The sequence below is a fragment of the Schistocerca nitens genome, chromosome 2, assembly GCF_023898315.1.
Source record: "Schistocerca nitens isolate TAMUIC-IGC-003100 chromosome 2, iqSchNite1.1, whole genome shotgun sequence".
Lineage (NCBI taxonomy): Eukaryota > Metazoa > Arthropoda > Insecta > Orthoptera > Acrididae > Schistocerca > Schistocerca nitens.
The window spans coordinates 218,099,322-218,171,410 of record NC_064615.1 but is presented as its reverse complement, the minus strand read 5'-3'; positions in this window follow the sequence as shown (position 1 = coordinate 218,171,410).

The following is a 72,089-nucleotide window of genomic DNA, read 5'->3' as shown; positions in this document are numbered from 1 at the left end:
TTTAAATTGCGTTTCCTGAAATGTTTATTTTTTTAAAGTTTATGTACCTTTCCCTCAGATTCTATGAATGCTAGAATTATGAAATTTTGTACACATATTTCTGTAAACCTAATAAACGTTGTCTCAAGAGCAAATTTTGAAATTCTGATTGCAAGCTGAGATATGTGGTAAAGTTCTTGGAATTTTGCATGAATTTAAAATTGTACTTGTGGAATTATATTAAAAAATTATGAAAATTCTCCAATTTGACCTAATCCAAAAATCTCATGAGAGAAGATTACAACTTATAGAGATAAAACAGAGAAATGTTTTTAGAAATCTCTTGTATACTTTCTGAGAAAAAGGGACATACATTATTTTTGAAAATAAAACTTCAAATTTCATTCAGAAATAGTTAAATACATATAATGAAAATATTTTATATGTAAATGTGTTACTTTCATATAAAGCGTGGTACAAAATTTCATTGTCACATCTCCAAAACTGGATTTGGTGCATTTTTGAAATAGTATGTGTTTTTCATCAACGTCCCACATTAAACAGATCTTCGTGCCACTTACATATCTGGGAACCTATTCCGCACTGTTGTATCTTCGTTAACAGCCTGCAGAGCGGCACCGTGCCAAATCCATTACGGAAATCTAGGAATACGGAAACCGACTGTTGCCTTTCATCTGTGGTTCGCACGGTATCATGCGAGAAAAGGGCAAGCTGAGTTTCGCGCGAGCGATGCTTTCTGAAACGGTGCTGACTGGTGGACAGATGCTTTTCCCTCTCATGGAAATTTATTATTTTCGAACTGAGAACGTGTTCAAGGATTCTCCAGCAAACCGATATTACGAATATTGTCCTGTAATTTTGCGGGTTCTTTCTTTCATCCTTCTCGTATACGGGAGTCACCTGCACTTTATTTTACAGTCGCTTGGGACCCTTCGCTGGGCGAAATATTCGCGATAAATGCAAGCCAAAAGACCAGCGTTGTAGAGTACTCATTCTAAAACTGAATTTGGATACCATCAGGACCTGTCGACTTATCTTCTTGCAACTCTTTTAGTTGTTTCCGTACGCCAGAGATGCTTATTGCTGTGAAATTAGAATTATATTAATACCTTCAGCTGCTGACGGGCGTTGATGTATATCAACGGGGCAGGTGATAATGTGTGCCGCGACCGGGACTCGAACCCGGGTCATTAATAGCTGTCCGAAAGAACAGGCAACATATTCATGTAAGTATATACTTCTGGCGTATTGGGGTGGGACACTTCGAATGTAGTGTGTGGACATACAAGGTGAGAACGTGGGTCTCGCGGGAGGCGTGCGCGAGATAGTCCCTGCAGTCGCACTATCCTCTGTGCCTTCGGTGGCTCAGATGGATAGAGCGTCTGCCATGGAAGCAGGAGATCCCGGCTTCGAGTCCTGGTCGGAGCACACATTTTCACCCGTCCCCGTTGTATATTAATGGCCGTCAGCAGCTGAAGGTATTAATAAAATTCGAATTTCTTTCTTGATGACTGCAGATCGTCCATATAAGCTTATTACTATGTCCTCCATACAGAACTCTGTGCGATGGTAAAACGACTGTATGTTTGCATAATTCTCCTGCGCGAACGATTTCTTAAATGCGACGTATAAAACTTCGGCTTTACTTTTGCTATCTTACTGGATAGAGAAGCCTTAGCCCCACTTAGCGATATCACGTAGGCCCTGAATTTTCTCGGTTTCTCCCCAAGATCTATTGCAAAGATATGACGGTAGCAGTTGTTCTATGCTTCGCGCATAGATCTTTGCACAGATGCACAAATTTCCATTAACTTCTCCCTGTCGTCAACTGCATGTTCTCTTTTGAACCGAGAGCGCAACAGCCTTTGCATCCTTAGCATTTTTAGAATTCTGTAATTAAACAATGGTAGGTGTTTTCCTTCCATAATCCTCTTAGTAGGCACGTAATTCTCCATATTACGATTTACAATCCGTTTACACTTCGCCTATAATTCGACTACGTCCACAGTCTTGGAACTAAATGATGTCAGTTCTTTGTCTAAACGGGATGCTATCAACAGTCTATCTCTACTTTCTAGCAGAAATACTCTCCTACTCAGTAGGACGTCTCCGTTCTCAAATACACATACTATTAAAATTTCAGGTCTGTAGATTTTGTATTTTGAAGGAGTCCAAAATTATGATAACTCGTTTCTGTCGTAATCCATTCATTTCACTTTCTTCAAACTTAGGATATTTTCCTTTGGTACACAAGTAAACATCTCACACAACGTTTTTAGGTAGGTTGGTAATAACTGTAATTACGTAGTATTGTGCAGTATGTAACCTCCAAGCCTGTCCTGTATTGACACGGAGGTCCCTGCAAGAAGGAAAGACTGCTCTCTCGGCCCAAAAGGTGAATCAGCACATGGCTATTGACCTAAAAACCTGCTTGTTTCCTAACACCGAGTCGAATGTATAGAACTAACAGTACAGCCATCTCTTGTTACTGAGTAGGAGCAACAGTAGTGTCTGCAGCAGTACGTTTTTCTGTCCTGTATAGGAACGTGTCATTCTCACAATTAAAGTGGGTGTACTTTTCTTGAAAAGAATCGACGCAGCTGAGACTAAAAGGACTTTTTTTTAATTTTTCAATTTTTTAAATTAGTCGCTGTAAGCAAATAATATTCTTATGTGAATATCATGAAACTGCAATGTATAGTGTGTTCCGAGGTTCTAAAATGTCTAAATTTGTGTGTAATTGACTGGGTGTTGTGTGATGTCCTTCGCTTAGTTAGGTTTCAGTAGTTCTAAGTTCTAGGGGACTGATGACCATGGATGTTAAGTCCCATAGTGCTCAGAGCCAAATTTGTGTGTAAACATGACATATAGTGGTAAGGAATATTACTCTTAGGCGTTCTTCCACCAATTTGTTATTGTAGTCTTCAATCCGAACTCTGGTTTAATGCTTACAAATGTAACCCGTTCAATCTGCCCTGAGGAAGGCTGCAGAAAGATGGCCGAAAAGTCTGTTATTTTAGTGTTGCAGAACTTTTCATATTTTTTAAGAGAACGCAGTAGTACGTTTGGAAGATTGTTAATGAGACATAATAATTAAAATAGCATTTTTGAAACTAGTGGCGGAAATTATTTCAAACATCGAAGCAGCCGCTAATTACTGTAAGTAAATATGTTCGAAAACAAATTGATCCTTTCCATATACGATTTTTAGTGATGGTAAGGAACTGATTGTAACTTCACGATAGCGAGAAGTAATAAACAGTTTAATGGCTCAGTCGTCACTGATATCATGCAAGGGGACGAATCTTTCGCAGAAGGAAACATGAAATCCATCCAAAAGCTATAATTATCTGGTCCAACATCTCGTGATGTGGAAAACTGGGAAAAGGCAGGAATTAGTCAATTATAAGAGCTGAAGCGAGGCTTAGAGTGGGACATCGATATGAGATAGGACGACTCAATTGGAATAGCAACTGTCCCCGAAAGCAGAGCATAAAGCATTATACAGTTTTATTTCGTCATGAACGGAAGTGCACCTATACTGTTGTTTTTGGAGGCTTATTTATTTTCGCTGTAATACCTACAGGGCGATTGCGGGTGGTTTATCTGCTCCAGTGTCCGTGTAAATACTGCCCTTGTTTCCAGACCTTTCCACATGGAGTCCGCTGGTCCGCGGTTCCCAAGTAAACAGCAGCTGAACGCTATATTTGCAAATGCGGGGGAGCGGGCGCCCCTGCAGTAACACTCCGATTTACATTTAGAAACGGCGTCGCTGCTTTGTATGCAACTGTCCTCAGTGGAGGCGGCTGCGTTTTGCCTGTAAATCAGGCGTAAACTTCGAGACCAGGTCTAGATAGCAAGATACGCTGCGCCCTGTTAATTTATCTTTCTTAAGCGAAGCAAAGCAAATGGTTCTGTTACACTCGAACGGGTTGTATTTAAATCTAGTTTTTGCCTCCAGTTGAAGGCGTCAGCGCACATAAATGCACGCGCCCTTGAGAAATGTATTCTATGACTTACAGCAACACGCAAGGACCGTATAAGACAGTTAATGTCTGCGACACATCAAAATAACAGAGTTAATGAGAAATGAGAGTCCGGAATTAGTGCAAATGATTGTAAAACTGTAATTCAGACACAATCACTGATTTTTAAGTCAGCGAAAGAAGTTAATTCAAATCTATAAGTATCCTAATGTAAGAAATAGGAAGGAAAGCATTAATCATTAATCACGGAGTAAATTATTTTCTTAGGGATCTGACTGCATCACTAACGTAGTTCTCGTACGTGTCTGGAATCGATTCTACTTACTGTTGATTTCTTCGGTAGTTTATATGTATACCTTCTTGTTCTTCTTTCAAGGATTAGGTGTTTTCCTGTTAAGACCTCGTGTTCACTTCCTCTCCTATCTGTGGTTAGTCATTATCTGATATCTCCATCTTTTTCTGCATCTACCAATTGATATTTTTCAATTAAAAATAATTCACTATTATTTTACGAATTCTGTATTCGTTCACCTTTGTGACGTTATCTTTCGATTTATTTCTGTACTCATTTATCGGTTCATTTATGCTTTAAAGTCTTAGACCATGTCTGCTTGTTGTACTGCTTTATTAGATAGTCTATACCGAGGCGCTCTTATTATAAACGCCCGCATCTCGTGGTCGTGCGGTAGCGTTCTCGCTTCCCACGCCCGGGTTCCCGGGTTCGATTCCCGGCGGGGTCAGGGATTTTCTCTGCCTCGTGATGGCTGTGTGTTGTGTGCTGTCCTTAGGTTAGTTAGGTTTAAGTAGTTCTAAGTTCTAGGGGACTTATGACCACAGCAGTTGAGTCCCATAGTGCTCAGAGCCATTATTATAAACTTAATTTCCACAGTTTGTATTCTTTGTTCAATTCCAGATGTTGCTGTCCAGAGCTGACTTTTAACGTAAGGGCATACCATGGGTTTGCAGAACTTTACTAGGGGTTTTTTCCTCATCTTTTTATTCAGTTTCCTGCACATGGTCCCATTAGCATTATTAAATCCTTCAATATATACCATATATTAAACTCGTAGTGGCACAGGAGTGAAAATGTATTTTTGTGCATCAAATGTTTCATTTGTTGTCATTTGTCTATGAAAATGATGAGTCTATAACTTTGTGGAAGGGGGGGGGGGATCGAATCTTTATGTATCAGCAGCTATGTATGTAAATTGTCAAATTCTGTCAAGAGCGTGACAGGGGATAATTTGTATTAAATGTGTTGTGGTTTCTTCCCGTAACATTCGTGTTTGGAGCCTGAGAAGCAAGGAAGGAAGGAAGGTACGAAGATTAGGATTTTACGTCCCGTCAACAACGAGGTCATTAGAAACTGCTGAGAAGAATGACGCCGCGTATGTCTCTGTGTGTATTGTCATTAGTCCTAATTGCATTAACATACTCCCTGTGAGAGTTATATCTAAACGAATGAGAATGTTCGTGAAATTCCACCCAAAAACCACGTCATGGAATTTTACTACAGTTTTGCCCAGTTCATGGAATTTATACGATGATTTTTGCGAGTTTTTAGGTGTAGACGTAGATTTGAAATGTCTGTCTTTTATTAGGAGGGGCGTTCACTAAGTAATGCAGACGTTTTGCTTAGGCTAATTTCGGTTGAAAAACGCTGTATTTGTTTTGGGACATCGTGGAATATTCACGCTTCAGCCCTCATAGTTTCATGAAGTTCCGATGGGTGGCATCGCTATACGTAACTTTCAAAATGGCGTCTGTAACGGAGGTTACCGCGTGACTGATGATGTGCCAGTTCGACAACCACCGCCACCGCACAGACCGTCACCGCCGAAGATGGAGGCGTTGCGCCAGATGGTTGATAAGATGTTGGAGGAAGGAGTGATCAGGAAGTCGATCTCTTCTTATGCTTTTCCGATGTTTTTCATGCCTAAATCAGAGGCTGGATATCGCTCGGTAGTGGACTGTAGACGATTAAACAAGAAGGTTGTTTTGGAGTCGGTGCTGTAGCCCGACTTGCACCATCGTTTTACCTGTCTGCAGGGGCAAAGGTTTTTACCATCCTGGACCTCAACCAGGCTTACTACCAGATTCCGTTATCCGAAGAGACTAAACCAGTAACTGCGTTTAGCACGGAATGGAACGTTTATGAGTTTAATCGGGTGCCGTTCGAGTTGTCCTAGGGCGCGGCAGTCCTGCCTCGGCTGCTACATAACATCCTGGGGGATGTCAAATACAAGTTTGTTTATAATTCCCTCGACGATGTGGTAGTATATAGTCCTACGTTTGAGGAGCACCATCAGCATTTGGAACAAGTCTTACTGCGCTTGCGGGAAGCTGGGCTCACGGTCAAGCCGTCTAAGATAAGTTTGGGCCGGCCGGTGTGGCCAAGCAGTTCTAGGCGCGTCAGTCTGGAACCGCGCGACCGCTACTGCCGCAGGTTCGAATCCTGCCTCGGGCATGGATGTGTGTGATGTCCTTAGGTTAGTAAGGTTTAAGTAGTTCTAAGTTCTAGGGAACTGATGACCTCTGATGTTAAGTCCCATAGTGCTCAGAGCCATTTGAACCATTTTTGATAAGTTTGGCACGCATGGAGATTTCGTTATTGAGTCATTTGGTCTCGGCATTGCCCAGGGGAGAATGAGGGATCTACATAAGTTTCCGCCTCCTAAGATGGGAGTTGCCCGATTTATAGCGATGGCTAATCTCTTCCGCAAATTTGTGCCCCATTTTGTGCAACTACCTGCTCCACTAAACCAACTTCGGAAGAAGAACGTGGATTTTCAGTGGGGCGAATCCCAGCAGTCTGCATTTGTTGTTATTAAGGAAGCCTTAGCCAATCCACCCGCGTTGGCTGTACCAGATTTTGGTAAGCGTTTTATTGTTCAGACGGACGCGTCTAATTCTGGGGCGGCAGCAGTGCTGCTCCAGGAAGATTAAGGTGAACGTCGTCCGATAGCATACACATCCAGGACACTCTCGCCTGCCGAGTTAAAATATTCCGTGTACGAATGGGAAGCGTTGGCAGTGCTCTTCGCTTTAGAAAGGTTTCGTTTCTACGTAGAACACAGACATTTCCGCTTGGAGACCGACAACCAGGCGTTAAGCTGGGCACTGGCCCGCCCCAAGAAAACTGGACGTATCGCCCGGTGGGCAGTCCGCATATCTACCTTCGGATTCAGCGTTAAGCATATAAAGGGAACAGAAAACTCTACAGCGGACGCGCTGAGTGGGATGTTTGAGGAGGGACAGGAAGAAGATCAGGATACTAATGGCGTAGGGACTGTAAGTTTGGTTATGGTTGTTCTAACTGAAGTTTGAGAGAAAAGCAAGGCATCCTACCTTGAGTCTCATAAAACGGCAGCTCCTAGAAGGGAAGCAGATGCTGGGCTATAGCATAGAAAAAGGCATCGCATGCTGCAAGATGCCACGTGCGGGAGGGAGAAAGAGGTGTGAATTTTATTTAGATTCTATAAATGAAATGCAAGTAGTGCTGTTCAACAAATAAGTGGTTTACTCAGTGAAACTGCATTAAACGGCACATGCAATAATTACTGAAATTTTATCAAATTCATTTAACAATCACTCACAAATTATTCAAATAATGATAAACAAAAATAAAAAATTTGGGTAGCCAGATACTGTAGAAAGTATCAAATAAAAAAACAAGAAATAGAATTAATTGGCACCAAGAGCTCACAAGTGAATTATATAAGGTGCCTACCCTGGAATTTGCCTTTTAACATGAGCATTGTATGACTTCATCATTCTAATTTAACATATAAATAAATTAGGCGAGACGGGTTGACCTGGTGTATCAAATGAGGAACAGCTGAGCATATGATTCTCTTAACGGGCAAATGGTGAATACCGTGCCTTGCGTCTGTATGAGCATCTAACACATTGCAAAGAAATTGAAGAAAGCGAAAGAAGAATGCGCAGCTAGGAAGGCGGGCGTTTTCTGTGTTACCATGTTCATAGCGAGGTCGGCGTGGCGGTGGAGTCGGCTGATTGCGTGCGGCTGCATCAAGACTCTGCCGGCGTCGTAGTTGATACCGTCTAACATGCCCTACGCTGAATATAGTGACCGAAACCTGCTACTGGAAGTTATCATTACTGGACGACGGTATGCGTCCATCTGCAAGTGCAAACCTACGTGAAACTGCATTACACTAAGTTCAAAACTGTTCTAACAGTACTACGGTCATCGGACATGTAGTCAATCAAAATGATCCTGAGTTAAGCTCTTGATAACGCGCACAGTGAGTGAAGCTCGCCTACTTGTATCTAACTCTATATGCTGTTTGCGATGAATGCAAAGTGCATTGTCTCATGACAAGCGATAAGAGAATCGTAGCGACTTACCGGAAGCAGTCAAGAGTGAACTCCTGCCTCCTCAGCAGCAAAATTCGGAATCCCCTACTAGTGCGCTCCTCGCACATGGAGAGCGAGAGCCGCTCCCCTCCATCGTATTGTCTCCGCCCTTGCGCAAATTACGTTGCTCGTACTATTTTTCAAAGCGAACATTAGATTCTTGCCAATGAAGATGTCCCTTTCAAAATTTCCTCCTTCCTTGCTGTCGCATTCCGCGAGGAAAAGAGAGCCATGTGAGATAGAGTATACAATTAAAGCAAGACTTCTCCCTTTGAGTATTGCCGCTTCGTTCCCAGGTGTTCTGCTCGCGGAAAACGGCCAAAATTCCCCGGGCCACTTGAGATTCTTGGATACCCAAGTCGTGCTCTTGCTATTCAACTCGCCGCTCTGTCCGCGTTACCTAGAATCGTGACAAAACTGTTTTTCGCTCTTAGTTTGTAGTTTCCGCTGCCTCGGGCACACGTGCGAATGTCCACGGCTTCCCTTGGCAGCGTGTTGTATGCAGCGTCTTCGCCTGTCGCTAATCCTCTGGGGGCCTGCCCCGTGTGAAGCATGTCGCATAGGCGCGCGACTGCCCTCGCCCGTGGGCGCACTACCAATGGTTCCAATGGCTCTGAGCACTATGGGACTTAACATCTGAGGTAATCAGTCCCCTAGAACTTAGAACTACGTAAACCTAACTAACCTAAGGACATCACACACATCCATGCCCGTGGCAGGATTCGAACCTGCGACCGTAGCAGTCGCGCGGTTCCGGACTGAAGCGCCTAGAACCGCTTGGACACCGCTGCCGGCGGCGCACTACCTGTGTCCACCTGGCCGCCGGGCTTCCCAGCTAGGAACGCATCAGAAGAATTCCTTTCATGCAGAGAGTGTACCAAGTTTGCAAAGAGAAGAATCATAGCCCTTTACCGATGCTTAATGACACAATAATTCACCCCCATCACACTTCATATATTGCAATAAACTAATGACTGATTTTAAAAGCAATTATCTCCTTTAATTATAAACATGAAAAGCTTTGACGCTTTTCAATGCTACCAAACTAAGGGCGACGGAAAGGTTAAGATTTGTCTGTCAAGTGAACTAGTCCCGGCGATTTTCCATTATTTCCATAATTCTGTGGTGGGAGGCCACTTGGAAGTCGCCAAGGCCATTGCTAAGATTCGGGAGCATCTAATCTGGGCGACATTGTATGAGGACATTCGTAGATTAGTAGAGCATTGCCGCTTTTGTAAGGAGTCCAAACCCAACTCTAATGCGAGGAGAGGGTTGCTGCAATCTACTAGGGGAAATGCACCAATGGACAAAGTATTCATTGATTATATCGGACCATTACCGAGAACGCGGAATGGCAATAGATATATATATTGGTAGAGGGCGTTCACAAGCTTTGTATGGGTCCTTCCTAGTAGTGGAATAACAGCGGGTTTAACCATTCGCCATCTGAGTAACAGTTTTTCTACCTTGATCCACCAAGGTCGCTTGTTAGTGACAACGCCCCTGTTTCTGTGTCACGGCAGTTTAGGAGATTTTGCTTCGAAAGTGCCATACGTCATGTCACTACTATTCCCTACTACCCGAAACCTTCATTTGTGGAGAGAGTGCATCGCAATCTTAAGGCCGCTCTCATAGCCTTACACCGGAAGTCGCAGCGAAGATGGGACGAGATGATCCCTCGGTTGAACTTAGCCGTCAACTCCGCCTGCCACGAAGCGAGTAAGGCTGCCCTTCTCTCTCTGGTGCTTAGTCATCCTGTGAACTCCCCACTCACCAATTTGTGGTCCGCCAATGACCTATTGCCCGAGGAGGTGACCAGCGAGCTCATTCAGCAGAACTGGAAACGTTCCAGGAAAAATATCGAGCCGCACACCGGAAACTAACGCAGCGCTACAATGACGCGTGCCGTCCATTTAATGTCAAGCCAGGGGCGACAGTTTTCATCCGTAATTTTGCGGCAGGAGGCAAGGGAAAGACAAAATCTCGAGCAATTTATCACCACGTTTCGTGGGACCCTGCCAGGTGTTACGGTTCTTGAACCCAGTCAGTTTGCTGGTTCGGAATGGTCGGACGGGGAAAACCTCACGGGTCCACATCTCTCAAGTTAAGGGAGGGAGTTAGCTCTCGTCTATCGTCTTGGACGAATGGGGGATGGTTTCCGACTTTCTGAGGGGGAGGATGAGCCATGTGGCTCGATCAGCGATACTCCCGCTGTCGGTATGGGTCATCTTTCCGGTGGTGTGCGCAGAGCGCGCGGTGAGGCCACCTACCAGACTGATCGGGCGGCGAGAGATAAGCTCTAGGAAGTAGCGAGGATTTTGCTTTGGGACGCCTAGCAGTAACGTCGTTTGGGAAGTCTGGCGGACAGTACAGGCGCCGTGCGAGGCAGCAGGAACAGCACATCTACAGGGTGTTTCAAAAATGACCGGTATATTTGAAACGGCAATAAAAACTAAACGAGCAGCGATAGAAATACACCGTTTGTTGCAATATGCTTGGGACAACAGTACATTTTCAGGCACACAAACTTACGAAATTACAGTAGTTACAGTTTTCAACAACAGATGGCGCTGCGGTCTGGGAAACTCTATAGTACGATATTTTCCACATATCCACCATGCGTAGCAATAATATGGCGTAGTCTCTGAATGAAATTATCCGAAACCTTTGACAACGTGTCTGGCGGAATGGCTTCACATGCAGATGAGATGTACTGCTTCAGCTGTTCAATTGTTTCTGGATTCTGGCGGTACACCTGGTCTTTCAAGTGTCCCCACAGAAAGAAGTCACAGGGGTTCATGTCTGGCGAATAGGGAGGCCAATCCACGCCGCCTCCTGTATGTTTCGGATAGGCCAAAGCAATCACACGATCATCGAAATATTCATTCAGGAAATTAAAGACGTCGGCCGTGCGATGTGGCCGGGCACCATCTTGCATAAACCATGAGGTGTTCGCAGTGTCGTCTAAGGCAGTTTGTACCGCCACAAATTCACGAAGAATGTCCAGATAGCGTGATGTAGTAATCGTTTCGGATCTGAACAATGGGCCAATGATTCCTTTGGAAGACATGGCGGCCAAGACCAGTACTTTTTGAGGATGCAGGGACGATGGGACTGCAACATGGGGCTTTTCGGTTCCCCATATGCGCCAGTTCTGTTTATTGACGAAGCCGTCCAGGTAAAAATAAGCTTCGTCAGTAACCAAATGCTGCCCACATGCATATCGCCGTCATCAATCCTGTGCACTATATCGTTAGTGAATGTCTCTCATGCAGCAATGGTAGCGGCGCTGAGGGGTTGCCACGTTTGAATTTTGTATGGATAGAGGTGTAAACTCTGGCGCATGAGACGATACGTGGACGTTGGCGTCATTTGGACCGCAGCTGCAACACGGCGAACGGAAACCCGAGGCCGCTGTTGGATCACCTGCTGCACTAGCTGCGCGTTGCCCTCTGTGGTTGCCGTACGCGGTCGCCTTACCTTTCCAGCACGTTCATCCGTCACGTTCCCAGTCCGTTGAAATTTTTCAAACAGATCCTTTATTGTATCGCTTTTCGGTCCTTTGGTTACATTAAACCTCCGTTGAAAACTTCGTCTTGTTGCAACAACACTGTGTTCTAGGCGGTGGAATTCCAACACCAGAAAAATCCTCTGTTCTAAGGAATAAACCATGTTGTCTACAGCACACTTGCACGTTGTGAACAGCACACGCTTACAGCAGAAAGACGACGTACAGAATGGCGCACCCACAGACTGCGTTGTCTTCTATGTCTTTCACATCACTTGCAGCGCCATCTGTTGTTGAAAATTGTAACTACTGTAATTTCGAAAGTTTGTCCGCCTGAAAATGTACTGTTGTCCCAAGCATATTGCAACAAACGGTGTATTTCTATCGCTGCTCGTTTAGTTTTTATTGCCGTTTCAAATATACCGGTCATTTTTGAAACACCCTGTAAAAGGGGCTGTTTACCCGGGTGACGGCGGCGTAGAAGCAGTCAAGTTACTGGGAAGCTGTTGGTGTATTTCGCTTCCTGCATGTCTTCTGGCACCGGGATCTGCGGCGGCTGTTTTCGTCGAACAAGCAAGAGGGTAAGGGCGTTGCTTGTGCTGTAAATTGTGGCCTGAATCGACTACTGGGTTCTGTGCTGTTGACTTCATTTTCTTGGCCGGCCGTTGCTACTCCTACTGAGTCTGTCGTCGAATGTGTTAATTTCAACTTGCTTAGTACGCAAGCTTCTAGTGAGAGCTGTATGTGATGTGATGATTAACATTTACTGGGGCCTGGAGTGCCGATACATTCTGTTTGTAGGTTGCTACTGTCAGTGCTAACAGCCACTGAAAACAGTTTGGTTGGTCCTTGTCTAAGTGCCGCCGGGTTATTGTATTTATATCACACGACGGAGTTAAGCTGGCCAATTGCTATAAATATATACCAATCACTGCAGTAACAAAAGACTACATTTCCTTGTTAAATTTAAGTAACTTGTTCTTCAGGTTGATCATAGTTTTTGAGTAAATAATTTTTAACTCATTTCACTAAATGTGTAATAGGCCATAAGTGCGGTGGTTTATGAACGATTAAATTTTTAAGTAACTTGCTGTCACATAAATGGTAATTTAAAAAAATGTTTTGACGGTTTTGTTTGTTATTTGTCTTGTTTAAATGTGCCAAATAAATTTTCAGTGCAACTGTCGATGGTGATTGCCTGATGTGTCACTTGGTGCAGTCCTACTACCCCACAGCCTACTGTGCTGAGCTTGTGTCGTCGTGTAAAAGTTGAATTCCATGCTGTGCTGACACATCAACTTGTATGGCTTCAGACGGGGAAGAATCGTGGGGAAAACAGAAGAAGGACGATGTGTTACGAGTGCATCCCAGGAGTATGGTAGTCCTCACAGCTCTGTTTCACGTTCAGGGCGAGCATTTCGAACCAGAGGCACTGCTGCCACAAGCACAGGAGGTGGTCGACCACGTTGAACTACAGCAGCGGATGACAGCTACATTGTACAAGTGGCAGGAGAGAAACCACGTCAAACAGCGATTGCATTCGCAAACCCATTTAACAATCACGAAATCTTACGCACCATAGTGGCAGGGTGGCTTCATGGAGATGGTCTCTCTGCCCGACGACCGCTACGTTGTGTTCTGTTGACATCCTCACATCGCTGTCACTGTTTGCGACGATGCCAGGGGCACAGTGACAGATCCAAGGAGGAGTGGGGTCGAGTGCTCTTATCGGATGAGATTAGATTCAGATTGAATAATGAATTTTGTCGTACTCTTTTATGACGAAAGGTACTAACACGTAATGCACTCAGGAATATTGTCGAATTTAGTGGTTTCGGTGGTTCGGATGTTATGGTATGGGGAGTTATAACGTTGCATGGGTGTTATGACCTCCAAATCCTTGAAAACGGCACACTCACTGATGAACATTATTTTGACACTGTTCTCCTTCCTCACATGGGTCTTTTAGGGGTGCATCCGACGCTGACTTCATTTTAAAGGATGAAATTGAGCGATCGCATTGAGCAGCACAGGTGGGGCAGAGCTTGGAACGAGAAGGTGTTTGGCGCATGGACCGGCTTGCCCGTTTCACCGAGCAAGTGTGGGATGCGTTGGGGAGACATGTTGTAGCATCTCCGTATGCACCAACAACCATGCAGCACTTGTCAACCGCGCTGGTGGAGGAAAGGAAACTCCTAACACAAGAGCTCCTTACCAGATTTAGCAGCCAGCATACGAGCATTGTAGACCTTACATTAGTACTCGCCGGCCGCGGTGGTCTCGCGGTTCTAGGCGCGCAGTCCGGATCCGTGCGACTGCTACGGTCGCAGGTTCGAATCCTGCCTCGGTCATGGATGTCTGTGATGTCCTTAGGTTAGTTAGGTTTAAGTAGTTCTAAGTTCTAGAGGACTAATGACCACAGCAGTTGAGTCCCATAGTGCTCAAAACCATTTGAACCATTAGTACTCGCGGTAAACACACACTCTATTAAGAACTGTGTCCTACCTTCTGTAATATCCAGGGGACCATCATAAATCACGGTGACTCCAAAGTAATTACTGTCTTTGAATGAAAGTTTCATTTCTGTTCTTTACCTTCCGTAAAATACTGTAGTAGTTCTTTTTACGTATTGTCCAAGTTTTATCGAGCTATGTTAATGCGTCATGGAGTTTTCTTAATTTGCAATAATTATCATGTGAAAGTTTCTGTCGTCGTTAAGTCTTGCACGCCAGTGTAGCTCAGTCCCTTCGTATGGACGAAAACAACTCTAAGGAATCTACTTATGGTATTTACAATACGACTGAGAAGAATCGTAATATCAAGTAAGATTACTAAGTATTTCACGGACAGAAGATGATGAATGATAAAGTCTTTAGCAACATAGCGGAAGAAATAACCTTCTGAATGGATATTAAAAAAGCGGGAAATATTGTACTTAAATGTATGTATTCGTGTTGAATGTGTTTCACTACATTCCTGCGTGTTTGCAGAAAGTAATGGCCCGACTAAGTCAAGTAAATAACTTGTTTTTTTCTGATTGTTGGGTTGTAGTTCTTCTGGATACAAACAGCATTGGCCATCGTGAAATAATGATTTGATAACGGCTCAAATGGCTCTGAGCACTATGGGACTTAACATCTGTGGTCATCAGTCCCCTAGAACTTAGAACTACTTAAACCTAACTAACCTAAGGACACCACACACATCCATGCCCGAGGCAGGATTCGAACCTGCGACCGTAGCGGTCACGCGGTTCCAAACTGAAGCGCCTAGACCCGCGCGGCCACACCGGCCGGCATTTGATAACGTTGGCAACAATTAATACTCCTAAACTCGACCAAACTATATCACTCTAAGTCAATGGTATATCTAGTTCATTTGTATTCGTTCGTTTTGTGCTCTCATGCGTAATTGACAGACTCGAAAAGCTAAGAAATACTTTTAGAACAGGTCGTACTAGCGTCGAATATTCGTTTACAAATGCACCACACTTACATATAGTCTGACTTCCACCCTCCTTTTGCTCGTCTTCGACACTAGTGAACTCACGTGCCCGTCCTATTTGATGTGTCTTCGGTATATTCACCCAAAAATTTAAACACCGAAATAGGTTCCAGTAATTATAACCCACCTTCGGATACGGCCAGTCTTTTTAGTTTCGTTATGACCTTAATTTTGCATTTATTTACAATTGAAGAGGGTAAACTTCCAGCACACAGAGTGGAAACTGTTAGTATTCCTGAACTTTCTTACACTCGACCAGAGACGATAATTACATGTAAACAAAAACATCTACATCGGATAATGTCAGATGAATCACTGATGCGTAACACTCCCCTACGGCACACCAGGTATTGTTCCGCTTCTGTTCAAATGGTTCAAATGGCTCTAAGCACTATGGAACTTAACATCTGAGGTCATCAGTCCCCTAGACTTAGAACTAATTAAACCTAACTAACCTAAGGACATCAAACACATCCATGCCCGAGGCAGGATTCGAACCTGCGACCGTAGCAGCAGTGCGGTTCCGGACTGAAGCGCCTAGAACCGCTCGTCCACAGAGGCCGGCGCTTCTGTTCAACATTCGCCATTTAGTACACTCACATCTGTAGAAATTTACCGTACTTTGACACTTATATGCATTTCTTGGTCGTCGTCCACAATAATTTTTGCTTCCCTACGTTTCGCCACACGTGTGGTTCGCATTTTCAGAGCTTTCGTATGACTAATTGCTCTACTGATCTACATATCAGTTGATATCGACGTTTTCACGGCCCAATGTGTCTGGGCGGTTTTCCACTTCCTGGCTGTCTGGTTTTCCCCCTATCAGATTAGTTGCTTTCAGCGCTGCACTTAAACGTTATTCAACATTGTTTTCACCAGTGGAATTAATTCGTAGAATATTTGGTTTCCTATTAAAACAGTTTCTATTCTTAAGCATCTCAGTGGATTCGTGAGTTTAACGTGCATAATACCCCATTGTGTTAGCTGGGACTTGAGTCTGAATAAACTTTACTGTTTCGTTAGTATTACTGGCAGCGTGCTCGGTTACAGTTGATTCCATCTGTCCCAATGGAGAACTTATTCTGTGTTATTCAAGTCTCGAGTCGACCGATTGTTTCGTATTGCCAACGGAGCATTCTCCACAGGAACGTGGGTAATGGTAAACAACGTTGTAAGTGGATGATGCTGTTGTTGGAATATATAGTGGGGAGGGGGGGAGAGAGGTCCTTCAACCTTTTGAAAGCTTGATGATCACGACACTATTTCCTCTTCTCCGCCAACCTCTTTATTTCAGGGTAGCACTTGTTCGATGTAACACAATTGGTGAGTTCCCCTACAGCTTTCGCCCTTTCGTATCTCCCTCACGTACCGTTGATGTCTTCATGTCTCGACATATGTCGTACCTTATTCATTCAGCTAGTCTCCAATACACTGTTTGTTACAAATTGAAAGCCGGCCAGAGTGGCCGAGCGGTTCTAGGCGCTACAGTCTAGAACCGCGCGACCGCTACGGTCGCAGGTTCGAAACCTGCCTCGGGCATGGATGTATGTGGTGTCCTTAGCTTAGTTAGGTTTAAGTAGTTCTAACTTCTAGGGGACTGATGACCTGAGTAGTTAAGTCCGATAGTGCTCAGAGCCATTTGAACAAATTGAAAGGTTTAGTACTACAGGTATATGTATCTACAGCAACTGTATTTGCATTCATTGAAAGCTGCGCGGGAAAGCCGCGCGGTCAAGGGCGCCTTGTGACGGTCCGCGCGGCTCCCCCATTGGAGGTTCGAGTCCTCCCTCGGGCATGTGTGTGTGTGTGTGTGTGTGTGTGTGTGTGTCTCTGTGTGTGTGTGTATGTGTGTTGTCCTCAGTGAAAGTTAGATTAAGTAGTGCGTGAGATTAGGGACCGACGACGTCAGCAGTTTGGTCCCATAAAACCTTACCACAACTTTCTAACTTCCATTCATTGAAATAATCAGCAACCATGTGCACAAAAGACATGTTATTACATAGCCGGTTTCAGGCACCTACTGTCCTTCTTCAGGAGGCTGTTCAGCAAAATGTACCACAAGTAGTATAAGTCATATATAAAACATTACACTTTGAGAACGAAAAGAATAAAAATTAAAATAATTGACGATAAAAAATTGTAAATACAACTATTGCATTATTTGCGACCGTCAAGAAGAAGAACCCCCCCCCATGAGCCATGGACCTTGCCGTTGGTGGGGAGGCTTGCGTGCCTCAGCGATACAGATAGCCGTACCGTAGGTACAACCACAACGGAGGGGTATCTGTTGAGAGGCCAGACAAACGTGTGGTTCCTGAAGAGGGGCAGCAGCCTTTTCAGTAGTTGCAAGGGCAACAGTCTGGATGATTGACTGATCTGGCCTTGTAACAATAACCAAAACGGCCTTGCTGTGCTGGTACTGCGAACGGCTGAAAGCAAGGGGAAACTACGGCCGTAATTTTTCCCGAGGGCATGCAGCTTTACTGTATGATTAAATGATGATGGCGTCCTCTTGGGTAAAATATTCCGGAGATAAAATAGTCCCCCATTCGGATCTCCGGGCGGGGACTAATCAAGAGGATGTCGTTATCAGGAGAAAGAAAACTGGCGTTCTACGGATCGGAGCGTGGAATGTCAGGTCCCTTAATCGGGCAGGTAGGTTAGAAAATTTAAAAAGGGAAATGGATAGGTTAAAGTTAGATATAGTGGAGATTAGTGAAGTTCGGTGGCAGGAGGAGCAAGACTTATGGTCAGGTGATTAAAGGGTTATAAATACAAAATCAAATAGGGGTAATGCAGGAGTAGGTTTAATAATGAATAGGAAAATAGGAACGCGGGTAAGCTACTACAAACAGCTTAGTGAACGGATTATTATGGCCAAGATAGATACGAAGCCCACACCTACTACAGTAGTACAAGTTTATATGCCAACTAGCTCTGCAGATGACGAAGAAATTGAAGAAATGTATGATGAAATAAAAGAAGGGAGATGAAAATTTAATAGTCATGGGTGACTGGAATTCGAGTGTAGGAAAAGGGAGAGAAGGAGACGTAGTAGGTGAATATGGATTGGGGCTAAGAAATGAAAGAGGAAGCCGCCTGGTAGAATTTTGCACAGAGCTCAACTTAATCATAGCTAACACTTGGTTTAAGAATCATGATAGAAGGTTGTATACATGGAAGAACCCTGGAGATACTAAAAGGTATCAGATAGATTATATAATGGTAAGACAGAGATTTAGGAACCAGGTTTTAAATTGTAAGACATTTCCAGGGGCAGATGTGAACTCTGACCACAATCTATTGGTTATGACCTGTAGATTAAAATTGAAGAAACTGCAAAAAGGTGGGAATTTAAGGAGATGGGACCTGGATAAACTGAAAGAATCAGAGGTTGCACAGAGTTTCAGGGAGAGCATAAGGGAACAATTGACAGGAATGGGGGAAAGAAATACAGTAGAAGAAGAATGGGTAGCTTTGAGGGATGAAGTAGTGAAGGCAGCAGAGGATCAAGTAGGTAAAAAGACGAGGGCTAGTAGAAATCCTTGGGTAACAGAAGAAATATTGAATTTAATTGATGAAAGGAGAAAGTATAAAAATGCAGTAAATGAAGCAGGCAAAAAGGAATACAAACGTCTCAAAAATGAGATCGACAGGAAGTGCAAAATGGCTAAGCAGGGATGGCTAGAGGACAAATGCAAGGATGTAGAGGCTTATCTCACTGGGGGTAAGACAGATACCGCCTACAGGAAAATTAAAGAGACCTTTGGAGAGAAGAGAACCACTTGTATGAACATCAAGAGCTCAGATGGAAACCCAGTTCTAAGCAAAGAAGGGAAAGCAGAAAGGTGGAAGGAGTATATAGAGGGTCTATACAAGGGCGATGTACTTGAGGACAATATTATGGAAATGGAAGAGGATGTAGATGAAGATGAAATGGGAGATACGATACTGCGTGAAGAGTTTGACAGAGCACTGAAAGACCTGAGTCGAAACAAGGCCCCCGGAGTAGACAACATTCCATTGGAACTACTGACGGCCTTGGGAGAGCCAGTCCTGACAAAACTCTACCATCTGGTGAGCAAGATGTATGAGAGAGGCAAAATACCCTCAGACTTCAAGAAGAATATAATAATTCCAATCCCAAAGAAAGCAGGTGTTGACAGATGTGAGAATTACCGAACAATCAGTTTAATAAGCCACAGCTGCAAAATACTAACACGAATTCTTTACAGACGAATGGAAAAACTAGTAGAAGCCGACCTCGGGGAAGATCAGTTTGGATTCCGTAGAAATACTGCAACACGTGAGGCAATACTGACCTTACGACTTATCTTAGAAGAAAGATTAAGAAAAGGCAAACCTACGTTTCTAGCATTTGTAGATTTAGAGAAAGCTTTTGACAATGTTGACTGGAATACTCTCTTTCAAATTCTAAAGGTGGCAGGGGTAAGATACAGGGAGCGAAAGGCTATTTACAATTTGTACAGAAACCAGATGGTAGTTATAAGACTCGAGGGACATGAAAGGGAAGCAGTGGTTGGGAAGGGAGTAAGACAGGGTTGTAGCCTCTCCCCGATGTTATTCAATCTGTATATTGAGCAAGCAGTAAAGGAAACAAAAGAGAAATTCGGAATAGGTACTAAAATCCGTGGAGAAGAAATAAAAACCTTGAGGTTCGCCGATGACATTGTAATTCTGTCAGAGACAGCAAAGGACTTGGAAGAGCAGTTGAACGGAATGGACAGTGTCTTGAAAGGAGCATATAAGATGAATATCAACAAAAGCAAAACGAGGATAATGGAATGTAGTCGAATTAAATCGGGTGATGCTGAGGGAATTAAATTAGGAAAGGAGACACTTAAAGTAGTAAAGGAGTTTTGCTATTTGGGGAGCAAAATAACTGATGATGGTAGAAGTAGAGAGGATATAAAATGTAGACTGGCAATAGCAAGGAAAGCGTTTCTGAAGAAGAGAAATTTGTTAACATCGAATGTAGATTTAAGTGTCAGGAAGTCATTTCTGAAAGTATTTGTATGGAGTGTAGCTATGTATGGAAGTGAAACATGGACGGTACATAGTTTGGACAAGAAGAGAATAGAAGCTTTCGAAATGTGGTGCTACAGAAGAATGCTGAAGATTAGATGGGTAGATCACATAACTAATGAGGAGGTACTGAATAGGATTGGGGAGAAGAGGAGTTTGTGGCACAACTTGACCAGAAGAAGGGATCGGTTGGTAGGACATGTTCTGAGGCATCAAGGGATCACCAATTTAATATTGGAGGGCAGCGTGGAGGGTAAAAATCGTAGGGGGAGACCAAGAGATGAATACACTAAGCAGATTCAGAAGGATGTAGGTTGCAGTAGGTACTGGGAGATGAAGAAGCTTGCACAGGATAGAGTAGCATGGAGAGCTGCATCAAACCAGTCTCAGGACTGAAGACCACAACAACAACAACAACAAGAAGAAACATGCAGCATATTTCTGTGGTCCTAAAAATATTACAAGAACGACATGGAATACAATAATGAATCCATCAACGCAAAAAGAATCAGTAAATGCTTACATGTGCTTCATAATGCCTGTACTAAAACTATTAAGGAAGCAAAACAACAAGTACAGACATGAAACCAGAACTGAGGGTAATCAGCTAATGATATGCATCTCTCGAGGTCAGTCTCATGGTAGGGCTAAAAGTGCGATAAAATAATACAACAAATCTTTACACAACTATAGTTGTCATAAGGCGTAAACGAAAATATAAGATCTCGTTTACAACATATTAAGTAAATTATTAAAAAAACCCTAATGATACGGTCGCTGGTTCGAATCCTGCCACGGGCATGGATGTTTGTGCTGTCCTTAGGCTAGTTAGGTTTAAGTAGTTCTAAGTTCTAGGGGGACTGATGACCTCAGATGTTGAGTCCCATAGTGCTCAGAGCCATTTTGAACTTAATGACAAATAAAATAGTACCAACGACAAATGGCGCTATCTATGGGTAATTTGGGAACTAATCTCGACAGCTGTAGCGAGGTGAGTAGCACGTTGCCCCCTCGCACATTACTTCTCAGCCAGTCCGGGTTCTTAAGACTTGCAACTGCTGTGCAGTGCAGTCCTTCAGTGCTTTTTCGTAGCAGAATTTCACCACGATGCCACTGTATATATTTTTCGTTCTGTCATCTGTCCGTCTTTAATCCGTTTAGTTTAAAAAGGAAAAACAGTCCTCATATCTTTTCTCATTTTTGTTATACTTTTGAGATCTCTCCTGGCTGAAGAGAGGAGCATTGCACAGCTGACTGCCCCCCTACTGCCCGCTTGGGGCGAGTGGGATGGAAAAACAAGCGGATGATAATGTTTATAGTTGAATTTCCTCATTTTGAGAGAACTGAAGGGCGATTTGTTTAACTGTTAAAAAAAAAAATTCAACAGCCAAGATCGCATAAAATATTTTTTATTTTGAGCTTTTCCTCATTACAGAGGCTTATCTCCAACATAATAATTTACTCGGAAATTACTATACAAAGGCTAAGCGTTCTTAAACTATATTTTCAAAGTATAACTCCAGGTCTTTCGATCTTGTGCGTCCTCTCAGGCGCTGCAGTCATGGACTGTGCGGCTGGTCCCGGCAGAGGTTCGAGTCCTCCCTCGGGCATGGGTGTGTGTGTTTGTCCTTAGGATAATTTAGGTTAAGTAGTGTGTAAGCTTAGGGACTGATGATCTTAGCAGTTATGTCCCATAAGATTTCACACACGACACGAAAACGTCCTCTTCCTCTGCGCCCATTCTCCTCATTGTATGCTGTACATTTTGGAGCCAGGTGGTCATAGGTCGTCTTCTTCTTCTCCCCTCCGGTTCCCACTCCAGTATCAATTTTGGTATTCTGGCTTTCTCCATTTCTTCCTATCTATTACGTCATATATTCTGTCTTTTACTTCCATTCTCCTTATTATTTCGGTGTTCCTTATCTTCGATTTCCTGGAGATTCTTGCGGATCTTCTCCAGAAGTCCATCTCTAGAGCCTGTAATTTTTAATGTGCTTCAGGTTAATTGTCCAGGTCTCCGTTCCATACAGAACCACACTCTCTAATATGGATTTGTATATTCATTTTTTAGTTCTGCTCATTACATTCCTGCTCCATAAGACTGAGTTGAGCATCCCAATGACCTTCCATCCGCTGCTGATTCTTTTATTGATTTCTGACTCTGATTTTCTCTCTATTTCTAAAATGGATCCCACATAACAGAAAGCGTTTATCTTTTTGATTTTCTTTCCTTCAACGTATAGCTCATCTGAATCATTAGTAAAGTATTCTGTTTTTGGTAATTATTTTTGAAATCCCAAGTTTTGTATGCTACTGCTAGTTGATTGCACATATAGTTAGCATGCTTCCCATCTTGTGCTACGACTACTTGATCATCAGCAAACAATAAATGATGTAGGTAAACTCCATCTCTTATTTCTAATCCCATACTATTACATTTACGAGACCTTGTTCTAAGGCTAATATCTATATAGGTTTTAAATAATGATGGTGACATGGGACAGCCCTGTAAAAGGCCTCTGCTTGTTCTAAATTTCTGTGAAAGTTTATTACCATCTTTCACTTGACAAATGTTATCTTTATACATCTGTTGTATTATTTTAATCAAGGAAGGGTTTATTTTTGCCGTATGTAGTGTCCTCAAAAGTAATTTACTTGGAACAGAATCATACGCTTTTTCTATATCTAGGAAAATTGAACCCATATTTTTTGATTTTTCCCTATGTTTCTCCAAAATCTGTCGTAATGTGAAAATATGGCCTACACATGACCTCCCAGCAGTGAAACCACATTGTTCTTCTTGGGTTCAACAGACTGTGCTGTCCTGTTCAAGTCTTAAAATCTTTTGGTTGTAAAACACATTCATTTTGCGCTGACCTCATGCACAAGATGTCAAACGGATAAACATATCAAATTACAAAAAGTTTGTCATCTTAAAGTGTTTAAAAACGTAAAGCACACTGTGCAACAGGCTATGTCCATACACATATTGCTCACAGTTTCTTGTTGCATCATGCAAAGTAGTACACAACAGCTCAACTATTTACATATGCTGGACATATTCTAAACAATTGTGCTATTGTGTACCGTTTTTGCATGATGCAATACGCAACTGTGAGAATATGTATATGGACATAGCCTGTGGTTTACGTTTTTTAATTAAGATGACAGACGTTTTGTAATTTGATATTTTTATCCGTTTGACACCTGGTGCATGAGGTCAGCGTAAAATGAACGTGTTTTACAGCAAAAGATTTTAAGACCTGAAGGTGACGGGATATTCTGTTGAAACCGGTTGTCTCGAATAAAACGAATATTTCGTGCGATCTTGGTTGTTGAATGGTTTTTAACTCTGTATAGTCATGTTTCGATCATGTCAAGCTATTTAGAGACTGCTTGAACGGTGGTCGTGGCCCACTGTGTCCAGAAAAGCGAACTCCAGTTCGCTGTTGTAATCGCTGAGCGGACGTGCCGTCTTCCTCTGTGGAATGTGGGTGCGAGTAGAGGGGGTGTGAAAGGGGCGGTGGGGGGGGGGGCGGTAAGGCGAGAGAGAGAGAGAGAGAGAGAGAGAGAGAGAGAGGACAGATATCGAGTGTCTGCAAGAGCCCCGTCACTCCGTGACCAGCATCTATCCACGGCAGAGGCTGTTTTGTGGAGCGCGCAGTTCCGCAAAGCGATGACTGGGCACTCGACGCCTGGCCGCAGAGGCAGACGCGCCTCGTCAGCCTGGCCCGAGAGCTCTACACTCTACACTCCTCTACACTCCTCTACACTCTGCGCAGCGTTAGGGCAGAAAGCCAAGCTGGCGCGACGCGTCGCAACTAACACAAACACTCTCCGTCGGGGAGGAAGCTGACCGTAGAGAGACGTAAACTACCTGAATAAAAGTATCCAAGTATTCGGATACCCCTATGTACACTGAGGTGTCAAAAGCCATGGGAATGCGATATCCACAAATACAGATGGCGGCAGTATCGCGCACACAACGTGTAAAACTTCAGAGCATTGGCGGAGTTGTCATTTGTACTCAGGTGGTTAATGTGAAAGGGTTTTCGAAGTGACTATGGTGCACGACAGGAATTAACAGATTTTGAATGCGGAATGGTAACTGAAAATAGACAAATGGAACATTTCATTTCGGAAATCCTTAGGGAATTCAATATTCCGATATCCACAAAGTACAGTGTGTGCCGAGAACACCAAAATCCAGGCATTACCTCTCACTATAGACAACGCAGTGGCCGACGGCCTTCGCTTAACGAGCGAGTGCAGCGGCGTTTCCGTGGAGTAGTTGTCAGAACTAACGGGCAAGAAACACTGTGTGAAATATCAGCAGATATTAATGTGAGACGCACTCAAAAAAAAAAAAAAAAAAAAAAAAAAAAAAAAAAAAAAAAAAAAAAACGACAGCGGTTCCGGACTGAAGCGCCTAGAACAGTTCGGCCGCAGGGGCCGGCTGGGAACGTATTAGTTAGGAGAGTGCGGCGAAATCTGCCGTTAATGGGCTGTGGCAGAAGACGACCGATGCGAGTGCCTTTGCTAACAGCACGAAACCGCCTGCAGCGCCTCCACTAGGCTCACGACCATGCTGGTAGGACCCTAAATGACTGGAAAACCGCGTCCTGGTCAGAAGAATCCCTATTTCAGTTACAAAGAGCTCATGTTACGGGTCGAGTGTGGTGCAGAACCGCCAGAGCCACGGACCTAAGTTGTCAACAAGGCGCAGTGCAAGTTGGTGGTGTCTCCATTACGGTATGGGCTACGTTTACACGGAATCGACTGGGGTAACATTGTTCCTCCTTTACCTCTCACTATGGCAAACACATTTTCAATACAATCCTGTGTGGGTCTTCTAGTAAAAAGAAATTTAAAATTAAACCTGTCACTTACTTGTGATCATAAGGCCATCAGAGGGTGTTTGCGAAAACTGTTTCCTCTTATTGGTCAACAAACATTTTGCGGTACCGACTAAAATATATATGTAAATAAAAAAGCAACTCTTCTGCATCCTCTCAGTCATCAAAAAATAATGTAAAACTGCAGAAACTTATGCATATATAATCAAATCACTTCTGTAAGATATAAAATGTAAATATTCAGTTCTCTGGCAAATAAAATTGTTTACTCCTCAGAAATATTTCCTTTATGCCACAATTCCCCACTTATGATTCAGAAAATGTCTCTTACACCCGTTACTTCAAGCATGAGAGCCAAGTCAAAGGCATTCCGTGCTCATATTTCATACAAGGTATTAGATGCTAGTAGACGACAAAAATAATGGCATCGTTTCGAACCGCTATATGTCATAGCTGTGCGCTGTCTCGTACGGAACTAACACATTCTTGCGACTGTTTCCGCTATTACCTTTATACCATATTTGACTTTACCAAATAACATCTTTGTTCTATCTACCACTCTCCCGACGGGTTCTGATGCCGTCCCTCTTTCACATTAATTAGTCAAAATTACTCCAGCCCCTTCAGCCTATTCCCTCACCTACTCAATTTCTCTCTCGTAATCGGTAATCAAATTTCAGTTTTCGAATGGTTTTCTAACTAAAAGTTGGTGACATAACTCAAAACTTGCAGTACGCGTTGATCACAAACTCTTTTGCAGTCCATCCAATCGTTTCCTTCTGCTGATATAAAGTGTGTCAGCTATAGTCCGATGAAAATTACTTGACAGTTGCCGTCTGTCACTTACCGTTACGTGTTGACACACTGGCTGCCGGATACCGCTCAGTCATAGGTCACACTCTGTCGACCAGTAAAAAGCGTTCGACAGTGTAAAAGCGTGCATGATGTTCGAAATTCTGAATAAAGTAGGGGGAAGCTATAGGGAGAGACTGATCATATAAACATGTACAACAGCTAACAGGGAATAATTAGAGTGGAGGACCGAGAACGAAGTGCCTGTATTAAAAAGGGTGTAAGACAAGGATGTAGTCTTTCGCCCTTATTGTTCAATATGTGACTCGAGGAAGCAATGATGGAAATAAAAGAAAAGATCAGGAATTAAAATTCAAGGTGAAAGGATGTCAATTATACGATTCACTGATGACAATGCTATCTTGAGTGAAAGTGAAGATGAATTACATGATCTGCTGAACGGAATGAACAGTCTAATGAGTGCAGAGTACGGATTGAGAGTAAATCGAAGAAAGACGAAGGTAATGAGAAGTAGTAGAAATGAGAACAGCGAAAAACTTATCAGGATTGGCGGTCTCGAAGCAGATAAAGTTAAGGAATTCTTCTACCTTGGCAGTAAAATAACCAATGACGGACGGAGCAAGGAGGACATCAAAAGCAGACTAGCTATGGCATAAAAAGGCATTCCCGGCCAAGAGAACTCTACTGATATCAAATATCGGCCTTAATTTGAGGAAGAAATTTCTGAGAAGGTAGTGAAACATGGACTGTGGAAAAAACGGAACAGAAGAGAATCAAAGCATTTGAGATGTGGTGCTACAGACGAATTGTGAAAATTAGGTGGACTGGTAAGGTAAGGAATGAGGAAGTTCTGCGCAGTATCGGAGAGGAAAGGAACAAGTGGAGCCGGCCGGAGTGGCCGAGTGGTTCTGGGCGCTACAGTCTGGAACCGCGCGACCGTTACGGTCGCAGGTTCGAATCCCGCCTCGGGCATTGATGTGTGTGATGTCCTTAGGTTAGTTAGGTTTAAGTAGTTCTAAGTTCTAGGGGACTGATGACCTCAGCAGTTAAGTCCCATAATGCTTAGAGCCATTTGAATCATTTTTTTTTTTTTGAACATGTTGAAAATACTAATAAGGAGATGGGACAGGATGATAGGACATCTGTTAAGACATGAGGGAATGACTTCCATGGTACTAGAGGGAGCTGTAGAGGGCAAAAACAGTTGAGGAAGACAGAGATTGGAATACATCCAGAAGTGCTAGTCTGAGATGAAGAGGTTAGTTAGCACAGGAGAGGAATTCATGAAGGGCCGCATCAAACCAATCAGAAGACTGATGAAGGGATAAAAAAAAGAAAACCGATCTCTGTGATTGTGATAACCGTGTATGTGCCGCTGAATTGCGTCTTGTGCGGAAATATTCAGTTGTGTTTGGTTGGTGTTGTGAATGGAACGTGTGCATTTCACTAGAATTGTTCTGTGTGTGTTGTTTTTGGTGTAGTTATCATGTCTTATGCAACAAAAAATAAGTATGACAGACCCATGATTCTGGAGCCAAACACTGAAGACAGAATTCCGGACAACAATTTAAAGTGAATTGTCCTATTGTTGTAGCAGTTTGGAAACGGCGAAAAGTTCGGGACGTGACGTTGAACGCTCTGATTGGAGGAAACCAGCTCCAACACGTTAAGTGGCAACCGTCGATTAATTTTAATCAGACTATAGTTCTATAAGTCCATTGTTAATACACATCATTTTCTTTTCAGTGTGTTTGTTGACTACATTTCAAGTTTACAAACCTTAGTGAACTTATAATCGCTAAGTACATTTGAAAGAAAATGGTTATTGCAATGCGTAGAATTGGAATTCACATACAGGTCCAAAATCAGTACTGAAGTTTTCTGTGGTTTCCTTGAACCAATCATGGTGAATTACGCAACGATTATGTTTGCGGTAGCATACCGTACGTCATTTCCCATTGTATTTCAAATAAAATGGTTCAAATGGCTCTGAGCACTATGGGACTTAACATCTGTGGTCGTCAGGCCCCTAGAACTTGCAACTACTTAAACCTAACTAACCTAAGGACATCACACACATCCATGCCCGAGGCAGGATTCGAACCTGCGACCGTAGCAGTCGCGCGGTTCCGGACTGAGTGCCTAGAACCGCTAGACCACCGCGGCCGGCCATTGTATTTCAACCCTAGCTTGTATTCCTCCTCCTCGATCCCTCCTTCGATTGTTCGCTTACATGAATCACAACAGAATAGGAAATTTCATACACAGAACAAATGAAATAACAAACGCTATTTGGTGGAGAAATGAGGACTTCAAACATTACAAAATCCGAAAAAAGGAAGACGGCGGTGACAATGAAGAATAATGCGATACGAAGTGCACATTACGGGAATACTGCCACCGGAACTTGGTAGGCCTTCGTTTTGGCGCACGCGATGCGCCGCTAACAGGGCTGCCAACACAGCAGCAGTGTGACCGCGTGCGCGCCATCTATCACCCTTTCAGGGCAGCGTCCAATCAGGGCGGGCATGTGACGTCGGCATGACGTATAGCTTCCGGCCCGTACCATTCTACCAGCATTCACCCCTATTCCGGGAAGAGGTCCGAAATCGACAAAAGGGCTGAACAATTTATTGAGCATCCCGCTGTCCGTCATCCCAGTATGCATATTAATGCAGCGGGAGCTAAATTTTCCACGTCGCTAAAGTGCGGCAGAATATGCATTGCGAATTGCAAGTGCCTCTGTGTGAGATATGCAGGATATAGCTGTGGGTAGAAGAATCAGCAATTATTCGACTACTGCCGTTGGAGCGGCTCAAAATGCAACGTTTTGTGGTATGTGAGGGATGGCACTACTCCTACCACTAACGCTTCCCATTTTCTACTGACGAATATTTCGCTCTCTGACTCTCTTGTCAAGGATATTTCCCGAGATGGACGCGAAAGAAAGTAATACTATGTTTTATTCGTCTCGCAAAATTAAACTTTCCGAATGGTTTATACATCAAATGTACTTGGCTTCCAAAGCATAAATGAGGTCAGGAGTGAAACCCCTACCTCGAAAGTAGTTGCTGGTATGACATGGTTCTCCTACATGTAGCAACTATACGAGCTCGTCACAGGCAAGCACGATTAGGTAACACTGTGGCTCGGAGGTTCGAGTCCTCCCTCGGGCATGGGTGTGTGTGTCGTCCTTAGCGTAAGTTAGCTTAAGTTAGCTCAAGTAGTGTGTAAGCTTAGGGACTGATGACCTCAGTAGTTTCGAACACTGTGGCACAAATGATGGCAGTACAGTTAGCAACTATTTACATCAATTTAGAAATACACTCCTGGAAATGGAAAAAAGAACACATTGACACCGGTGTGTCAGACCCACCATACTTGCTCCGGACACTGCGAGAGGACTGTACAAGCAATGATCACACGCACGGCACAGCGGACACACCAGGAACCGCGGTGTTGGCCGTCAAATGGCGCTAGCTGCGCAGCATTTGTGCACCGCCGCCGTCAGTGTCAGCCAGTTTGCCGTGGCATACGGAGCTCCATCGCAGTCTTTAACAATGGTAGCATGCCGCGACAGCGTGGACGTGAACCGTATGTGCAGTTGACGGACTTTGAGCGAGGGCGTATAGTGGGCATGCGGGAGGCCGGGTGGACGTACCGCCGAATTGCTCAACACGTGGGGCGTGAGGTCTCCACAGTACATCGATGTTGTCGCCAGTGGTCGGCGGAAGGTGCACGTGCCCGTCGACCTGGGACCGGACCGCAGCGACGCACGGATGCACGCCAAGACCGTAGGATCCTACGCAGTGCCGTAGGGGACCGCACCGCCACTTCCCAGCAAATTAGGGACACTGTTGCTCCTGGGGTATCGGTGAGGACCATTCGCAACCGTCTCCATGAAGCTGGGCTACGGTCCCGCACACCGTTAGGCCGTCTTCCGCTCACGCCCCAACATCGTGCAGCCCGCCTCCAGTGGTGTCGCGACAGGCGTGAATGGAGGGACGAATGGAGACGTGTCGTCTTCAGCGATGAGAGTCGCTTCTGCCTTGGTGCCAATGATGGTCGTATGCGTGTTTGGCGCCGTGCAGGTGAGCGCCACAATCAGGACTGCATACGACCGAGGCACACAGGGCCAACACCCGGCATCATGGTGTGGCGAGCGATCTCTTACACTGGCCGTACACCACTGGTGATCGTCGAGGGGACACTGAATAGTGCACGGTACATCCAAACCGTCATCGAACCCATCGTTCTACCATTCCTAGACCGGCAAGGGAACTTGCTGTTCCAACAGGACAATGCACGTCCGCATGTATCCCGTGCCACCCAACGTGCTCTAGAAGGTGTAAGTCAACTACCCTGGCCAGCACGATCTCCGGATCTGTCCCCCATTGAGCATGTTTGGGACTGGATGAAGCGTCGTCTCACGCGGTCTGCACGTCCAGCACGAACGCTGGTCCAACTGAGGCGCCAGGTGGAAATGGCATGGCAAGCCGTTCCACAGGAGTACATCCAGCATCTCTACGATCGTCTCCATGGGAGAATAGCAGCCTGCATTGCTGCGAAAGGTGGATATACACTGTACTAGTGCCGACATTGTGCATGCTCTGTTGCCTGTGTCTATGTGCCTGTGGTTCTGTCAGTGTGATCATGTGATGTATCTGACCCCAGGAATGTGTCAATAAAGTTTCCCCTTCCTCGGACAATGAATTCACGGTGTTCTTATTTCAATTTCCAGGAGTGTAGAATCTTCACAAATACGAAACTGTAGAATATTGACTATGTGTGGAAATGTTTGCTTGCACTGGTCTCGCCTTGCCCTGAATCCAGTGAATGATACTGCGAAAACTTGTAGCCTGTCTAGTTTGGCCCCTCCTGGTGCTGTCTTGAGGTTACTGTTGATACTTTGCACATACTTTCCACTAGTGACTGCTGAATCGAGCTGCGTATCCCTCTTATACCCATGTTTAGCGTAGGAAGTCCACTCGGGAGCTATTTGTATGACGTCAGGTGGATGTATGCGTTACCTTGTGCACCCTCCGTTTCAGCCTATCTTTCACTCAGTTACACTCTCCTAGGCAGCTCGGCGCTCTTCTATGTAAAGCTGTCTTCCGTATCTTACACAGGACACAGTACAAACAGTAAACCTCTCCATGACGCATAACTCCTCTCTTGTAGCGTTTGCCACTGGAGTTTGATGAGTTCGCTATAAAGCACTCGATCTCCTGATTCTCTCTCATGTTTGGTTCTGACTGCTAACGATTCCGGGATGACGAGACACAATCATGAATGAGTCGACGGAGTTTTTTATAGATTACCTTTTACATTTTATTAGGATAATTCCCATGAATTTCAGTCTAGTACGATTTTCTGAAACACTTTGTTTAGCTGAAATTGGTACATCTTAAATAATAAAATCCAGTCAAGTTGTCCTCGATCGAGTGCTCATCAGAAACAAGGTGTAATATATTGATTACTTCTTGCTACTATAGCGTTATGTTGAAGCTGTGAGAAAGGAGGACAGGCGTTCAAAGGCGCGGAAGCAGAGACGATGCTGAGGGCAAACGAAACTAGGAGAGATATTGTTACATGAAGTAAACAGTATGGGGAGAGCCTTGTGAAAATGCAGACGCCCCCAGACGCACTCCCAGGGCGTTAGTCACTCTTCAAGGAATTAACATGTAACTTCATATGTCGTCTAGACGCTGTAGTAGGTTGTCACCGTAGAACTTTGTAACCAACAGGCGCGTACTAGTGTATAAAGCCAGCTTCATACCAGCCCTGAGAACAGCAACGTCAGGGTTAGAAAGAGAGCGAAAACGCCAAAAACTGTTGACCCAGCAGTCCCTATTCCAGGGAGCCCGAGGGGCGGGGCTACATGAGGTATAATAATACTGTTGCAAGTCTTATTTGGCAGAGCAGTTACGTTTATCTCTCAGCTGAACAATGTTGATACCAAATACGGGGCCCGCATCTCGTGGTCGTGCGGTCGCGTTCTCGCTTCCCACGCCCGGGTTCCCGGGTTAGATTCCCGGCGGGGTCAGGGATTTTCTCTGCCTCGTGATGGCTGGGTGTTGTGTGCTGTCCTTAGGTTAGTTAGGTTTAAGTAGTTCTAAGTTCTAGGGGACTGATGACCATAGCTGCTAAGTCCCATAGTGCTCAGAGCCATTTGAACCATTTGAACCAAATACGGACTTAGTGCAACTGCATTAACATCCCCGCCTTAGGAGCAGTAGAGGGGACCTAACTAAACCATGATTGGTAGGCAACTGCAAGAGACCTACGGGATTGGCTGGAACCCCTAGATTCCGTATTTTGAGCAGAGTTCTCAGTCAGACGATCTGGGCGCCGAAACCGCGTGCGTCGACTCCAGCCTCGGTCCAGCTCCGTGTAAGTCTGCTCTCTCTCACTTGGTATGCCTCAGTGAACGGTGTCACGTCCATTATGTTTTGCTTTGCAACTAAGTTGTTGCCTTAAGATGATGCTAGTGTTTGCTACTGTGGCTAGCATTCACTCCTGGGACTTCTGCACTGGCTTCTGTTGTGACAGTGTTATTCATGCTTTTTCTAACCCTAGAACTAGCATCCATTGTATTAGTTAGTCCCGTCTGGAATAAGCAACTATTTCAAAACCCTGATTGTCCTAGATTCTCACAACGAGTTCCCTACCGAGTCTCACCACCTGCATTTCTAGTAAATGCCTTCACTGTTAATGGTCCTTCTGCCTTCTGCTCTGTACCGCTCCGGAGCGCAGACTGACCAGCAACCCCTTTTTCCCTCTCCCACCTATGTCAGGACACGACATAGGACATCGTCAGGAGAGCCCCAGATAAATGCGATAGGACCGCTTTATCTATATACAGGGCGAACATTAATAAAACCGACACTCTGCAGAGACGGATTCATCACTGGAAATGGAAGGAAAAAGATCGTACGAACATGTGTTCGGAAATGGACGAAGCACGTGCAACGACAACCAATCGTCCCGGAACACAGTACAGACCTGCACTGGATCCACGCTAGAACAGATGTCGCCTCCAGGGGATTGTAAGTAACTGGAATAGTAGCGGTTGTCATGCAGGACACATATAATCGTACTTTGGCTTACACCATGTTGGCGGGCCGCTTTCCTGGAGCTTGTACCCGGGTTCGTTTGCAATATCCTGCAGAACCCGATCGTTCAGCTCTGGTGTACGCATAGTCCGCCGTCTCCCTTTACGTTCGTCTGTCTGAAAGGACCCAAGATCACACAAACTACCAAAAAGGGCTTGAAATGTTGTGTGATATGATCAGTGTGTATGAGGGCTGTTATTCTGGTAAAGCCGTGCCGCCTTTCATCCATTTGCACCGGCTTTGTTGTACACAAGCACCATACCGGGTCGTTCCCTACGTGTTCTGCCTCTTTCAGTACACTGCGGCAATAACACAGCCTGCAAAACACAGGAACAGAAAGCACGTTGTCAGAGGAACAGTCATTCGTCAACGCCATCTATCGTGGTTTTTGTCCTTACCGGGCTTAGGTATGGGTATGACGGTGGCTTCACGCCAACGTCCAGGAAATGTGCCCTCTGCCCTGATGCGGTTGTACGTGTTGAGCAGAAAGTGCTTACCAGCAAGAGAAAGGTGCTGCAACATCTGAATGCGGATGGCATCCGGCCCTGGGGCCGAGGATCGGGATAAACTGAGAGCATGATCTAGATCCCTCGTAGTAAAGACGGTATTGTAACACTCACGATTCGGAGAAGGGTATCGCCCGAGCCGCCTCCGCTCGTTTCCGATGGAGAAAGGGGGAAGAGCGCGAAACTTCTGCAAAATGGCGGCCCAAGGTGTTGGAGATAGCAATAGGGTCTACGATGACATCGTCAGCGACTGTCAGGCCAGTATTGGATCTTGGTTCCAGAGAGTCGTCGGAGGTTGGCCATCAGGACAGACGAAGGTGTATAACTGTTAAAAAATCTTGTGAACGAAACCCAGCTAGCTCTTTTGCTATCCTGAAGAACTCGACGACACTTGGCACGCATCTGTTTATAATGAATGCAGTTTGCCAGCGTAGGGTTGCGGTTAAAAATCCCGAGTGCATGGTTACGTGCGCGAATTGCGTCGCGGCATGTCTCAGTCCACCAAGGGATTGGGATACGACGTGGTAGAGAGGAAGTGCGGGGAATGGAACGTTCGGCAGCAGTAAGGATAACGTTTGTGAGATATTCGTCCTGGACATCACAACTGGGGAGATCTTGTTCTTCAAAGATCGCCAGGGAGGAGTAAAGCTGCCAGTCAGCCTTAGAAGCTGCCATTTAGGCGTGCACGTGGATGGGATAGGAGTCAGTAAACGGATAGCACACGGGAAAAGGTCGCTCGGGTAGGTGTAAGAAAGAATGGATCACTCAAGACGATAACCAAACTGGGTAGTGCAAAAGGATATGTCCAAGTGGAAATAGGTTCAAAATGGCTCTGAGCACTATGGGACTTAACATCTATGGTCATCAGTCCCCTAGGAAATAGGTGTGCGAGGGGTCAGAAAGGAAAGAGGGTGCTCCAGTGTTAAGGCAGAAGAGGTTAAATTGGTTAAGCAGGTCAGCCAAGAGGGCACCTCTCTGACAGGTCCTGGGAGAAACCCAAAGGGGATGATGTGCATTAAAGTCACCGAGTAGCAAAAATGGCGGAGGTAGCTGCCCAATAAGTTGTAGGAAGTCTGCCCTGGTGACGGCGAATTATAGGGGGACATATATAGTACAAAGGGAAAAAGTCTGGTGGGGAAGGAAAGGCGAACTGCAACAGCTTGAAGATTGGTAGTCAGGGAGATGGGTTGACTATGAATGTCATCCCATATGAGCAGCATGACTTCTCCATGGGAGGGAATGCCGACCCCATGGGGAAGGCCAAAAGGAATCGGTAAGAAATGTGAAAGCTGAAAGCAGTCGTGAGGGCGCAATTTCGTTTCCTGAAGGCGGAGTACAATGGGACGCTGCGACGCTAAAAGCATCTGTAAATCCTCTTTGTGGGACCGAAGGCAGCGTACGTTCCATTGGAGGAGAGTCATGATGAGGAAGAGACGTAGGGGTGTCACCTCGGCAGCTGCTGAGTGACAGCTGGGGAACAGGCGCTACTACAGGGCACAGGAGCAGGTGGATCCTGTTCCGTGGGGTCCACAGAAGCATCAGCTTGCTTGTGCAGTCGGCCTGTGGAGTCCAACGCCGAAAAACGGTTGTTGGTACACACCAGCGACACGGAGGCTGGCCAGGCTAAGGTATCATGCGCCGGCACCATCGAAGAGGATCTTTGAGGTGGCGAAGGAGAAGATCGTTTGCCTTTGGTGGACTTCTTTGAGCCTTTCCGGTTAGCTGAAGACACGTGTGGGGATGGAGGAAGTCTTCACGGGAGTACTCCTTCTGTCCTTTCCGGCCTACCGGTTGTGCAACTGGTAGTTTCGCCTATTGAGGCGAGAATCTGACGGCTTGTTTCACAGCTGGAGGGGAGGATGGCGATGCTACCTTGACTCTGGGCGATTTCACAACCTCAGAGCTGAAGTGAAGGTCGCATGTCTATGTGGCCATGTCCTTCATGGAGCGAAGGTAGGTACCAGACAGGAGAATGCAGGGTTTGCAACTAGGCAGTGTTTTGCGAGCAACTGGATAAGGCACTTTTTTCCTTTACCTCGATCTCTTGAACAGCCCCCTCATCTAGATACACTGGACACTCCCGAGAGGAGGCGGCGTGGTCGCCATTGCATTGGTACAGCGAGGAGAAGGAGGTGGACAATCGGACTTACCATGGCAAAGGACTGACCATCTTCAGTATGCGAGACCTCCGTGATGCAGCAGGAAAGGTCTTTGAATCATTTTCCTCATTACATTTACGTTCTATAGACGTTGTGCGAGAAGATGATTGACTCATCGTGAGGAAATCCCTCATGATTGCCAGCATCTCTGATGGCGCCCTCCTTCCAGCTGGGGGCCCTCTTGTGATTGTTCACACCTCAGGTCACACCTCCCGAACACCAGATGGAGGGACTGATCGGCGATCTGGGATGGTTACAGATGAGGCAATCACCCCTCCCTGAGCCTGGCCTGTACCCAGGGCTGGGAATTACGCGTTACCCAGTCACCTGTTATGCGTCAGACGTTTGGGCTGGCCTTCAGGAGTACAGAGGGAGGAAGAAGACAAAAGTGGAGACTCAAACGCCGAAGCAGAGGTACGAGAGGAGAAGGGAGCAAAAAACAAATGTGAGACTGTTCGCACATCAGCGACAGAATGCAGAACATTCCCAATAATACCCCAGACATGTTCGCCAAGGAAGGGGGAAAACAATAGAAAGAGGGTAGACATGCAGCACGGAAGGGAAAAAGTGCTGCAAAGGCTGGGGCCCCGTGGTAGCCTAGCACAAACCCGCCGAAGAATGACGAGCCTCCTGGGGGTTGCACTACCCCGGTTGACCGTTGTCGGCGAGTATTGTGCAAATGTTGGGAGGGCTCCCAAATTCCCAGTTGTTTGGAGAGGGACAGCGATGTTATTCGTGGCCTCATCGTTTGATGCATCGTCGTATTTGTCTTCGGGTCACAGCCAGTAAGGATTGACGGAGCTCTTATTTGCAAAGCGGTATGTCCTCATGTATTACTTCACATGCAATTGTATGGTAGTGCCATGTTTCTCCAGGACAGTGCTCCTCCACACATAGCGCAGGTATCTATGAATTGGCTACATGATGTTACAGAACTCAAGTGTTCAGCAACATCCCCAGATCTGTCCCCAAAGAAAATGTGCAGGACCTCTTCAGACATCAACTCTGTCCCAGTGACAATATCCAGGATGTCACAGACCAGTTACTGCCCTTGTAGGTTATTTTTCCTCAAGAGAGGATGCAACGGCTTTCTGACACCTTTTCCAACTGAATCACTCCATACATCCAAGCCAGAGGGAATGCAACGTAATACTGATATGTTTTGCACATATTGCTAAGTTCTTTGTAAATATGAGTTGGTTTTGCAGTCACTGAAGTAACATTATGTACCCTTCAATGCTTGAAGTCTCATGTAGTTTTCCCCTTCCCTGGGTGCTTCACTGTTTTTGTCAGGCAGAGTGTATTCAGAAGAGGTCTTCCAGAAAAAGCAATGCAAATTACAGATTTCAAGAATTCATTATTGGACACCCCAGTCGCCAAAGGAATGGGAAGAAACATATTTAGCGCCACCCACATGACTTGTGTAACGGAGCAAATTATTACGAGTTGTCATCTTGCATTGAAAGCGTAGCTTACCTTGAAGTCGGGAGGAGACCAAATTTGATTTGCAGGGTGACAGCTATTGGGCCTTGCGAACCGTGTACTTGCCAAACACTGAGTGCAATACGTAACAAATACTTTCCATGAATTTGAAGAAGTGTTGTTAAATATTAATCGATCTTTTTCATACTTGGTGTACCAAATTCTATCGATAACACAATCACACTTTTAAAATTTCAAATCCAAAACTTCAGTACTTTTGGAGGCACAAATTTCACGTAAAATACATAATAAGCGTGGTGGCGTGGTGAAACTTGAGTTAGAGACTGTAATATATTCATCTATAAAATCAACTGAAACTACAAGCAAGAGCGTAATTTCTGGAAGTTTCTTTAGTTTCATTCCCACAGATTTCTGACGTAATTACAAGTACTTTGGAAAATTGTTATTCCATCGTGTTTTGAAAAGACAAAGAGTCAATGGAGGACATACGTAAAGTATACGTGAGTACTTTGTTGCGCAATAGGAGAATTTGTGACGTATGTCCAAGTCGGCTTGATTTTCTAAAAAGACAGCCAGAAAAAGCGTCGAATATCAAATTCACTAGTAATTTATATTGTGGGCAGGAATCGTATATCGTTTCCATGAAATTTTACTTTCGGAATTACGAGATTTATAGTCTAAATTACTCGTGGTAATCTGATTGGTTGACATTAGAAATAGCACGGGTACAGAACTGCTCGAGATTACCTGATTGGTTGCTTAACATACTAGCCAATAAGAATTCAGCTTTTCCCGCGAGTTTGAGTAGGGTTTTGTGTCTCAGATCTATGAGTTGATAGTCGCTTAGAAGCAGTCTTCCGGCAAACACCCATGTTAAACCGCGTTGATCAAATTTGGACCAAAATGAGGAAATTCGCGCATTTGATCGCTTCTCATGTCATTGACGAAAAGTGACTACAGTATTGAGTATTTTGTGAAAGTTTTGAGCTTTGCGAGTGTTTATTGTAGGAGATATTCGCATGTGAACATTTCATTTCGTACGTAAACACCGTGTGGAGTGTTCCGTGCAGATTGCGAGGCATTTGGCGAGCGCTTCTTTACAAGAAGCCTAATGAAAGACTGAATGTGTTAACTCGCAAGTAATCGCGGATCAGTGACTTTTTAGGTCGTTAAAAATGTTTGGTCGGACTAAATATCTTCTGGCTGCTTTCGGTTGTGAACTTGTAACAGAGGCAGTCAGCAACGTTGCATAATTTATGTCGGGATATATTGAATACGGACTTGATAACCGTGTTTTAAAGACAATAGACTAACTTAAAGGAAATCTTAGACTTTTTTTTTAGATGAGTCATGCAAGAATTCCGAACTGTCGGTAGTTTAACTAACTTTCAGCAACTTCTCTTGGACTGAAATTATTTGGTCGATTGGTGGTAGATACTTAGTCGTCAAAGCTGGTTTTGTTGGATAAACCAGTACCTAGCATCCCAGAGTGAAGGACCAGACAACCTGAAACTTATCCAGGTAGAGGGACATTGTTTAAAGGATAGTGAGAGACAAACCCGCCCGCCGCACTTGTTTACTTTTAGATTTTTTTAAAATGGAAAACCTCTGTATCAATTTGGCCACATAGAATCACTGTTTACAGCCCGTCTAGTGCATGCAAAAGCGAATATACATTCTCAGCGCGGCTGGGAGCAGTTGCGGATGATACATTGTTCTGCCACGCTTCACTGTAAGCACACCGAGATGAGATAATCCAATCTGATTTATCACCAAGTACACAATGTTACCGAAGTAATTCGCTGTTTTCGTTTCATCAGTGGCTGGATGTATTAGCGGTGAGAATTAGCTACTAATATTTTCGCAATGCAATTACACTTCCCGTAGGAAAACAACATATTAGGCCCTATTTGATTCATTCGTTTGTTCGTGTGCTATCCAAGCTAATAATCGGACGGACAACCTTATCTCCCAAATACGGTTCGAACAAGCAATCTGAAAACTCGTTTACGGCAGTAGAACACATGTGAACTGTCGAAAGGGGGAAGAGTTACGGATTTAAGAGAGAAAGGGGGACTGCAAGTCATTAGATTTCATCTACACAAGTAAATAGGAACTGATGAAAGAAAGAAAACATAGTGGTGCTAGTTTATTCAGATGATACATATATGGAACGCAGAAAGAAAACTCCGGAACGCTATACTTATGCTGATGCATGCCTCTAAGTTAGTTTATCCTGTCAAAGTCCCTCATAACTTCTGCAACCTCTTCCATTTGAACCTTCTTCCCGGCTGTGAGATTTACCAAATCAGTTATCAGCATTCTTCTGTTGAAAGCGGCCACTGACGAAGCATCCAGCTGTTCTTAAGCTTATCATTCCGCTAGTCCATTTCTTTAAGGTCCTAGACCGACGATTAATGTTAAAGAATTACTCAAGTTGTGAATAAATTTGGAAAATCACGACTTGATACGCTACCTGTATATCCTTTCTTTGTTACAGCTACGAGTTTGGGTCAAACAACAGATGTTTCTATGATGTTTCTATGCCGGCGGTTGGTCTGCTGTTTGGACGATACTTGTAATTTTAATAAAAAGGGAAACATATACAAAGGTTGGACTAACGGTTGATTTGGAGAGGTGATCAAATAGTAAGTCATCGGTACCATCGGATTAGGGAGGGACCGTGCCCTTTCAAAGGAACCATACCGGCATTTGCCTGAAGCGATTTAGGGAAATCACGGAACACCTAAATTAAGATGGCCGGATTCGGGTTTGAACCGCCGCCCTCTCTAATGCGAGTCCAGTGTGCTAACCACTGCGCCGCCTCGCTCGGTAGAGGTTGTACAGAAGCGTGGAAACACGAAAAGCGCAATCATTACTATGACCAACGGGGTGTAGGGGCATTCAAAAGATTATATTAGAACAAATAAGCCCTCGGTCACAAATATTAAGTCAAAATTGACCAGGTTTCGATGCTACTGTGAGCGTCGTCTTCAGAATTAGACTAACTGTTCTAAAACATATTAAGTATATAATACATTAATAAAATTAAAGTTTGTACTGACTGGAAAAAGATGCAGTACTTACAAGTCACATATTAAAAAAGATCTAAGCCGGAAAGGCGACGTCATGAATAGTTGTAAGTAAGATGGCGATCCGCTAAGGGCTGCTCGTACTTTAGTGAACAAGGGTTGCAACAAGAGTGTGGTGCCCACGTTAGAAAGTGTGGGCAAGTAAACGTGGCGTTGCTACGAGCGCCATCTAGTAGCCGCAGAAGCAACTAGGCTACTGTACATTCAAAATTAGACACATGAAATTGTAATGAAGCTGATTCAGGCATAACGTAAGCACTAATAATAATAAGATGGAGTTACATATTTATCTGCTTTAAACAGAGATACATTTTGTAACGCAAAAAAAAAGAAGAAGTTGGTTATGACATACAAGAAAACAGTAAAGATGTAACAGGAAAACAACATTTCGGTAAATTGCATGAGGAAATCTGAATCAAAGATCAGGCAATGGCTTTATACAGTCGAAAAAGTTTTTACTTCGTAGCTGCAGCTGTTCGTTGAGAAGGAGGCCATCATGACAAGAGAGATGATTGAAAACCACCAATTCCTCTAAAACATCTAACCTACGCCCCTTCTTTTCGGTATGCAGAATATTGTTATCGCCTATGGCTTTAGGCACGTGTCCAATAATTAAGAGAAGATCGGCAAAGGATGAATTTAGGGGGCTGTTGCCGTTCTTTCTCAAAAGATGTTCTTTATATCTGATGGTGAAAGCACGTCCAGTTTGCCCTATATAATAGGAGGAGCAGGTATCGCAGATGATCTTATAAACGCCAGAATTTTCTGTAGGGGAGCGAATGGATTTCAAATTATGAATGGAGTTTCTGTTTAGATTATTATTAGTAGAGAAGGCAAGATTGCAGTAGTATTTGTTGCAAAGCATGCGCTGAATCTGATTGGAAATGGGTCCTATGAAAGGAATAGAAAAACGTTTTTTTGGGTTAATTTCAGTGCATGAGGTTTTGAGCGTGGTAGTTCTTGCAGTTTCCTTTTTTAGGATATCGTCCACTATGTTACAACTATTCATGACGTCGCCTTTCCAGCTTAGATCTTTTTTAATATGTGACTTGTAAGTACTGCATCTTTTTCCAGGCAGTACAAACTTTAATTTTATTAATGTATTATATACTTAATATGTTTTAGAACAGTTAGTCTAATTCTGAAGACGACGCTCATAGTAGCGTCGAAACCTGGTCAATTTTGACTTAATATTTGTGACCGAGGGCTTATTTGTTGTAATATAATTCTGACACGCTCACTGAACCTTACCAGCTATGTTCAAAGTTTTGCATTCAAAAGAGCTTCCATTAGACTCGGATTAAATAAATACAGGTCGCGTATGTTTTTCAAGGGATTCTTATGTTATTCTTCCTGCAAAATAGTGGCAGGTTCAGGTAACAATGACGCAGGCGAATAGCGATCACGTACCCTTTTCTCGAAAGTACTCTACTGGCCATTAAAATTGCTACACCAAGAAAAAATGCAGATGATAAATGGGTATTTACTGGACAAATATGTTATACTAGAACTGACATGTGCTTACATTTTCACGCAATTTGGGCGCATAGATCCTGAAAAATCAGTATCCACAACAACCACCTCTCGCCGTAATAACGACCTTGATACGCCTGGGCATTGAGTCAGAGCTTTTAATGGCGTGTACAGGTACAGCTGCCCATTCAGCTTCAACACGATACCACAGTTCATCAAGAGTAGTGACTGGCGTATTGTGACGAGCCAGTTGCTCGGCCACCATTGACCAGACGTTTTCATTTGGTGAGAGATCTGGAGAATGTGCTGGCCAGGGCAGCAGTCGAACATTTTCTGTATCCAGAAAGGCCCTTGCAGGACCTGCAACATGCGGTCGTGCATTATCCTGCTGAAATGTAGGGTTTCGCAGGGATCGAATGAAGGGTAGAGCCACACATCTGAAATATAACGTCCACTGTTCAAAGTGCAGTCAATGCGAACGAGAGGTGACCGAGACGTGTAACCAATGGCACCCCATACCACCACGCCGTGTGATACGCCAGTATGGCGATGATGAATACAGGCTTCATCGCGATGTCGCCAAACACGGATGCCACCATCATGATGCTGTAAACAGAACCTAGATTCATCCGAACAAATGACGTTTTACCATTCGTGCACCCAGGTTCGTCATTGAGTACACCATCGCAGGCGCTCCTGTCTGTGATGCAGCGTCAAGCGTCACCGCAGCCATGGTCTCAGAGCTGATAGTCCATGCTGCTGCGAACGTCGTCGGACTGTTCGTGCAGATGGTTATTGTCTTGCAAACGTCCCCACCTGTTGATTCAGGGATCGAGACGTGGCTGCACGATCCGTTACAGCCATTTGGATAAGATGGCTGTCATCTCGACTGCTAGTGATACGAGGTCGTTGGGATCCAGCACGGCGTTCCGTATTACCCTCCTGAACCCACCGATTTCATATTCTGCTAACAGTCATAGGATCTCGACGAACGCGAGCAGCAATGTCGCGATACGATAAACCGCAATCGCGATAGGGTACATTCCGACCTTTATCAAAGTCGGAAACGTGATGTTACGTATTTCTTTACCTTACACGAGACGTCACAACAACGTTTCACCAGGTAATGCCGGTAAACTGCTGTTTGTGTATGAGAAATCGGTTGGAAACTTTCCTCGTGTCAGCACGTCGTTGGTGTCTCCACCGGCGCCAACCTTATGTGAATGCATATCATAGCATCTTTTTCCTGTCGGTTAAATTTCGTGTCTGTAGCACGTCATCGTCGTGGTGTAGCAGTATTAATGGCCAGTAGTGTAGAATACAGAGGCTCAATAATACCGAGATGGTGTGACTGTGGTGTCTAGAAGAGACGCGACAATTTATTCTGGGGCTCATAAAACCGGTCCTGGACGAAGCGAACTGTGTGAATGTGGACCCTGTCGATTTGGAACCCAGCACACCACTACTGCTGAACAAATATCGCACCATGGGATAGATTTGATCATTCGAAATGATCACATCATGTTTTTCAGTAATGTTACCTTGCAGAGTAACCGTAGGGCCTATGGAATACCGCGATATGGCTGCGCTTATCATCTCCGAATTCCTGAGATGTTTCACTCTTGGGACGTAAACTCAGCCAGAATTTGGAAACAGTGTGAAATAAGTCTCATCCTACAAAGTGACTTTCTTCCATTGATCCATAGTCCAGGTTTCATGGCTTCGTTAACTTTCCCTGTTATGTGCATTTGGCATTCCAGATCGCCCTGCAGTTGCCTGCTTACGGAGCTTCCTGTTTGTTGTTTTCGTGCTGACAGCGTTCGTTAGTGCGGCATTATGTTCTGCAGTGACCACTGCAGTTGTCCTCTTATTTTTCATCACAGTCTTATTCAGTGACCGTCTGTCACTGTGACTCAACAAACATTTCGTCCGCGCTCTGACTTACCGGATAACGTTCTTCCGCCTCGTCTGCATGCGATATAAAATTTCGATATTGAGTCTCTTGAAACACCAAATACTTCAGATACCTTGGTTATGGAAGCACCATACGAACACATACAGGCTGTCTATATTCGAATTCACTTCGCTCCAACACGACATGCACTCACATCTTCATAGAACACTGTCTCGACCACGACTGATACTTGCAACGTATTGAGAATCGTGATCAAACACAACAGCGCAACCTGCAGGCTTGGCTACTGCATTTATGTTCAAGCAAGCATTTCTGGCGTTGTTTCTGTATTTTTTTTTCAATCACTGTAGCTACTGTGTCAATTCACGACTTTTCAAGAATTTTGTACATTAAAACTTTGGGTTATTACCTCCGTAAGGCGGTGTAAATTTAATTCCGGTATGATTGCTGCAAAAAGATCTGTCTTTCATAAGCCTCATCACACCAAGGTCTATGCTGCCGCTCTACCTTAAACTGCTCTGGACAGATACTCCAAGATATCTGAAAGCTATAGCTGATTACAGTGACCAATGATTGAAACGCGCGACCACTACGGTCACAGGTTTGAATCCTGTCTCGGGCATGGATGTGTGTGATGTCTTTAGGTTAGTTAGGTTTAAGTAGTTCTAAGTTCTAGGGGACTGATGACCTCAGAAGTTAAGTCACATAGTGCTCAGAGCCATGTGAACCATGTGTGACCAATGATTTTAAATAATTTGAAAATATCATATCATGGCAGAAGGTGTCGAATTGACCAGTGTATTCCAGATAACAACAATTTCCTGCATTAAGAGTTAGCTGCTGGTCTCTGCACTATTTAATGTTTTACCCAGATCTGACTGGATGTTAACACAACTTTATCCGGTAACATCCGCTTATGGATGACAGACTCATAAGCAACGAGCTTGAGAGTGCAAGTAATACTGTCAAATCACCAACATGTATCATCAGTAACGAACTCACTGCCATACTTTCCTGGATCATATCCGGCTTTACTTTTGTGCCTAAGGGTGGCAATCCACCCAAGCCATCTTGCTCAGCTGTCACAGTGATGTAGAAATGCTTAAAGCAGAACATTTTCGCTTTAGACTGTCAGTTTAAGACCTTGTGATCATTTGCAAGGGGAACATATCGTACCTACACCTAAGTGAAAAAAATTAAACTTCATCTGACACACAAACATTTGCTGTCGTAGCCAAAGACAGTTCAAAAAATTTCTGCGTCGTTTTCCAGAGACTCTGCACGCCAGCGTAAAAATGGAAGATTAATGTTTAACGCCTCGTCCATGACGAAATCATCAGCGACAGAGCCAAGCTAGGATTGGGGGAAGATGGCGAACGAAATCGGCCGTACTCCCTCAAATAAACCAGCCCAGCGTTCACTTTAAGCTACTTAGGGTTTTCGTAAAGAAATTAATCTGGGTCTGTGCACTCTGCCAAGTAACTCGTTATTGTTATTCAGGTAAGATTTGTAAAGATGATATGGAAATGTCGATTTCCGCTGCTTGAACTATTTAATCAAATGTTTTTCTTTTTATGCCGTATGATGTTCTAAATCTTTGAGATGTGCGTAAGAACGAATTTTAAACCTGAGAGGTCCACAAAATCGAAATTTGAATTTTTGTGAGTCCAGGTAAATTATGGCGAAAATATTATCCAGGCTGCATCAATCAAGTCCCACATATGGTTAAATATCCCTTTGAAACATGTTTTCTTTAGCAGGTATCAGTGCGAAATTTTTATCTTGAAACAAGACTCGTCAGAAATTGATGTGTAATCTCGTTTCGGTTCGTTTTTACAGCTCCTATTACTATTAAAGGCGCGAGAGCGTATTAATTTGGCCGACTTGCATCCAATCTAATCTCTATCGGCTATAACGAAGTGGAGACGGCGCTATGGTAGTTCCATTTCGCACCTCGCAGAACGGATAATTGCCGAGTCGTACCTTAAGCGTTTAATTTCCACCCAGTGTTCGTACCGTGTTGGCTGGGGCAGTGGGGGGGGGGGGGGGGGAGACACTACCTCTTTCATGAGAGGATCGCGCTTTTGATGCGCTTTATTACATTCCTCTTTGAATGAGAGCTTTCGTAACAGGATCGAGGGGTGGAAAGGGGTGGGGGTAGCTTATAGAAGGACCGGGAGAGGGGGGCAGGAGGAAGCACCTGGCAACTCGTAAATTAACACACAGCGTGGCTCGCGACACCAGAGGGCAGGTCGGCAGCCCTACGTCGCACTTAACTGATTGCCTGCGTCTCTTCTGCACTTTGCCCTCTCCCCCCCTCGCCCCCCCCCCCCCCACTCCCACAACTGCCTCCCTAGCCTTTGCGGCCGCCGCCACACCCTCTCTTCCAGTAATTAGATTTCTGGAATGAAGTTGGTCTCCTATACGAGCGATTTGTCGACAAATATTGCCGGGCTGTGTAAATACATCTCTCGTTCGATAGGAACAACCATTTGCTTCTATAACAGACATCAAATTGGAATCCATACTCCTGTGAGCTGTTAGTTACATTAATGTTTAAGTCAATACATAAAGTATACTTTTATCTGAAGATAAATTAACTTTCCTAATTTGTTTACACTTCCTTTGAAACATTCTATAGACAGTTATGTACCACTTATTCAGACAGCACAGTTTCTCTGACGATATATGTTGATTCAACACGAAGTAAATCTGTCGTCAGCGCTGGATGATTCTTATACGCTACAGAGCTCCAATAAGCATAGTCTGTGGTGTCACCGCCAGACACCACACTTGCTAGGTGGTAGCCTTTAAATCGGCCGCGGTCCATTAGTATACGTTGGACCCGCGTGTCGCCACTGTCAGTGATCGCAGACTGAGCGCCGCCACACGGCAGGTCTAGAGAGACTTACTAGCACTCGTCCCAGTTGTACAGCCGACGTTCATAGCAGTGGTTCACTGAGAAATACGCTCTCATTTGCCGAGACGATAGTTAGCATAGCCTTCAGCTACGTCATTTACTACGACCTAGCAAGGTGCCGTATTCAATTGATATTTATATTGAAGCATGCACAGTCAAGAGCAATGTACACCAATTATGGATTAAAGTTAAGTATTACATCATCTACGTACTTTATTTGCAATTCTCAAGACATTGTCCTGTTCCAGACCTCACGCCAGTCTGCGTGTAATTAAACGCGTGCATTTCGGCCTCCTCTAGCAACACGGTGTTGGCCCTTCTGCCAACACAACATAGTCCATACAGATAAACTCGTCCAGCGTTGCATGAAGAGCTAACGATGAATGTCATTTAACCCTTTGTGCGTCACATTTAGAAAAAATTGGAGAAAATTTTTTTGCGATCAATATTTACTGTATATGTTATGCCATATCCATTGCAAAAGTTCTTTTTAAGCTATTGGTTAATAAATAAAATAATGATTCGAAATGGCATCATTAGAAATTACATAATAATTACTCAAAAAAATACATACATAACTGTATTGTAAACTTACCGTATTTCTTTCCCTTGCCCTTGAGGAACTACGTAAAGTTGGTTCCATACCCAAGAATTTCAGTATACACAGAATAAAACTAAACACAACAGTTATTGTTCAATCACAAATGCAGTAGCACAACTGACGACACTTCTCTGTTCTACACTTCAAACAAACGACGAGTCAGGAAAGCAAATACCACTGTGATCTGTTGGCCAAACTTGGAACTACGTGAAGCGATGCCAAACGGTATCATTAAAGCATTGGGAAGCTCAAAAAAGCCAGGAATACTTAATGACGCCATTTGGAATCGCAGACGCAGAAAGGGTTAAGCTAAAAATGGTTCAAATGGCTCTGAGCACTATGGGACTCAACTTCTGAGGTCATTAGTCCCCTAGAACTTAGAACTAGTTAAACCTAACTAACCTAAGGACATCACAAACATCCATGCCCGAGGCAGGATTCGAACCTGCGACCGTAGCGGTCTTGCGGTTACAGACTGCAGAGCCTTTAACCGCACGGCCACTTCGGCCGGCAGGGTTAAGCTAGTAAAACATCTTTTTGGAGTCATCAGACTTCTTGTTTGTTTCGACCCACCACAAATTCCCCTTTTGCGCTGAGCTATTCATTTCACAGTAGCACTTAAGCTCTAATTCCCCAATTATTTGTTGAATGTACTCCAGTCTCAGCTTCCCCCAATTTTATCTTTTACGGCCCTTACTAGTACCATGGGAATGATTCACACACACACACACACACACACACACACACACACACACATACACACGCACGCACGGGCACACACACATGTGTTTGAACGTGTCATTCGGCTTCCCGCCGTCCCTTTCCAAACAGCACAAAAAATTGTATATATAGAGTCGTGCACACAGAAACACACAGGAACATACTGAATCAAAGATGATGTTGTCACAGGCGCAAAAACAGAACGAACGACGACAACTGCGTACCGCACGATCAAAAGAAAGTAAACGAGCTTAATATCGGTGTACAAAAACACGCAAACGACAAAATATCTTATATTAGTGCAATGTGCTAAAAATCGAACATCTAAATGCAGCAGAACGCAATGAAGTAATGTAGGGACGAAAAAACCTGACATAAAAAATTAAGTAGTAATTTTAAACAAGAGAACTGTATATGATTTCGTTAAACCGGTTAGGAAACAAAACCACAAATGAACGCTGAAGACGCTTTAAATAAAACGAAATGGACTGCTTCAAATAAGACTTCACACAGTCGCTAAAGACTCCATGGCTCTCATATTACTTGTGCGAAATCTGAACCTCGATTCATTCAGCGAGTTTTTCAAGCATAAAACATTGCCAGAGTTGATAGTCACGTTAACTCAAAAGAATTATTTATCCTCCTGCTTTCGTGCGTTGTGTACATACAAAAGGCTGATGATAAGACATGTGAACAGCCATTGGTCACAATTCACGTCTGAGGGGAAAGATGACAAACTAATAACGTACAGGGTATTTTTGTGATGCTATACGAATATACAAGAATGATGAGGAATGGAAAATGTATTAATTTGCGATAGGATGCACTGAACTGAGAAGTCTAAGTCGAAAGATATACGGGAAGAAATTTTCAAATTTATTGTGAATATTATGATTATCACCATTTTCAGGAATTGGGTGTGGCGCATGTTCTGACATCGTCGATCAGTCGATCAGCCTATTGTCTCTTCCAAGACTTCTTTTTCCGTGAATTACGTTATTTCACGGCTTGTACTGGTGATCTCTATTCTGACATATTTTCCTCGTGGTCCTTTCAATTATCTCACTATTCATCTATTCGATAATTTACTAGATGAACTTTTAATTACTGTTTCACATGTCTTCCTTTACTTTGTACTTATTTTTCATTTTTTTTTTTTACTGACCGTTCTTCTCACTGGTTTGATGCGGCTCATCACGAATTCCTCTCCTGTGCTAAACTTTTCATTTCAGAATAGCACTGCATCCTACGTCCTCAGTTATTTGCTGGTGTATTCCAATATCTGTCTTCCTCTACAGTTTTTTTCCTCTAAGCTCCCTCTAGTAACGTGGAAGTAATTCCCTCATGTCTTAACAGATGTCCTACCACTCTATCCCCTCTTACTGTGTTCTCCAGATATTCCTTTCCTGGCTGATTATGCGGAGAACATCCTGATTCCTTAAGGTATCAGTCCACCCAATTTTCAACATTCTTCTATAGCACCATATCTCAAATGCTTGAGTCTCTTCTGGTTTACCCACAGTCCATATTTTTTCTACCATACTACGCTTTTTTATTATATTCTATTTTTGTACTTCTTTTCACGGATCTCAGGAATCTGCTTTCAGACGCTTCATTCCTACATCTCTGTCGTTTAGAAACTCTCACTCCCGTACAGAAGGCCTGGAAAACCCATAGTAGCATGAAAGTTAATTTTTATTAGCTTTCCTCAGCCTTTTTAAAAGTTCTTTCAACAGATCCACAAACACATTGGAATTTTACATGTTTGTTATGTAAATGTAAACTTATCGGTTTTTCTATATTAAAAAAAAAAATTATGTACTATATTCCAGCTGCTGATGACGTAACAGTCTTATCAAATTCTGTAAGGGACATGAACTATATGTGCAACCTTTTATCTGACGCCTTGGACAATCACAAACGAAAATAAATTTTAACTAGATTTAGGGCAATCATTATGATAGAAAATAAAATACCAATGTAAGTAAATGAATATTCCTACATGGGAATCACAATAACATATGAAAACATAAGATATTAAAAGAATAATGCAATAAGTAAAAAATCCATCAGACATAAGAATAATTTATCAACAAACAATGACCTTAGGTGGTAACGAGAAAGATATTCATCAAGACATTTACGTGGAGTATTTCAATTATGCTTATGAAGGATAGACTGGGGGAAAAAAGAACATAAAAAAGCAAGAATAGAGATGTCGATATGAAGAAGAGCCACAAAAACAGGCCAGACTGAAAGAAATTCTAATGAAAAACTACAAAAGAAACTAAAAACAAAAGTACATTGATTAACATGACACGAAGAAGAAAAACTACATTAAATCGTCAGTACAAAATCTGCCCCTCATAAAATCATTCTGTTCCTCTGAAAGAAGTGCTTCATTTATTATTTAAATGCTTTACAGTTCTACTTGGAAAAGTCGAGCTGAGGATGACAAAAATCCATGCACACACATTTTTGTGATAATTTTTTTTATTTGTAAAACGTACCCATTCAAATGCAGTTCACAAGAATTGTGCAAAATAGTTCCCCCCAGCAAGTATGCAGACAAGACACCTCCACACAACACAGTTCGGTTGTTACCATTCCAGCAAGCTCAGTGTCGTTCTGCCAGTACCACGCGTCGTTTTGCCAGAAATCACACCAGAAGATCCTCTTCCGTCTCGAAGCATTATGTAAAAGAAACCCAGTAGTTTATTGGCCAGAGTTCCTAACTTGAAACTGACACATTTTCCCTTCTCGTGGTCCATGAAAGTTCACATTAACATCACTGAAATATCATGTACATGGCAAAAAGAGTAAGATGTGGCATTCGGTGAACGGCTATTACGTATTGTAGTTTTGGATACAGAAAGAAGGAAAAGTGTGTTTCCAAGTTCCGCGTCTCAGTGACTGGGGACGTTAATATCGATTACTTCTGCAAGGCCAGTAACTGATGGATATCTGGAGACTAGAATCTCTTTGCCTCGTAGACTAACGTACTTGAGGTTTCGTTGTGATGATACACGACTGTTTTTGGTAAGAGTGTACAAAAGGATACTTCTTACTTTTGCGTGTCTTTATGCACTAAGCACTGCAAGTATACTTGTGTGATATCGTGTAAAAAAATCTATGCAACTTGGAAACAGCTGTAAACACTGAGATACCGCATCGAAGTGTATCCTCCCATCCCCCTTCCTAACTGTCTTGAAACCTCCACGGAGCAATTCTAAGAATACGAGGGGCGTTCAATAAGTAACGTAATACATTTACTTGTGAAAGCAGGTTGATATTATTTAGGATTCCAGTTCAAATGGTTCAAATGGCTCTAAGCACTATGGGACTTGACATCTGAGGTCATCAGTCCCCTAGACTTAAAACTACTTAATCCTAACTAATCTAAGGACATCACACACATCCATGCCCGAGGCAGGATTCGAACCTGCGACCGTAGCAGCCGCGTGATTCCGGAATGAAGCGCCTAGAACTGCTCGACCACAGCGGTCGGTCAGGATTCTAGTAAGTATTATTATTCCCCACTCTTTTGGCCACCCTATTTTTGAAAGTAATCTCCGTTCAATACGACAGCCGTACGCCGTCTTTTTTTGGGAGGGGCTGCGTACCCAAATGGCTATAGTTGATGTCGGAGCCAACGTCTCGCTGCTCAGTAACGTCCGCATCATTCACGTACTGATTCCCACGGAGGCATACATCATTGGACAAAACAGATAGAAGGCGGTTGTCGCGAGATTCGGGCTGTAGGGTGAATGAGGAAGAACAGTCCAATTAAGTTTAGTAAGGTCCTCTCGGGTGCACTACCAACAGAGTGGTCCAGTTGTACAGCGAGGTGTTCGATTGTGATCCGTCGATCACCTCGAATGAGTGTCCACACGTTTCAACAATGTAGGGCCCAAGGACGGCCGGCACGCGGGAGATCGATCGGGTTTGAGCGACCTCGTTGCGATAATGACAAATGTCTCGCCCAACGGGTCATCGTGCTTTTGTTCACTGCTAGCTAGACATTCTGCAAGCGCCTATGAATATCTGCGATGCTCTTGTTTCCCGCCAAAAGCAACCCTGTGACATCTTGCTGCTTGGAACGTACGTCCGTTACAGAAACCATTTTCAAGGCTACTAAAGCGCTACCACCTATCAAAACTTCACTACAGGGGATGTAGCGGGAATATTCCGCGATGTCAAACAACAAAATCCGCATTTTTTTTTCAAACTAAATTGGGCGATTAAAAAAAATTGCATTACTTAATGTAGGCCCCTCGCGTCCTCTTACCTGTGTCAGGCTGAAAAAACAAAGACAACAACATGTATAGTCTACGTCAGGCCTTTTTATCAGTCAGCGCTGTGGCTGCAGAATGGTTGACTTGTTTCTAAGCCGCACTCAATCTTAATGGTATTGTCCCTTCTATAGCTAGTAACTCCTCCCTAACTGCAGTTTCCTTGCAGATGTAAACTTGGCGTTGGACTGGTCCATAAACGCATAACCACGGCTTTAGAGGCATTGCTTTTACTGACTGAATCGTAAAGGCACAACATGTTTCAATTCTGCTAGTACACTCCTCCTCCTTTCCAAACTTCACAGAAGTTCTTCTGCATATCTTCTGGAATTAGTAGTCCAATAAAAATGTCTATCACGGAGAAATGGTACAGCCACAAAGAGAAAGGTTCGGCGAAAGTTTTATAGGTGGTCCGCTTGCCTGTTGGCTGGCATGGAAATGAGACAGCTGGCTCACATGCTGAAGCTCTCGTGTGATAATCACGCGGCAGGCTTCATGCTGTACAGGAATCAAATGCTTGGAATGGGGAGGAGTACTAAATTTTAAAGGTAGTAAATTTCAAATATTTTTTATTGAGATCTTCCATTCCTTACGCTTCGGGGCGAGATGCTGTGCAGACAGCTCACAGTCCACCCACGGCGCCCACGGCTTCAGAACGTGCTGATGACCTGTTGCTGTTCACACGGTTAGGATTGCTGATTGGGAGGACGCCTTAGATGGACTTCTTTCAGAAGCCCTGGACAATGGGAGTGCAAGAGAGGATCATATGGTGCCCCAGACACGGGCAGAAGAGCGTGGAGTGCGATCGCTCCCCTCTTTCCCGCCCGCATCCGACATGCTAACGCGTTCCTCATCCACTCTCCCACGCCATCATCAGGGCTTTGGTAGTACTGGCCATTTATGCAAGCAGACGGCTGCTCCGCTAGGTGTTTCAATGCATATCCATTTATTGTGAATAAACCGCACTGGGCTCTTTTTCAAATTAGTAATTTTGTTATCTGAATCAACCAACTGATCTGGATGCCCCCATCTAACCCACTTCCACAGTTCTGACAAGGATTCTACAATTTTTCTAAAACAATTTTAAAGACATTGTTATCGCCATCATCCCCCTCATCATTTACTGCGTTAATGGGGCTTGGAAGAGGCGTTGTGTGGAAAAGAAAAGTGAAAAACTTATTCGATAAAAAGATTGATTCTCTCTCATCGAAGAGCCTTATTCTTCAGTCTAATGATGAACTACCTATCATTTCATTAATGGTCATAGGTAGTGTGATATTTTGAAATTTATTAACCTACTGGACGCAATTTGAATAGTCTGCAATGAAAAATAAAGGAACCTATGAGTTTCTACCTGGTGTGTATTAGGTCACAAATTGCTACATACATAATGTAGCTAAAATATTGAATTATTCGTCAAACGTGGGAGGATATCTAAATATGACAACAATGCGCAGCACATAGTATGCCATCTTTTATTTCCTATGTCTACATAGAGAGTGAAAGGCTGTAATTCTTCAAAATGGTTTATAATGCTCTGAGCAATATGGGACTTAACATCGGAGGTCGTCAGTCCCCTAGAACTTAGAACTACTTAAACCTAACTAACCTAAGGACATCACACACATCCATGTCCGAGGCAAGATTCGAATCTGCGACCGTAGCGGTCGCGCGGTTCCAGAATGTAGCGCCTAGAACCGCTCGGCCACTTCGGCCGGCTGTAATTCTTCAACTCAAATAACTTTTCTCATCAAAAAATTGATAAACTGTTTTCTTTTGCAAATTGAATTCTTTTCAAATCTCTCGGATTGTTGAGATATAGATATAAAATCCTTTGGTAAGTTTAGTTCTATTCGTTCATTACTTTTACAATGGAGTATAGAAATCTCCCAAAACTGGAACAGAAGTGGTAGAGTTTTTTCTTTTCCAGATACGTGTCATCAGTTATAGGTTTTGAGTTAAAAACTACAATTGTCTTGTTGCCTTGTTGCAATCTGTTTCTTTCGCCAAAACAGCAGATTTGACGAATATTCACCCCACTAATATTCGAATGCAGTACAGTGCATTATTAAACTGACAACCAAGGGCAAGATAGCTCAATACTTTATGAAAAACCCCTTTTTGTTATAAAAGTAAATATTTAATTGCTTCACTTATGTTGTTGCAAAACCTACAGCAATTATCATTTCACTAGCTAGCGATGATCCTTAAAAATTAACGATTCCAGTGAAGAAACAAATCTGTAATTACTTTCCTGTTCCAGTAGATAAGAAATTTCGCATATTAACTGTACAGTAGGGTATGCTGTTATCTGCCAAATTAGTGTTTTGATATCTCAGTCCATTTGAGATACAAAGGATGTCAGCAACGTTTCATTCTCATTTTACTGTTTGTAAGTGCGAACGAAAATTACTGTGTTACAGACAGTCCATTTTCTCAAGTTAAGACATGTAGATCTCTTTCCGAGATTAAAGAATAATTGAATATGTTATCAACATTTCGTACACATCAATGTATGACATAACATGCACCAAACATAAATTCATAGCGATGTCTACTTTTCATTGCAAATTATTCGAATTTAGTGAATTGGGTTACTTAGTTTCGAAAAATCAGAATAACTCTGACAGTTAACAAAATAACAGGCTGAGCTGAGGATGACACAAAACCATGCACACACATTTTTGTGATAATTTTTTTTACTTGTAAAACGTACCCATTCAAATGCAGTTCACAAGAATTGTGCAAAATACACTCCTGGAAATTGAAATAAGAACACCGTGAATTCATTGTCCCAGGAAGGGGAAACTTTATTGACACATTCCTGGGGTCAGATACATCACATGATCACACTGACAGAACCACAGGCACATAGACACAGGCAACAGAGCATGCACAATGTCGGCACTAGTACAGTGTATATCCACCTTTCGCAGCAATGCAGGCTGCTATTCTCCCATGGAGACGATCGTAGAGATGCTGGATGTAGTCCTGTGGAACGGCTTGCCATGCCATTTCCACCTGGCGCCTCAGTTGGACCAGCGTTCGTGCTGGACGTGCAGACCGCGTGAGACGACGCTTCATCCAGTCCCAAACATGCTCAATGGGGGACAGATCCGGAGATCTTGCTGGCCAGGGTAGTTGACTTACACCTTCTAGAGCACGTTGGGTGGCACGGGATACATGCGGACGTGCATTGTCCTGTTGGAACAGCAAGTTCCCTTGCCGGTCTAGGAATGGTAGAACGATGTGTTCGATGACGGTTTGGATGTACCGTGCACTATTCAGTGTCCCCTCGACGATCACCAGTGGTGTACAGCCAGTGTAGGAGATCGCTCCCCACACCATGATGCCGGGTGTTGGCCCTGTGTGCCTCGGCCGTATGCAGTCCTGATTGTGGCGCTCACCTGCACGGCGCCAAACACGCATACGACCATGATTGGCACCAAGGCAGAAGCGACTCTCATCGCTGAAGACGACACGTCTCCATTCGTCCCTCCATTCACGCCTGTCGCGACACCACTGGACGCGGGCTGCACGATGTTGGGGCGTGAGCGGAAGACGGCCTAACGGTGTGCGGGACCGTAGCCCAGATTCATGGAGACGGTTGCGAATGGTCCTCGCCGATACCCCAGGAGCAACAGTGTCCCTAATTTGCTGGGAAGTGGCGGTGCGGTCCCCTACGGCACTGCGTAGGATCCTACGGTCTTGGCGTGCATCCGTGCGTCGCTGCGGTCCGGTCCCAGGTCGACGGGCACGTGCACCTTCCGCCGACCACTGGCGACAACATCGATGTACTGTGGAGACCTCACGCCCCACGTGTTGAGCAATTCGGCGGTACGTCCACCCGGCCTCCCGCATGCCCACTATACGCCCTCGCTCAAAGTCCGTCAACTGCACATACGGTTCACGTCCACGCTGTCGCGGCATGCTACCAGTGTTAAAGACTGCGATGGAGCTCCGTATGCCACGGCAAACTGGCTGACACTGACGGCGGCGGTGTACAAATGCTGCGCAGCTAGCGCCATTCGACGGCCAACACCGCGGTTCCTGGTGTGTCCGCTGTGCCGTGCGTGTGATCATTGCTTGTACAGCCCTCTGGCAGTGTCCGGAGCAAGTATGGTGGATCTGACACACCGGTGTCAATGTGTTCTGTTTTCCATTTCCAGGAGTGTAGTTTGAAGCATTACGTTACAAATGAATGAGATAAAGTGGAAAATATAAGGCGGACTTATTAGTACCGTGAGGTTGTGCGAACACCTTATTGTAGGAATAATGCCTTACCTCTCACTAGTTGTTCTGTCCACTTTTTCTCACACAGAAATCCGTAAATACATTTGCCTGTGGAACAATTAGAACAAACAGGAAAGGTTTGCCAGGGAATTTACCTAAAGAAAAAGTCTAAATCAAATCACAGAGAGTCATCTTTAGACCTAACAGTATTTCAATGGAAGGAAAATAAAGTAGTGTATTTTGCGTCAAACTTCCATGGCACTGAACAGAGCGTAGTGACAAGAAAACAGGAAGATGGAACTAGTATGACTATACCATGTCCAGTTATTGTATGTGATTACAATAAAAACATGGGTGGTGTGGATCATGCAGACAGATTGCGTTCAACTTATGGTCTTGACAAGCGATCAAAGAAATGGTGGCACCGTCTCTTCTGAGGAGCAATAGAAATTGCTTTTGTCAATGCTTACGTCATTTTCAGTGATCTACATGGGGCACTGGCACTGCTGGAATTCAGGCGTGCTGGGGCACTAGGGCTAATGAATGAACAGCAAGTGCCAAATCTCAAGAAGAGAAACTCTGGTAAAGATGAAATAACTCTCCCAAAGAGAAGGAAGGATAGCTTTTCTGTTCCGAAGGATGTACGTCTTGACAACCGAGGGAACCATTTTGTAGTGTTCAGTTGTAAAAGAGGACGATGCGAAATGTGTGCGAAAAATAAAATTCAGTCGAGACCACATTCTCAGTGTAGTACATGTAAAGTGTATTTGTGCTGCAATGAGAAAAAGAACTGTTTCCTACAATTTCATGAGGTATCACTAAATATGTGATATGTATATACTGTCAAAAAAGTATAGCTAAGTTACTATGTATTGTGAAGTTGCTCTAGAATAAATTTATGCGAAATTTAAAAAAAAAATTCAGAAATATCATATTTCTGTTAATTAATTTTCTAATGTAAAAATATTTAATATTTATGTGGCATAAAGTACAAGTTATAAAAATTGGAGCATTTTTCTGCGCATGTTGTGATTCTGTCGATGGAGTCTGACGGTACTTCTGAGTACCAGGAGAGAAAAATGTTGTGAAAAATGAAATAAAATTTTACAAAAAATCCTACCATCATTTGAGGCCACAATAGCATAAATTCTGCAAAGATAATGTTAAAAAGTAAATTTTATCTTATGTCAGGAAACAAAGGGTTAAGGGTTTAATTTTTTTTTCACTGGTAGGTAGACTGATTGATGAGGAAGTTTTGTGGATACAGTTTATTACCACTAAAAGATGATGAGTATGTAATATACGAATTTTTACGTGTTCCACAATTTAACTCGCGTAAGCAGTGACGGGAGCTACGAACTGGTCATCTACATAGGATGCAGTATCCAGTGAAAAAAAAAAAAAAAAAAAACAAAAACAAAAAACAAAAAAAAAAAGCAGCAAACAGTTGGTGTAACTCAAGAGAGCAGTGAAGCTTGATCACTAACTCTGTCGGGCCTGTTGGTCTAGTTTAGAACGCATACAAAATAAACAGAAGAGTAAAAAAAGGAAAAAAAGAAGCAAAAAAAACAAATAAACAATTTCTAGAATTCGAAAGGGTGCGGGTTATGAAATCCCGGTCGGACAACAGATTTTCCCGTCTGTCTTTTAACCTAGCACACACCTTGAATGATTTGGAGAATCTCCAGAAATGACTCGTGGTTCGGATTCCACGTTAATCTGCATGTCCGCTTTCACCGGTTGGATAACTAGGATAGGAGAGAGAGACACGCAGGTAGCCGAAATGGCGTTTATGTCTACAGCTATGAACTATGCTCCACAATCCTCCTTACGATGTGTGGTGGAGGGTACTTCATATACCTGGTAGCGCTTGTAAGGATTTTCATACGGTTTTTACTACTAGACTGATTCATGCGGTAAGTCTATCCATGCAATTATTACCATCACATTATACGAGTCGTCCGGCCGTAAAAAATGCCACCATTATGAAGTAAGGGAAGGTTACTAGTTCATATAAACTCTGAGACAAAAAAGAATGTCGAACTACAAAAGAGTTATCCAAATTGGTCACAGATTGATACTGAGATATTTATACAGTAATCGAAAGAAAATGCAAAATTCTAAACTTTGGTGCCAGATGGATGAATGTGTGACGCTGCAGGGCATTTCAACCTTACAGCTGGAAGGATAGTAAACAAAGGGTATAAGTTCTTTGGGAATTTCATTCCGTGTACTCGGAGTAATCTGCGAAACGATCGACGTTTGAATAGGAGTCATACCACTGTTCAACGGTATTGGTAGGAATGGGTGATCAATGGCTGAACATAGTGACAAGAAGGGAGCGGTCGACCCACAGAGATGACGGGATATGAGGATCGAGCAGTCTTCGGAGGGGCAGTCAGAGCTCCAGAGTTATCATTATCATCGATCCAATGTGCAAGTGGTGCTTCAGTGGTCACAGGTCCCATTAATAGGGGGGTCACAAGAAGGGGCCTAAGCTCAAGACATTCCTTTCGTCGACTACCGTTGACCCTTGTACACCAACAAGCACTTTCGCAGTGGTGAGGGTCACATTCGGCTGGAATCTCATTTACTGGAGTAGAATTGTCTCCAGTGATGCGCACCGCTTTGAAGTGGGGTCCGATGAACAGCGAAGACGTGTCTGAAGACGCTTCGGGCAGCATTGTCATACTAACCTGATGGCTCCGAGCACTATGGGACTTAACTTCTGAGGTCATCAGTCCCCTAGAACTTAGAACTACTTAAACCTAACTAACCTAAGGACGTCACACACATCCATGCCCGAGGCAGGATTCGAACCTGCGACCGTAGCGGTCGCGCGGTTCCAGACTGTAGCGCCTAGAACCGCTCGGCCACCCCGGCCGGCTACTAACCTGACTGTGGGGCGCTATACGGCCTGACAACCAGGAATGACGATCAAAGATGTCATTTCATTTAATAGCAGTCATCGAGGTGAACGGCAAGCCATGAATGTAGGCTGGTGGGAGCAGTATTATTCTATGGAGGACATTCTCCTGTGCTTGACTGGGACCTGTGGTAGTTATCCGCGGCACCTTTACAGGACAGTGGTACGTCGACAGTATTCTATGCTTCGTTTGTTGCCTTTCATAGCAAGCCATCCTGGGTTTACATTTCAGCTAGATAATACCGGCCCGCACACGGCAAGAATTTTTGTTGCTTGTCAAGCACTACCTTGGCCAGTACGTTAACCGCATCTCTTCTCTCTTTAGAACCTTTGGAGCATTACGGCCAGAGCCCTCCAATCAGCTCTGGATTTTGAGAACGTATCACAACAGATGGACAAAATTTAGCACTATATCCCTGAGGAAGAGATCCAGCAAATCCATTAATCAATGCCTAGCCGGTCAACTGACTGCATAAAGGCCAGAGGTATATCAAAGCATTACAGACTGGCTCGATTTGTGAAGCTCTTTCTCTTGAATAAATCATCCAATTTTTCTGAAACTGACATTTATTTAGCTGTACATGTACATAACATCTGCAGATTTCCCTGCCATTCGGATAGTTGCTTCGTAGTGCATGGCTCATTTCTTGTTTTTGTCTGTGTATACCAAGGCACAATTATTCAGAGTAACGTAATCCGATTATTTAGTTTTAAGGAGTTACCTGCTGGAGTTTTAGGATAGATTATTCTCGTTATTCTATCTGTAGCAAATTTATTCGGGACCGAAGAATTATTGCGTAAGTGCATGCTTTAATATTTGTGCGATTACACTTTGTGTTACACAACCTACACTACTGGCCTTTAAAATTGCTACACCAAGAAGAAATGCAGATGATAAACGGGTATTCATTGGACAAATATATTATACTAGAGCTGACATGTGATTACATTTTCATGCGATTTGGGCGCATAGATCCTAAGAAATCAGTACCCAGAACAACCACCTCTGGCCGTAATAACGGCCTTGATACGCCTGGGCATTGAGTCAAACAGAGCTTGGATGGCGTGTACAGGTAAAGTTGCCCTTGAAGCTTCAACACGATACCATAGTTCATCAAGAGTAGTGACTGGCGTATTGAGACGAACCAGTTGCTCGGCCACCATTTACCAGACGTTTTCAATTAATGAGAGATCTCGAGAATGTGCTGGCCAGGGCAGCAGTCGAACATTTTCTGTATCCAGAAAGGCCCGTACAGGACCTGCAACATGCGGTCGTGCATTATCCTGCTGAGATGTAGGGTTTCACAGGGATCGAATGAAGGGTAGAGCCACGGGTCGTAAGACATCTGAAATGTAACGTCCACTGTTCAAAGTGCCGTCAATGCGAACAAGAGGTGACCGAGACGTGTAACCAATGGCATCCCATACCATCACACCGGGTCATACGCCAGTATGGCGATGACGAGTACACGCTTCCAATGTGCGTTCACCTCATGTCGCCAAACACGAATGCGGCCATCATGATGCTGTAAACAGAACCTGGATTCATCCGAAAAAATGACGTTTTGCCATTCGTGCACCCAGGTTCGTCGTTGAGTACACCATCGCAGGCGCTCCTGTCTGTGATGCAGCGTCAAGGGTAACCGCAGCCATGGTCTCCGAGCTGATAGTCCATGCTGCTGCAAACGTCGTCGAACTGTTCGTGCAGATGGTTGTTCCATATTCTGCTAACAGTCACTGGATCTCGACCAACGCGAGCAGCAATGTCGCGATACGATAAACCGCAATCGCAATAGGCTACAATCCGACCTTTGTCAAAGTCGGAAACGTGATGGTACGCATTTCTTTTCCTTACAGGAGGCATCACAACAACGTTTCACCAGGCAACGCCGGTCAACTGCTGTTTGTGTATGAGAAATCGGTTGGAAACTTTTCTCGTGTCAGCACGTTGTAGGTTTCGCCATCGGCGTCAACCTTGTGTGAATGTTCTGAAAAGCTAATCATTTGCATATCACAGCATCTTCTTCCTGTTGTTTAAATTTCGCGTCTGTATCACGTCATCTTCATGGTGTAGCAATTTTAATGGCCAGTAGTGTACATTAGATAAAGAGTCTGCAGCTATACGTCACTGGAAGTAATAAGTAAGTCCACATATGATGTAGTGTTGGCAGAAGAGCCAACACCGTGTTGCTAGAGGAGGCCGAAATGCACGCGTTTAATTACACGCAGACTGGCGTGAGGTCTGGAACAATTAAAGGAGTTGAGTCTAACAAGAAAAGAACGTAGTTCTTGGAATACTTAACTTTAGTCCATAACTGGTGTACATCGCTCTTGACGGTACATGCTTTATATAATACATATCAATTGAATACGGCGCCTTGCTAGGTCGTAGCAAATGACGTAGCTGAAGGCAATGCTAACTATCGTCTCGGCAAATGAGAGCGTATTGGTCAGTGTAGCTTCGCTAGCAAAGTCGGCTGTACAACTGGGGCGAGAGCTAGGAAGTGTCTCTAGACCTGTCGTGTGGTGGCGCTCGGTCTGCGATCACTGACAGTGGCGACACGCGGGTTCGACGTATACTAATGGACCGCGGCCGATTTAAAGGCTACCACCTAGCAAGTGTGGTGTCTGGCGGTGACACCACATATGAAATGAGGGGACTGTAGCTGCAATGGCTCTTATGTAGTAACAGCAGCACGAACACATTTAGCTTGAGTGGCAATTTGTTTTGTAGTTTCCCACGTTATTGCTGCTAACGCGGTTCATGTCTAGTTTTATGGAACCTAATATTCTCGCAACGGTACAAATGTGAAACTTCCGGTACAGACATCTTCGTTTGTGTTGCATAAACAAGTGGGAGCAACAGGTGGGAGCTTTCGTGCTGCCACTCCACGGTGCATTACGACAGCAGTCATACCCGTGGGACTACCTCACGAGAAACGAAGGTCGATTTCACTCATTACTAATGACACTCATAATTAATTTCTTAACATGACATGCGCACTGATGGCGTGGATATGCTTAAATAAGTAACAATAAAATTACTTTTCTGTATGGTGCGCGACAGTATTACTGCAGTCAGACATTTATTTTTATTTTTATTTTCTTCTCACATCAAAGATAGTTGCTGCAATTGGGGGTTGACGTTTCTTTCTGTGTATTGACTTTTTGTTGAAATATTTCTACGTGCATAAAGATATAAATTATTGAAATATTGTAATCGGTAACAATGGGGGCTGGAGATAAGTGGAGAGACTATTGTCGTGCATGAGCGAGCTTTAGATTTTATTTTCGATATACAGCGCAGGTTGTTTGCGATGCGTATCGCGGACTTTGAGGTTAAAGTATGATTATATTAAACTGCTTTCTGTCGTGGACTACCAGTTCACAAGGTAATTTGAAAATGTCATGTTTGTTGACTGTATTGTTTTCGGTATGTAGCGCGAATTTTGAAGTTCGTACGCATATAGAGCAAAGAGATTCTCATTATAAAATTATATATCAGAAAATAATACTGTGAAAATTACAAAATCCAAACAGTCATGTGACAAGTTTACCAAATGAACTATTTTCGATACAAAGAGCTGATTGCGAAGTTAAAGTACATGTATGCTTCTTTCATGGGCTAATATTTCACGAAGTAATTGAAAAGCTACCCTGTTCGGACAGTGGAGGAACGACTTTCGTAAACGGACTGTTTTTTTTTTTATACTAATCATGTGCTGTGAACTAAAGTGGCGTGCACAAAAATGGTTCAAATGGCTCTGAGCACTGTTGGACTTAACATCTGAGGCCAGCAGTCCCCTAGAACTTAGATCTACTTAAACGTCACTAACCTAAGGACATCACTCACACCCATGCCAGAGGCAGGATTCGAACCTGCGACCGTAGCGGTTGCGCAGTTCCAGACTGATGCGCCTAGAACCGCTCGGCCACAGAGGCCGGCTGGCGTGCACAAATTAAGGACGGAAGTAATTCTCGCATGATATGTCACTGCAAAGTAACACAGATCAGTGTAACTTGAACCATACGAGGTGTGACTAGAAAAAAACCGGACTAGTACTGGTGAAACAATAAAACGAATGCAATAAGGCTGAAAGTCGCGTGGCCTGTCACGTGACTCTCGCTCCGCCTACTGCTCGAGTTTCATCTGCCTCCTGCACTCAGTCTGCCCGTGGCGTCTGTTTTAAGTAGTTGACGTTTTGTCTGTGCGTCGGAAAATGTTGAGTGTACAGAAAGAACAGCGTGTTAACATCAAATTTTGTTTCAAACTAGGAAAATCTGCAAGTGAAACGTTTGTAATGTTACAACAAGTGTACGGCGATGATTGTTTATCGCGAACACTAGTGTTTGAGTGGTTTAAACGATTTAAAGATGGCCGCGAAGACACCAGTGATGACACTCGCACTGGCAGACCATTGTCAGCAAAACTGATGCAAACATTGAAAAAATCGGTAAACTTGTTCGACAAGATCGCCGTTTAACAATCAGAGCAGTGTCTGAGTTAACAGGAGTTGACAAGAAAAGTGTTAGGCAGATTCTTCATGAAAGTTTCAACATGAACAAAGTGTGTTCAAAAATGGTTCCAAAGTGTCTCACAATTGAACAGAAGGAACGCCGAAGAATGATTTGTTCTGACATCCTGGAAAACATTGAAAGTGATCCCACCTTCTTACAAAATGTTATTACTTGCGATGAATCGTGGTTTTTTACTTACGATCCCGAAACTAAACGCCAATCGATGCATTGGAAAACTCCTGGTTCTCCACGCCAAAAAAAAGCACGAATGTCAAAATCGAAATTCAAGGCAATGATGATTGTTTTTTTTTTTGACATCAAAGGAATTGTGCACATTGATTGGGTACCAGAGGGACAAACAGTGAATCAGCATTACTACATTAGCGTCCTGGCTACCCTACGTGAGCGAGTACGGAGAAAAGGGAACGATTTGTGGAGAAAAAAGTCATGGATCCTTCACCAAGACAATACCCCAGCTCACAGTGCGTTGTCAGTGAAGACGTTTTTGGCAAAACACAACATTCCCATCTTAGATCATCCACCCTACTCACCTGATTTGTCCCCCTGTGACTTTTTTCTTTTCCCTAAAGTCAAGTCAGCTTTGAAAGGAACTAGGTTTGAGACTGTTGAAGCAGTAAAAGAAAAAGCGACGGAAGTAATGTATGGACTTACCGAAAATGATCTGCAGCATTGCTATGAACAGTGGAAAATTCGTATGGAGCGGTGTAGAGACCGAGGAGGAGAGTACATTGAAGGAGATAACATGAAATTGTAAATAATTGTAAATAAATGTTTTTCCCAGCATCAGTCCGGTTTTTTCTGGCCGCACCTCGTACGTACGAGCATGGTTTAATAAGGAGTGCAACACTTTTTCTTCTTGACCACTTTTGGTCGAAAAAAAAATGTGAAATTCATTGTGGGACATCGTGCAATATTCCTGGTTCAGCCCGTATAGTTTCATGAAATTCATGTCGGTGGGAGCGCTGTACATACGCCTCAAAATGACGTCTGCAACGGAGGTGCGTCTCAAGCAGAGAGCTCTCACTGAGTTTCCTTTGGCGGAAATCCAGACAACGCAGATACTCATAGATGCTTGCAGGATGTCTACGTAGATCTGTCAGTGAACTGAAGTGTGATGAGTCTTTGGGTGAGGGATCTATCACCGTTGCAACAAGGTCGCGCAAACCTGTTCGATCTCCCGCATGCTGGTCGGCCTCACACAGCTGTGACTTCTGCAATGGTGGAACGTGCGGACACTCTCCCACGGATCACAATCAGACACCTCGCTGGGCAACTGGACGTCTGTGTTGGTAGTGCTGACACACACGTCCTCCAGTTGGGGTGCTCAAAGGTGTGTGCCCGCAGCCTAACAGAAGACTATAAACAGCAACGAAGGTCTGTCGGTGCGGAACTGCTTGCGCATTACTAGGGAGATCGTGAATATTTTAGACGAATATCGTCACAGGTGGTTAAACATGGGTTCATGACTTAGAACTGGAAAAAATCGGCAATGCATGTGTAAGGTAGCAAGATTTTACCACCATACATTTAATATAGGAAATGAGACACTTAAAGTAGTAAAGGAGTTTTGCTATTTAGGGAGTAAAATAACTGATGATGGTCGAAGTAGAGAGGATATAAAATGTAGACTGGCAATGGCAAGGAAAGCGTTTCTGAAGAAGAGACATTTGTTAACATCGAGTATAGATTTAAGTGTCAGGAAGTCATTTCTGAAAGTATTTGTATGGAGTGTAGCCATGTATGGAAGTGAAACATGGACGGTAAATAGTTTGGACAAGAAGAGAATAGAAGCTTTCGAAATGTGGTGCTACAGAAGAATGCTGAAGATTAGATGGGTAGATGACATAACTAATGAGGAGGTACTGAATAGGATTGGGGAGAAGAGGAGTTTGTGGCACAACTTGACCAGAAGAAGGGATCGGTTGGTAGGACATGTTCTGAGGCATCAAGGGATCACCAATTTAGTATTGGAGGGCAGCGTGCAGGGTAAAAATCGTCGGGGGAGACCAAGAGATGAATACACTAAGCAGATTCAGAAGGATGTAGGTTGCAGTAGGTACAGGGAGATGAAGAAGCTTGCACAGGATAGAGTAACATGGAGAGCTGCATCAAACCAGTCTCAGGACTGAAGACCACAACAACAACAACAACAACAACATTTAATATTCGGCATATTCTTTTCGATTTATATTTATATTAGATCACTGATTACGACGCGCAGTCGGATTATTAATCATTTCGTTCTAGCTAGCACCATGTATCAAGAATTTTTGTTGTTCTGCATCTATGGGAGCTAATTAGAGCCGAGAACTGACAGAAAGGGCGATGTGGATTACGCGTTCCTCAGAAGCCGCCATCGGCTAAACAGGAGCTGTGAAGACACTTGTCGCGTTCTCTAGCGGTGGATTTTGCGACCCTGAGAGAGAGCAGAGCGAGCAGGCGGAGGTTTACAATGCTGGAGGCTGCAGAACCCCTGTTGCATGTACAGTTGGGCGGGAAGTTGCACTCTGGCGGAACAGAAAAAAATTCGAAGTAGCGCATGTGGAGAAAGAGAGTAAGTGGCGGAAAAGGGCGAAAAGGCATACTTTTAGTGAAAAGAAATGTGTGGGGCCACAAACAGTGACCGCAAGCTGATCTCTGAGAAGTCTTCTCAAAGGAAATGCTGGGGCACACTACCCATTGAAAAATGGAGACACATATTTGATTGGAGTGCTAAAGAGCTTGAAGGAGTACGGCCTTCAGGTGATTAGCTAGCAGATTCATGATCCACGTAGTGTGAGGAAAAGTTTTGGTATGGCCGCTGGGATTTGTCGCCTTAGTGCAAATGTAGATGCCATGCGTCCAGGAGGAAGCGGGGTATGGCGTGGAGGGGTACTTCCCTCTGGGAACTATCGAAGATAGTTCCCTCTGGGGATCAACCTAGAGACGTCGCTGCCAAAGCAGTGAATCTGGTGGTTAGATTTTGAGAAGTGTTGCTTGCGGCACAAGCAGCAAGTGAAGTCGTTTCTCTGTGAACAGGTTAATCTGTTTGCTCGGGTGAGCTCTCTGTGGAGTACCAAACACACTGAAGTGATTCGTTACGGGAGAATACTTGAATCGAGTTTCTGCACCTGGCTTGTGATAAAACAGAAATTTTGACTCGAGTTCTATCTTTACTGAGGTAATTTCAGCTCTAGCACTTTGCGGACGGCATATTGCGTCCACTATGTAGGCAGAGAATTGCAGGTAAGCCACGTACATCACCTGCACAGTCGTCAACGCCCCAACTGTTTCGAAGGATAGGGAAACACAGTAGAATTCTTCAGTCCTTTTCTCTTGCCCAATGAGTTTTCTCTGAAAGTATCAATCATAGTGTAGGTCTTCTGTTTCTCACCACTAGTCACTACAAGCGAACTCTGTGTCTCTAATAGAGAGGGGGAGGGGGGGGGGGAGGCACGTTACGGTATCAAGTTGTGATTTGTTCTAGGAGCATCCCGACAGGAATTATTGGTTTTATGTGCTAAATTGAAGTAAAAGCACAACACAATACTTAGTTTTACGGAAATCCCCAGGTGTAGGTAGTCAATGGCAGGGTCATGTTACTCGTTTTTAGGCATGAGAATTCGATCGCGGAGGCATCAGGTAACCACATGTAGACACTGTAACACCCCAGTTGTGGAAACCCATAATGAACGCCCTTTTGTTGCAAAATGAAATAGAAAAATCAATCATCCTGACAGCGATGACAGCAACTGACAACAAAATTTACGCTCTTGACAGTTTGATTAATAAGAATGTTATGTAAATACTAACGCTTATCATAAAGAAAGGACTGATTGAAAGAATACCATATAATACGAAACAGAAACTTTAAAGAGAGAATTCAAAAAAGTTTTATTTACGAAGGTTAAATCCCAGACCATAAATTGACCAAAGATAACATTTATCCTAGAAGAGAGCTGTAGCCGCATCGATCTGTAAGTTCGCTTCGACTACATTGTAACTCGGCAGTGGAGATGTTAACATCACTTCTCTCTTGTACTCTTGTAATAGCAGTACGCATGTTAAGCGCTACTAGTTTGTTTCAAAACCGATCTGAAGTTTAAAAGTCTTACGGTTGGAAGTATTAGTCAGAAGTCGGACTGAAGTAAAATCATCTTTACTGTTTAGACAGATAACGGGATGGTTGATATATGTGACAGAAAAATAACTCCTGTGATTGCTGATTTGTGATGGGACTTAGCCTTCGTGATACTTAATAGTCACGAACATCAAAGGACACAGAAAGAGACTGATCGTCGACATAAACTCAATTATTAGGCTTGAGTAGGAAACAGATAAACGCAATCACAAAAAACTTACAATTGCGCCGTGTTGTCAGAAGCTATCATCAAAGTCAGAATTGCTGATGCTAACAGACGCATTTCCCTGAATGAGAAATCGGTGTGTGTGCTCAGTGTAGAAACAAATGATTACGAAGAACAATAAACTTTAATTCAACTTTAATTCTTCGTGTCGCATGTATCATTTAATGGACATTTAAAGTGTATTTCTGGGCTTAACTGATTCTTCGGACAACATAAAAGTGAAAAGTGAATTAGTGACAATTTAACTGTAAACAGCAATGAGTTTACACCGAAATACGACGCGTTCTGAACATTGCTCAAGGGTATGTTATCTCTTGGAAATACGTCGTGTATTTGTTGAATACGTGACGTAGCACCACCTTGACGACGGAATAATAATTAACAACTCAATATCCTCGCAAAAATCATGATGTGACATCGGCTTGGGTGATGGATTGATGATTCAAGACATTACATTTTCAACGTTTGCATAGCCATTCCCAAACCGGGCATAAAAACTGCAGTCAGCAAGTTCGCGTGAACTGAAAAGTACGTCGCGAACACCCAAAGGACTTTTGGTTATTATTTCAGATCAAGGGAGTCATCGCGTTATAGAGTGGTGCAGTCGCTATATTTATAAGTGGACGAGATCGATAGACATGGAACACCATTGCTTTAATTACAAGCAAGGGCGGCGCACACACTCCGGCGTGCTGCTCCATCGAGACGCTGATATCAGTTCTGAGAGACATTATCTGAAAAATAACCAAACCGCGCGAGGAGTTTGTTTTTATAATAGTTACAAATTGGCGTTGTCGTGATTGACGGACGCCGTTCCACGTCATCTCGACTGGGACAACCATCACCATCGAGCCGAGACAAAACGAGACGTCAGAACACGCTATATGTTACCTGCACCAAACGTGTTTATGTTCATACACGGAGAGGCGCCAAACCACCTCTCCTCCCAAGAAAAAGTTCAAGCCGCGCCTTCAGCCGGTAAAGTAATGGCGACGGTTCTCTGGGACTTTGAAGAGGTTATTCTGCTTGACGTCCTCTCCCTCGTAGTGCCACGATCGACACTGAAGTGTACTGTGCTGCGCCCAGGAAATTGAAGAAACGACTTCAGCTTTGTTCGTAGCCACAAAAAATGCAAATGAACTTTTCAATCTTCATGATACTGCAAGGCGTCACACAATTCTCTGCACCCGAGATGAGCTCACAAAACTTCATTGGACTGTACTTCCTCACCCACCCCACAGCCCGGATCTCGCACCTCCGGACTTCCTTCTGTTTGGTCCATCGGGAGATGCACTCCACGAGAAGCAGTACGTGGATGATGTGGACGTAATTGAGGCAGCAAGGCGTTGACTCCGAAGCGGACCAGTAGAGTGGAACCATTCGGGCAAGTTGAAGCCGAAGGTGTTGCCACGATCCATATATACGATTCATCAGTGGCGAACATAACAGGTTTACGCAGACTGTAACTGTGATGTCGTCTCACCAACCATCAAGTGTCAGAGCGTCAACGAAGGCCTGAAGATGGTGCACTGAAGCGCCGATACTGGTAGCTACACAGTACATAAGATCGTAAGGACGGCTTTAGGCGTTTCGTTTTCTTACCAAACTTGTGCATTCATTAGAAACGTTTATCGACTCACAGGAGGGGAAAATTTCAGTGGAGCAGATGTTACAACATGTTTAAAATTTCCACGAAAATCGGCGGCTCAGGATTATAGCTGCAAATCTTTCAGCTATCAGTTGTGGCGTGTTTCTACTGGGTATTTAATATTTTTATATCTGTAATAAACGTAGACGTACGCATTCTACAGAGCACTGTTGCATCAGTTGTCTGTCTAGTGGTCAGCCGATGTAGCATGAAGGAACAGATGATGGAAGTAAAACCACTGTGAATAAGAATAAGGGTCGTTCAAAAAGAATCAAGCCACAGTCATAATTACAGAAACCAGTACCTGTATGTTAGAAGTATTGATCCTGGCTGTTGAGACACGTGTCCCACTGTGACACAAGGCGGTGAATGGTTGTCTCAAAAAATTCCCGGGGCTGCGATGTTAACCAGTTCCGCACGTACAGCTGGACGTCGTCGTCCGAGGCGAATCGATTGCCCCTAAGGGGACCGAAAATGGCGTAAAAAAATGGTTCAAATGGCTCTGAGCACTATGGGACTGAACAGCTATGGTCATCAGTCCCCTAGAACTTAGAACTACTTAAACCTAAGTAACCTAAGGACATCACACAACACACAGTCATCACGAGGCAGAGAAAATCCCTGACCCCGCCGGGAATCGAACCCGGGAACCCGGTCGCGGGAAGCGAGAACGCTACCGCACGACCACGAGCTGCGGACAAAATGGCGTAATCACAGGGAGAGAGGTCCGGATTATATGGAGAGTGGTCGAGAACCTCCCATTTGAATTTCTGCAAGAGTGCCGCGAGTGTGTAGGCCGTATGAGGCTTTACATTGTCGTGGAGCAGAATGACCCCACAGGTGAGATTGCCTGGTCGTTTTCATTTGATCGCTTGGCGATGGGTGGTCAACGTTTGCGAGTAACGCTGGGCATTCACTGTAGTCTCGTACTGCAGGAATTGAATCAGAATGGGGTCATCTTGGTCAAAGAAGAACGTCAGCATAACCTTTCCTCCGCTTGTGTGGACGGCGACATCCAGCTGTACTTGCGGAACTGATTAACATCGCAAGCCCCGGGAATTTTATGAGACAGCCATCACCACCTTGTGTCACAGTGGGACAAGTGTTTCAACAGCCAGGGTCAATACTTCTAACATACAGGTACTGGTTTCTGTAATTATACCTCCGGCTCTCTTCTTTTCGAACGCTCCTTATAATAACTAGATTATGGACTGTATTGTAATAAAGTTCTGGAAGCCGCAGTTCAAGAGCAAGCTCATGTTAGTAGTGGATAAGGGAGAGAGCTCATGGCTAAAGCTTGGGGTTGGCACGAGCATGGCACAGAGCTTTCTTTTTCTTTTTGGTTTAGAGTAATTTTAATTGAATACTCATCTTGAAAGATTTGGGACGAATCTTTCGAAAGAGGGGAGGCTTTCTGGGCACCGAAAAAGTTTGTTGGACAAATCGTAAATTATTGAAGTTCTATCGCGAACTTGGTCAGGCAAGGGAGACCAGCTGGATGATGCGTCAATCAAGTAAGCCACTGGGCAATACTGTTAACATTACTTCAAAACACTCAGGCTGTACGGGGTTTGCCACACAGGTCACGTCGCGAAGTGCAAAGAATAGATATCGCCGCAACAGTGTGACCAAGAATGAAGTAACATTTTGTAACCAGGAAAGCCGACAGGACGAGTAATAGCCGGCCGCGGTGGTCTAGCGGTTCTGGCACTGCAGTCCGGAACCGCGGGACTGCTACGGTCGCAGGTTCGAATCCTGCCTCGGGCATGGGTGTGTGTGATGTCCTTAGGTTAGTTAGGTTTAAGTAGTTCTAAGTTCTAGGGGACTTATGACCTAAGATGTTGAGTCCCATAGTGCTCAGAGCCATTTGAACCATTTTTGACGAGTAATATGACAAACCCTCTCGTCTCTCCTCCCCCCCCTCCTTCCCAGTAGGACTACGTCAGAAGGCTCCTTTCAGATGCTGTCATTCATCTCATCTCCATCTTGAACCGGAGAGAACGATGGGCTTTTGAGCTTCAGGGAAACCATGACTAGCCTTTGGTGATGAAGATCTGCTGGCTGCCTG